General features: G+C 35.1%; 3 protein-coding genes across 3 annotated transcripts; all 3 read right to left on the reverse strand.

The window, feature by feature from the left end:
* Window positions 1-15825: 15825 nt before the first annotated feature.
* On the reverse strand, window positions 15826-16044 carry LOC132010305 (keratin-associated protein 19-6-like). Its single transcript, XM_059388203.1, has 2 exons — window positions 15927-16044; window positions 15826-15890 (listed from the first exon to the last, which is right to left on the reverse strand). The coding sequence occupies exons 1-2, from the start codon at window positions 16042-16044 to the stop codon at window positions 15826-15828; spliced, it is 183 nt and encodes a 60-aa protein (XP_059244186.1).
* Window positions 16045-31856: 15812 nt separating this feature from the next.
* On the reverse strand, window positions 31857-32042 carry LOC132010306 (keratin-associated protein 19-3-like). Its single transcript, XM_059388204.1, has one exon. It carries the CDS (start codon window positions 32040-32042, stop codon window positions 31857-31859), a length of 186 nt encoding a protein of 61 aa, XP_059244187.1.
* A 6838-nt stretch (window positions 32043-38880) lies between these two features.
* LOC132010307 (keratin-associated protein 19-7-like) lies at window positions 38881-39084 on the reverse strand. The gene has a single exon (XM_059388205.1). The coding sequence runs from the start codon at window positions 39082-39084 to the stop codon at window positions 38881-38883; it is 204 nt and encodes a 67-aa protein (XP_059244188.1).
* Between the last annotated feature and the right edge of the window lie 33005 nt (window positions 39085-72089).

The raw sequence follows: 72089 nt of genomic DNA on the forward strand, positions 1-72089 counted from the left end.
AAATCTTAGAAGCAAAGAGTAGAATGGTCATTGTCAGGGATTGGGGCAAGGCAGAAATGAAGAGGTATTAGTCAAAGGGTACGAAGTTTTAGCTATGGAAGATAATACCAGAGATCTTCTGTACAGTGTGGTGTCTATAGATAATAATGCTGTATTGCTCATCTAAAAACTTATTATATGAAGTGTTTTCATTACCATCATCATCATCATCCAGAGGATGGGAGGAAACTTTTGGAAGTTACTGATACATTTATGGCATAGATGGTGGTGATGGTTTCATCTTTTTATTTCCAAACTCATCAAGTTGTATGCATTAAATATACACAGCTTTTTGAATGTCAGTCATACCTCAATAAAATAGGTTTTGGAAAAAAAAGGAAAGAAAGAAAAAGGCAGGGAAGTATTGCACAAATAAGGACTGACAGAGATGTATAGAATTTCTTTCTAGGTCTAGAAATGTATATACGTTTTCAAGTGCTAGTCATAGTAGCTTGCAGTTTCAGAAGAACATTGCTTGTATAAACAGGAGTTTTTTAAAGTTACCAGAAGCTGGTTTTTAATCAATAGATGAAATATAAACGTTGTGATTAATTCCAGTGAGCAATCAAGGTACATATAAGAAACTAGCACACTCCTTCCAACTTTGATACCATTTCCCAACCTTTGTGTAACAAGAGTAAAAGCAATTTAGGAAAACATTTCTATTTTCTCTGCATTTCTCACTTTGATTTTTGAAGACTTAATTCTCTTCCTTCAGAGTCTTTTAAAAAAACACATAGAAGGGGATCAACCTAAAATTATGTCTTCATAATTTCAGTGACCCTAGCTGATGAACACTCAAGCTGAAACAATCAACTTTAATATTTTATCAACTCATATAAAAAGTACTTTCTTTTTTAAATTTTCTCTTCCCTCTTCTAGGTTAGATTCTCAAAACACTTTCAGCCATCTAAAATTAAATCTATTCCTGATATTGATTTAGATGAAGATTAATATAGATTTCACAGTTAAGTAGTCTACAAGGGGTGGCCCTCACATATGGGAAGTTAAAATCAAAAATATACATACATATCTATTTATTCAAATGCAAACACATTCTTGAGATTTACAAAAAAATAGAGTTATCTTTGATACTTGTGGTGTCTAATGTGTCAAGAAGTGTATACATGGACGGGACTGGAAAAGATTATGCTGAGTGACATAAGTCAAGCGGAGACAGTTAATTATCATATGGTTTCACTTATTTGTGGAGCATAACAAATAACATGGAGGACATGGGGAGATGGAGAGGAGAAGGGAGTTGAGGGAAATTGGAAGGGGAGGTGAACCATGAGAGACTATGGACTCTGAAAAACAACCTGAGGGTTTTGAAGGGGTGGGGGGTTGGAGGTTGAGGAAACCAGGTGGTGGGTATTAGGGAGGGCACGTATTGCATGGAGCACTGGGAGTGGTGAATAAACAATGAATACCGTTACACTGAAAAGAAATAAAAAATTAAAATTAAAAAAAAGTGTATTAGTTGATTCTGTGTATTTTGTATCACTTTAATTTAAATATAACATACTATAGGAAGAATTTAAGGAGGGAAATATGTTGGAAAGGAATTCTTTTCTGTCTGTTTCAGTAAAGAGAATGCTTAATGTAAATATTTAGAGGAAAAAAGAAATTCGGACAAAGGTGATAAGATAAAGTGATGTAAAGAAGGTATCATGAAGAAAGGAATCAAATAAAAGAAAGTTGCTGAACCCAAGAGCATTTTGGCAACTGTTGCCTTGTCATGAAGGGGATACAAACTCTTCATGAGTTTTATAAGTAGAGGGGCCTTCTGGTTTCTGCTTCCCTATCTTACATGTATGATTAGGATGAAATGTTTAGAGTAAAATCGTATATTTAGATGGTGGGTTTTTTTCCCCAGCTTTATTGAGGTATAATGAACAAATAAACATTGTACATGCTTAAGAAAGACAACATAATGCTTAAGCTATATCTACATTGCGAAATGATTACCCTATCAACCCAACCAACATATCCATTGCTTCCCATTGTTACCTTTTTTTTTTTTTGGTAGGAGAACCCTTGCTATTTACTCTCTTAGCAAATTACAAGTATGCAATACATTATTGTTAACTATAATCACCATTCTGTGCATTAGGTCTCCATAACTTCCATCTTTTAACTGAAAGTTTATACCCTTTGACCAACGCCTCCCCATTTCCCCCTCTTCCAACCCCTGGGAAACACCGTTTTATTCTCTGTTACTATTATATTGATGTTCTTAAGTTCCACATGAAAGTGATACCATGCAGGATTTCTTTCTGCATCTGGTTTATTTCACATAACATGATGTCCTCAGGTTCATCCATATTGTTGCAAATTATTCAGCTGTAAATGGTGGATTTTTTGTTAAAATCCAAATGAATTGATCTCAGGTGATTAAAGTTGAAGCCAGCCCGACTAACTAAGTGCTGAGCACCGTAACTCAAACTCTTCTAAATGCATATATTCTCTTATTTTATTTTTAGCAGTAAATATCATTTTATGAAGTGAAAGAAACTGTCTTGAAAATAAAGATCAGTTAACCCAAGTTATTTCAAGGCATCAATTTAAATACTCACTAGATTCTTCAGTAAACACTAAGGGGTAGTTATTTTTTTTATAGCTTTGTACTTTAGGAGAAACTGGAAACATATATTTGGCTTGAAAAATGTAACACTTTCCTTAAGATACTACAGGCTATCTAACAGATAATCAGACAGCCAAACGAGGCATGCAATCAACATTTCAGGAAATTCTGTTATGCTAAAATTAAAAAACACAAAAACATGTATTAGGTAATAATTTGTAGTAGTAGTCATAAAAATTCTTAACCAGATGTCTTAAACCCAAAAGACATATCTAATTTTAAAGGTTTTTGGTTTTATTTTCTAAATAAAATTTTAGTATTCAAAAAGAAACTCTGGTGGGTATTAAGGGCAAGTATTGCATGGAGCACTGAGTCAGGTGCATAAACAATGAATTTTGTAACACATACACCAAAAAATTTAATTTAATTTAATTTAAAAAATACATAAAAAAAAAAAACTCCTCTCAGTAGCAACAGTAAAAAAAAGAATCACAGAATGTCAAAATACCTTGGTCATGAATCTGGTACAACACATGTATTTACAGAGGGTACCTGGGTGAACTATGGAAGCAGTATGCAAATGTGAGCATGGCACATAAATGGTGAACAATGTTTGTATTGTGCCACTCTTTGGGAAAGAAGTTGAAAAAAATTATCTCCTCAGATCAAGTCACACTTAAATTTACCATGGACTAGTTACTGTTGTTTCTAAAAGGAAAGAGATGTGTTTTTGTTGAGTTAAAAAATTATTATATCAGCTACATCCTTTAAATTGGCTTTGAAAAACACTTGTGTCTACCTAGTCATTTTAATCAGGTGCCTATGGGAACAACATATATTATCTCTAAAAATAAGAAATCATTGCTCATTTAGAAGACCTAATCAACACCAAAGAAGCATGATACTCAGAAATCAATGCTTTTTTTTATAACAATTACAAGTAGATTCCAACTGAAAATACAAGGAGAAAACTAATGGCTCACAGTTGTTGTGAAAGATATAAACGAATATTTGGGGCCAAGTCAGCAAATGTAACAAAGTGATTGTGCAAATACAACCACAAAGTCAAAAGCTGTAGGTAAAACTGACTTTCTAAATGGAAGAACTGATATAAAAATGGGCCAATTAAATTGTATGCAAAGTCATTATGTTCTTTCCTATTAAACCTTCATTGAGATTAGGATGCCATATCCTACAAGACTTTTGTCATATAGGTTTTTTTTCCCCCGACACTAAATATTTAATGAATCAAAAATATTAAAGAAAAATTAATAATCGTATTGCTCAACATGTTGCAAAAATGGCTCGTTTGATTATTTTCTTGGACTGATTTGTTTTAATTGGTATAGACTTGGTTTTTCACTAGCATCCCCCCTGAGTACTAGTTAAATGTTTGATTTTTGGGGCTTAAAATATTATGGTGTTTCTATATTTTCCACCACTTAGAATAAAAAATAAAGACTGTCCATAGCAACCAAGTGTCCACATAGGAAATAACATAACTGATACAACACTCACATGAAAGGATCTACCAGAAAAATAACACCTTTGAAAAATGCTATCACATCTCATCTCAGGCATGAACTGAGAGTTTATGAGTTTATTTCCTCCTTCCCATTAAAATTTCTTTCCACATGATATGTCTGAGGTAGAAATTAAGCAGCCTGGAATACTGCAATGTGATTTGTAAGATATCAAAGTTGAGGTAGAGTATATGACAAATACTAAAAATTAAATACAATTAAATAGTCACTCAATGAAATTATTTGGTGGACAAAAGCCATGCTTGAAAGATCCCACTCTACTTGTGATCAAAATAGGTCCCTGTGATGGGGCAATGATGATATTAACTCAATGAAGACAGAATGTTAACATCTTGTTAATAAGTGTTGAACTGATTGCTGGGAACATATACCCTCCATGACCAGAGAGAGGCCAGAATATTATTTTCACCCTGTCCTCCAAAGTCCTCCTTTTCAAATCCAAATGAGAGTGGTGACTAAAATCCTAAGGTCACAATACCCATTGCAAAATTTGTGTGGAAGCCCAGATTGTCAATGACCTCAGCTTACTCTTTATTACAGGAATGAATTCAGTTGGGTAGTAAAAGCTGAGTTACTTGAGCTTAAATGTCACTCTCTGCACAGGGACTTGACAAATCCTCAGAAGTGAAGCTGGGAAAGCCTGCAGCCTCTATAGTTCAAATGACATCTGAACCCCCCAAACTCTTTAATATCCCCTTGATTCTAGCATGTGAACATGTTTTAATTTAGTATTCCTTTAATCAGCTTTGTGCCTATTAGAGGTAATTTTTCCATCCTCAAAGCCTTAGCTTTTATCCTACCTTGGTTTAGATTCCCATAAACTCACTCCTTGACATGAGGTAATACGCCAACTGTGTTTCAAAACATTATTTGGGTTCTCTAATTATATATTCCTGCTTATGACACTCTCTGTAAGAACATATCTGATGTAAACGCCATGATCTGTTTAACCATTTTTCAAAACAAACTTCTGTTGAAGGGTTAATGACTTCAGCTGAGTCCCTGAGACAGACACATCTGTCAGCTTGGTAGTGATATTAGTGAGAATATGAACATTAAGTGTTTTTTGTACCAGGAACTTAAGATGTATTAATTCATTTAATTAATTCATTTAATAGGATCCTCCTGTGAGGTAGAAACTATTATTGCTCTCAATTCAGAGAATTTCAGTAATAATATATGCAAAGGCATCACAGCTATTCAGCACACAAGTTGGATATAAACTTAGGTGAGCCTTAGAGTCAAGAGTCTATCTGTTTTCCACTTGCCTGCCCTGCTGATTGAGAAAGCCCTCCAGAAGGAGAGTAAGATAGACAATTGATGGTATTATCTACAACACATTTTTATCAATAAAAGCTTGGGGCATAATTTTTGTAGAGATAGTTGATCTCTGACTCCTTCTCCATTTCCTTTTGGTGTCTGTCCCTCCCCCTTGTCATATCTCTTCTTCACACTCACTCCCTACAGGTTCTGTCTTGGGTTCCAGGTCTCTCACTGTAGCTTTCCCAGTGAGCCTGTTCTTTTGACACCACATCTCTCACTGAAGTTTGTCTCTTTATTTTCTCCTACTGCTCTTTATTTTTCCTCCCCCAGTTTTGTCTAGTGTGTACGGACAGTCAGTCTTCGTCTCAACTCCAGGAAATGAATTTCCAGTTCCAACCATGATCCCGTGTCGTAACCTTAAGCGCTAATTTTTATTTAGGGGCGTTTTCATGAACTATAGAAAACTGGAGGAGTGGTTTGGAAGGTTTATCAGAGTCTCCAGATAAATTGAATCAATATTGGGCATGTATGTGTGTGTATGTGCTATTTTAATATATACATTTATTTTTGTATATAGTACACACTACTCTATATTGTACATAGTACAGTATATAGTGTGTGTGTGTATGTGTGTATATATATATATATATACACACATATATATATGTGGTGGGTGATCTCATATAATTAGATGGAGAGATCTGTTTTAAGGAACCAGTTTACATGATTGTGGTGGCTGGCAAATCAGAAACAAGAAGGAAAGGCTGGCCCATTGGAAATTCAGGCAGGAGTGGACACTGCTATCTTGAGGTAAAATGCCCTCTTTAGGAAACTTCAATTTACTTTTAAGGCCTCTAATTGATTGGATTAGATCTACCTGCATTACACAGTAATCTCCTTTACTTAAAGTCAACTGATTATAGATGTTAAATACATCTTCAAAATATCATCACAGTGTAGTGTAAACCCTGACAGTTGTTTGTTGTTGTTTTTCTCTTTTAATTCAAGTACCTGAGTTAAGCTTTGCTTGCCCCCACTTCAGAGAGGCATCCACTTCAAAGATAGTGATCCTGAATAAACACATTTCCAGCCACATACTGAATAAAGGGCCAGGCCACCTTCCCACACTAAGGCTTCTTGGTTTTAGGGATATTACGTGATTGCAGTAACTGCACATTTGGCCATTTGTTTTTTCCTCTCATGTTTTAAGTTTACCAACAGCAAATAAAAGCAGAAGCCCAGGTCCATTCTGTGTGTGTGTGTGTGTGTGTGTGTGTGTCTGTCTCTCTCTCTTGTGCAGGCCTTCTCTCTTTCTCTCCCCTTCCAATGACCTCACTGTGTGGTCCCAGATGTGCTATGTAATTTTTAGATCTTATAAGTAATATCCCTTCTTTTTTTTTTTAAGTTTTACCATGGTTATCACTGAAGGGCATTTTTCAATCTTAATAAGAACTACAGAGGCTAGCCCAACCACAACATTGGTTATTGGTAGGCTAAGACCAGCCCCCCAAAACAGTAACACCTAGATTACTGTTTGATAAATCAACAGAGTACCATAGCCCAGTCAAACTGACACATAAAACAAACCATTACAGGAGGTATGATTGAGAGATCAAATCAACTAGCTTACCATATCACTTAGCTAAGAGGACCATGTACATATTTTCTGGGCTGAATCTGGTATGGAAGAAAACATCTAATGTAGATTAATTTCAGCTCTGTGTCACTGATGTTACTTTTTTGGGAGGGGGATGGGGCTCTTCAGTAGCTAAGCTTTGTTCCAGAATGAGGAAATGTTGTAATTCCCAATACAGACAGGGCCTGAGGAGGACTAAACAATTCCTTTTATTATTCCTAGTAGTGATATCATTGGATCCATGAATTAAGAATTAGGATGTCACTTGGTCTTGGATCTGAGACAAAGTGATGAAAAGACAAAGAATAATTCAAAATTCATTCATTCAGAGTGATGTCCAGTAGTGGCTAAAAGCAGCTGTGACAGTAAAGGAAAAAGTGGTATCATAACAAAACTGTTACTGTAGTGTTAGCTTGGTCCAGCAGTCTTCACATCCCTGGGTCCTGGATCCCCTGTCAACTTCATCCCCCCACTTACCAATAGGTTCTTTGAGTGACCCACATTCTCAAAGTTTCTCTTTTTAAAAATGATTTCCATCTCTTTCAATGAAGAACCATGTCCGGTAAATTGTCTTTTTCTTCACAGTCTTACCTCTGGATGAAAAGTACACAGTGAAGACAATGATACTGGCCTGGTATCTTTCCTTTAATTACTTCCTTGCAATTACTGCCCTGGGACCCCTGAACAGAGCCTTGGAGTAGTCTGGTGGGGAGAATTTGGGTTTGGGTCTCTTCATATGGTACAAATGGAGGTTGAAATTAAGTTTCTAATAATTTATTGCACTTGCTTTGTACATTTACTGTCAGCCCAGAAGCAATCCAGTGTTCTATATGGGCTATTTAAAATTTTTTAGCAAATTATTTCAGTTATCATTTCAACATAAAAATATAGCATGAAAGAAACTCAACTTACAACAGGATCATATCAAGTTTAATAACCATCTAGTATTATAGCCAGAAGTGAAATAAGAAAGTAAGACATTTCACCACATGAGTCCATAATGAATTTCAGTACAGATGCATTAAAGCTGAGTGAATTCAAATTTCAATAGAAAAGCTTGCTGTTGTGAAGGAGAGAAAGATAAGCAAACATCACTTGGTATAATAAAGTTTGTTGTAGAAAAAGGAAGTAGGTGAAAAGAATAACATTGAGAATAGGCTTTTTCCCCCCTCTGTACCATGACAGAAGGGTAGTTTTTTTGTTGCTGTTTTGTTTTTGTTTTTGTTTTTTTAAGATTTTATTTCTTTAACTGACAGAGAGAGAGATCACAAGTAGGCAGAGAGAGAGAGAGGAGGATAAACAGGCTCCCACTGAGCAGAGCGCCCTACCCCATGCAGGGCTTGATCCCAGGATGCTGGTATCATGACCTGAGCAGAAGGCAGAGGCTTAACCCACTGAGACATAAGGGTAGTTTTTAAGGAAGTATTTTATGGAGTGAAATGGGGGGGGGGAGATATTTTAAGGAGATAAAATCATTAAGGTAATAATAATGGCTAATATTTAGTCTGTGTCTGGCCATTCTTTTGTGCTTTATGAACCTTAGCTCACTAATCCTCTTCACATTATAAGGAAAACAATGAAATCATCTTTAATATGAAAATAACAAAAGTGAGACTTAATGAAGTAAAATAAATTGCCCAAGGTCTTGGAGTTAGTCAACACTGATATTGGTACTCAAGCAGTCTGACTTCAAAATTTGCTTTTCCAACCAATAAGATGGCCATAAAGAAGAACCTTAAGATGTGAACAGGATAAAAGAGGATTTAGGATGACCTTTAAGAGAGACAACGGGGTTGAAGATATGGAAAGACTTGAAAGAGGGAAGGAGAACTGGTGATAAAAGATAGGATCTCTTCAAGTGAGATCTATTTTATTTTATTTTTTAAATTAATTTATTTATTTGAGAAAGAAATAGAGAGAGAGCAAGCATGCATACACAGCAGGAAGGGGGCACAAGGCCAGGGAATGGAGAATTATAAGCAGACTCCAAGTGAGCCCCCACGTGGGGCTTGATCCCACCAGCTGAGATCACCACCTGAGTCAAAACCAAGAGTTGACACTTAACCGACTGTGCCACTCAGGCACCCCCTCTTTCTGTAAGATTTCAATGGCAGAATTAATAATTAATGATCAATGAATGAAGAGAGGAGAGAAATTGAGAATTACTTTCATTACTGATTTTTCAGTCTTGGAGTACCAGGTCATAGAAATGCTGAAATGGAAGGTCTGGGGGCAGAAATGGAAACATGTGAGAGAATAATTTATTGTCAGAACATGTTGAGTTTCAGTTGCCTATTTTGACACACATTCAGAAACATTCTTCAAGCAGGAAAACACCAGGAGAGAGACAAGATTGAAAGGGATACCGTATTGTTCAAATGAAAATACAGAGTGCCAGTTACATTTCAATTTCAGACAAATAACTTCTTTTTACTATCAATATGCTCCAAGTGTTATATTGTATTCTTATTTTTAAAACCCATTTTTTTGTTTATCTCAAATGCAAGTTTCACGGGTTGTCCTACTATTTTATCTGGCATCTCCACAGCCTGGAGTTATAGATTTGAGAGTTATCAGCTTACAGAGAGGAGACCATGGTTTGCTCTGAGTATATGACATTAACTTAACAAAAAGAATTTCTCAAAAGAGAGGGTAGAGTGTGGGGTCTGTGATAGAAGGCAAAGCATTGTCCCTGTCTCATTTACTCTGCCTTGTGGCTTTGTGGTGTTCTCCCAGTCTGCCTCCTGGCTCAGCCATATAATGTGCTTTGACCAATAATACAAGACAGAATTAATGGTGTCTATTCTAGGTATAGTTGTCCAATATCCTTGTAGGTGTCTACTTTGCTGTCATACTCATGCTGCCTTCTTGAGAACACATCTGGTCATCTACTGCAGAATAAGAGATTTGTGGGGCAGAGTCAAGTAACACATGTAGCCACACCAACTGTCAGCCAACCCCCAGTCCTATTAGTGAACCCAGCTCTCGGATGAGTATCAAACTTATGGTTATATAACATTGAGGTAGGTGTGGTTGTCATAGTAACAGGCAAGAAGCCTTCTTATAACCATGCGTAGTATGTGTACTGAGGTACACAAACTTGTGCTGAGGTTGAAAACCCTCTATTAAAAAAAAAAAAAAAAGAAAACCCTCTATTTTTTTTAAATTTGTCGTTGGTTATTCTTAACTCATAGCTCACTATTGTATGATTTAGAAAAAGTAATTTCAACTCTCCAAATTACAATTTTCTCACCTATTCCAATGGAATAACAATAACTATCTCTTAAATTTTAAAGTTTAGGGGTAATAATGTCAGATTAAGTAAGTACACAATGAATATAAGTTATCATTATTAGCTGTATTGACACTGGCTTGTGGCTATGACTTTTTACACCAAGCAGAGTGCCTAGTGTATTGTAAATGGTTTATCTGTATCTATGGAAATGATGAATGAAGTATAAAGTTTAAAATAAAAATAAAAGCTTTTTTTATCAATAGGCTCATATAGTAATAAGAGGACTCCTAATATAATGGGTAATTTGGTATATATAGATAAGTAATTAATAGGCTGGTACTATCACAGATTTATTAAGTACATATTTTATGAAATACTGTCAATGGATCAGGCATTGCTCTAGGCACTTAGGATTCAGTGATGAATAAGACAGAATAAGTCCTTGTCCATAAAGATTTTGCATTCCCTGAGAAAGACACAAAATATATGAGCGAACAAGCAAATATATAATACTTATTGGTGATAAGTGTTATGATAAAAGAGCTATATAAGGGACTAGAGGCCAGTGGCGTGGTCAGGAAGTCACATGATACTGTCATAAATGATGCTACCAGGTATCTTGGGTTGATTTTTGAAGTTGAGTAGGAACTCATGATGTAAAGAGAGAGCATACCACCTGAGGTGATGCAGGAGCTAGGATAAAGGCAAATAGTTGAGAAGAATTCTGGATTATTTAGGGAATGTCACACACTAATACAGCCGATGTCTACTGAACTCCACATCTCATGGACCAGTTCTGATCCAAGCTCTTTTGCAAGTTGACTTTTAACTTAATTGTCTTAGATTTCCTTCCATTCTAGCACATTGAGAGCTGCATTGTTTTCTTCATAATAAAATTATGTGCCATCCCAAGACACATAAGGAGCCATATCAAACAAAGAGCTTTTAACAAAGAGACTAAAGAGTGAAGGGAAGCTTGGCATCCTGAGTATAGCCAGGGTCCAAGAGACACATGGTTACCACAGACTTAAGAAAAATGGAGATAAATAAGTCAAGCAGAGAGAGTCAATTATCATTTGGTCTCACTTATTTGTGGAGCATAACAAATAGCATGGAGGACAAGGGGTGTTAGAGAGGAGAATGGAGTTGGGAGAAATTGGAAGGGGAGATGAACCATGAGAGACTATGGACTCTGAAAAACAATCGGAGGGGTGTGAATTGGCGGGGGTGGGGGTGGGAGGTCGGGGTACAAGGTGGTGGGTGTTATAGAGGGCACGGATTGCATGGAGCACTGGGTGTGGTGCAAAAATAATGAATACTGTTTTCCTGAAAATAAATTCATTAATGTATTTAAAAAAAAAAAGAAAATGGGTAAAATGCTGTAAGTATATTAAGGACGTCACACAAAAGTTACCAGTTGCTTGCAGAGATGAGAGAAGAGATACAGGAAGCCTCTACAAGTTCTGACCTAAGTGGCTGTATGGGTCACAATAACACTGTCAACCAATTGGACTATAAAACCTATAGATGTTTCCTATAGCCCATAGCAAGGTGCTTGGTGGATACATAACCAAATGTATAACAATATTAAGCCTCAAAGTCTTCAAGTTCATAGTTAGAGCCATAGAGAGATCCATAGATTCACCCTTGTCCTCCACATTCTGGAGACCAGCAATTATATTTCTTGAATTATAAATATTTAAAAAAAAAAAAACACTTTTATTCAGACTTAGAAAATTGACCAGTTATACTGTTTTTATTCTATTCAGATATATGATCAAGTATTTACTAAACTGTCCTTTAATATTAATAGAGCAGCTTTTATTGGTTAAAGAGTTTTTATATTGATTTTTTCTAAGATTTTATTTATTTATTTGACAGAGATCACAAGTAGGCTGAGAGGCAGGCAGAGAGTGAGGGGGATGCAGGTTCCCTGCTGAGCAGAGAGCCCGGTGCGGGGCTGGATCCCAGGAACTGAGATCATGACCTGAGCCAAAGGCAGAGGCTTAACCCACTGAGCCACCCAGGCACCCCATTTATATTGATTTTTATCATTAGATTGCCTATAACCAATTTGAAGTCAGTAATGAGATGTGATTATGATTATTATGTCTAAAACTATTTTCAGTGGAGGTAATACATTTTACTTTTTGCATCTAAGTTTCAAGAAATTATTCTCTCTCTCATTCTATCCTTTAACATTAATCCTGGATCCTAAATTATGTGATTTCTATTCACTAGCACCCAAGGGGCACACCTAACACTGTCATGGCTTCTTTGAAATGAGGACATTTATCTTTAATCAGGATATTTTCCCCCTGCTCACACTCAGAAGAATGTAACATCTTACTGATGTAAGAGATGTAAACAAAATTTCTCCCAGTAGAACTATTTAGCAACTGCAATTTAGAAATGTGTTTCGTGTTCCCAGCTTCCAAGTGTCTAACAATGTAACCCAGAACATCAACATAGCTTTTGCAATATGCTTCTAAAAGCCATGACATTCAGGAGAATCACTAATTATGTTTGGCCACAAATCAAATTTAATAGCATCTGGACAGTTCAGATCAAAAATCAAAAAGACCTTCAAATAAGGGCAGCATTTAAATCTAGTATGCATGATATATAAGGTCAAACTCAGTACAGTGTACTGTCCGTCTGGAGGTAATTATGTTGAGCAATCACATACTCTGTGTTCCAAGTAATGGTTCTTTAAAAGGCCTATAATTTCTTATGTATGTTTGCCAAGGCAAACTTTATATGTACCTACACCTCTTATAGAGCACACATAAGTGTGCAAACTAGTTCACATATTGTTACATTTTAGACAATGGAAAATAAACAACCAAATTTATAAATCATATAGAATAATAGCTATAGTTATCATTATTATTAATCTATAGGGATCATGCATTGTACTTTTTGGTTAGAGCATAAACTAATCACCTGAAAATTTTTTCTATTTTATCACATAGATTTAGAACACACTGTTTTATGTATGAACATACTAAGGTTTATGCATTAATAGTGAGATTAAATGAATGCAGAAGGGATCTTTTGGAGATGCTTTGAATTGACAACTTCTAGTTTCGCAGCTCTTGGGCAGGTAATCATCTGGTTCTCAGGTCATCCTCACATAAATATGGAAAGCATATTCTGTAAGTCACCAGGCCCTGATCTATGAATTCTTCTCTCTTTTTTTTTTTCTCTTACTTTCCTTGTTAGGTTTTTCTGATTTAAAATGTAAACTTTTCACCCAGGTAAAAAGGTATCAGTTCTTGCTGTGGCAAATTGTTCTTACAGTAATATTTTCCCTTTCAGTTTACAGAAGGATAAAAAGAATTTCTCAAGACATAAGTCATAGGGGTCCAAGTATGAATCTGAGTGGATTCAGACATGTCTGGTCATGTCAGACAAACTGGTGAAACAGGCTGTTCTGGGCACTTTAAAAGTTGGCTAAGAAACTTTCTAAAAGAGAATTCAATCTGTGCTCACTGTTGATGTACCAAGAGGCTTGTTCCAAAGGGTGAACTGATATAAAAAGCCAAAAAGAAAGTTCCTCATGAGAGATTGAGGAATGAAGAAAGAAAGAGCCAGGTTGTTTGGCCCTGATGGAGCAATGGGGCCAGAGTTTCCATCCATGGGAGACTCTTGTCAGTAAAGCATCTTGTATGTGCCTGAGGTTTGACTCTGTTCATTCATGAGAAGATCTACAAAATATTAAGAGCCTTCTGACAGAGTGTAAAGAGAAATCAGAAAAGAACCCTCCCATACACCTTTATTTCCATAGGACACGGTACCACTGAGTTCCAGTGCACCATGACAATGCTAGATAGAGCAGCCTTATAAGGGACAATAGCCCTCAGTAGATACCAACTACAGAAATATAGTTCCTACCCAGGAAATGAGTGATACTTTCCAATCTCCTCCCTTGCTCATATACAAAGTTTATAAAAAAGCAAAGACATGTCTGGCCAGACTGGTGGTACTAAGAAGGTATTCAGCAAGGGAAGGCATGGATAGGAAGACCACAGGAGGTAGGTATTAAGGATTACACTTAATGTGATCAATCACTACTTTGTACATTTGAAACTAACAATACAATGTATGGTAACTTACTGAAATTTAAATAAAAACTTTAAAAAAGGAGATATCTAGGACAGTAAAAATATTCTGCATGGTATTATAATGATAGATTCATGTCATTGTGTATTTGCCCAAACCATAGAATGTATTACACCAAGAATCAACCCTCATGTATGGGCTGGGTGATGGTAATGTGTCAATGCAGGTTTATAAGTTATAACCAATGTACCACTCTAGTAAGACATATTGATACTGGGGGATGTTTTGCAGGTGTGGAAGCAGAGGGTATGTAGGAAATCTCAGTACCTTCCTCTTGGTTACATTGTGAAACTAACACAATGCCTTAAAAAGAAAGAAAATATTTAGCTAGTAGCAATGTCACACAGAAACATGTACTCGAGAGGAAATATGAGAATGACACAATCCTTAGTAGTTCCAGGAATACTTTTTCTCTTTTTTGAAGATTTTATCTATTTATTTGACAGAGAGAGAACAAGCTCAAGCAGGGGGAGAAAGAAAGGGAGAGCTCCATGTGGAACTCCAGCCCAGGATCTCGAGACCATGACATGAACTGAAGGCAGATGCTTAACTGACTGAGCCCCCCAGGTGCCCTGTTCCAGAAACACTTACAGGACATTTTAGAGGAGTGATACACACACACACACACACACACACACACACACACACACATGTTAAAGGAGAGATAGGGCAAGTCATTTTCATTAACTTACTATTATTCCCTATGTGTTCTCAAGCTTGTATAATGTGGTGGACTATAAACTGTTGCATCATACTCTGTATACCAATAGCCACAGATCTTAATGCTTCATAAGCAATTTTTTATATTAGTTGCAAAAGAAGCTGATACATAATAAAAATTAAAACATCAAACAAAACCAATTTAGATTTTGAGAAACCATTTTATTGGACAAAGCAAAATACAAAGTTTCTTTAAGACCTTCTAGAAAGATACCATTATGGTAATGGTGGCAAGAGAAGTAAACCAAATGAGGAGGGCAAACTCAGGTGGCTTTCTATATTGAATATTAATTTAAGGTGATGGGTTCTGGGGACACCTGGGTGACTCAGTCGGTTAAGCATCTGTCTTCAGCTCAGGTTGTGATCCTGGGGTCCTGGGATTGAGCCTCGCGTTAGGCTCCCTGCTCCATGGGGAGCCTGCTTCTCTCTCTCCTTCTGCTTGCCATTCCCTCAGCTTGTTCTCTCTTTCTCTGTGTCAAATAAATAAATAAAATCTTCAGAAAAAAATATGTTGGGCTCTGGATGTAAAAGCACCAAATATTTGTAAAGCAGTTTAACCATTAAATAGCTATCAATTTGTTCTGGAGAATATAGGTTAGATGTTTTGGGAATTGAAGTACAAAAATAGGACCAAATAAATGTGGAGGCTTTCCCTTTGCATCCAGTTTCAACAATAGTTTTAGTAAAAGGTAGAGAATCCATATCCTCCATAGCACAGTGGGCGGCCGCAGCCATATCTTCGGGCTCCCCAGCCCCAGCCCAGTGTGGGGAAGCTGCCACATCCCCAGCCACTGCCACAGCCCAGGCCACCAAAACCTCCACAGCCATAGCCCAGGCCACCGAAGCCTCCACAGCCATAGCCCAGGCCTCCGTAGTAGTTGCCGTAGTAGAAGCTCATGGTGTCAAGTGTGATGAGTTGGTTTGTGGTTCAATGCAAGAGTCAGAGTGTGAATGTCGACCTCTTTACAAGGAGACTTATATACTCTGATCAGAGAATGTGACAAAACATGTGCCCCTCCTTTGGTGTCATTCCATGAGTTATATTTGCCTGACAAAATTAATTAATCTGTGGTCCCCCGACCACAGGCATAAGAATGTCTGAACCTGCTTGGCTACATAGTTAGGTTGTGGAGCAGAGCTTGCTGCTATAATCTTAGAATGATTTGTTATTTCTTCAAAGTATTGACATACCAAAGCCTAAATAAAATACTTGATTGACAGTCACTTGACATCAATCACATTAAATATTGTTGAATTTCTAATTAAATATCTTCTCCTCACTGACATTTGAGGGTTGTTGTAATTGGTTCTACAAAACATACACACAGAATAATAAAGTCAAGTCTCTTAAGTTTATCAATTTCTTTAAAAGGCATATGTATTTTGTATCATGAGAAACAAAGATGCACCGCTCTTTGGAATATAAAAGACACTTTCTGTCAAGACAGATTTCATTCACTTGCCATGTGTAGCAGAAAACAACCACCACAAAAGGGCACCTGACTTCTACAGTTTTAAATTTTTGGCCATGTACAATTAATAGATTTATTTTCGGCTTTAAATGCCAGCATACTTGTTTGGGTTTAAATATGGAATTGGAATCACTCATGGAAAGCTTATCACAACAATCAAAAATCCATCTTGTGGGAAGCCTTCCCACAGTACCTTTTCTTTCTTTCTTTTTTTTTTTTTTTTTAAATCCTGGGCCCTTTCTCCAGAATATGTTCTAGTCTCCCGCTACCACAAGTGCAGATTATTTTTGCCTCCCTACATCATTTTCCTGTCTTTCTCTGCCCTTCATCACTTTTCTATGTACCTTAGATTTTTTTTTCAAATCTTACGCCAAACATCACCCAAATTTCTTCCTCCATGATTCACTGCTGCATTCAGGTATAAGTGTGAAGTGGGGAAAATGGTTTTGGCTCTAACTCTATGTTCAAAAGAATACAGCATCCTTCTTCCTAGATCTCCGTAGTCAATATCATGGATTTGCCTCTGTCTTCACTTTGGTTAGTCTGGGCCCGTTTTTTCCTCTATAAGTAATTTCTAACTTGTCTTTCCTGAGATATCAACTAGAACCTTCTAGGATATTGACAATGTTGTTAAAACTCCTAAAATCATCTTAAATTTTAGAAGAATTTGTACAACCTGGAATACATAAGAAATTTCCTACATGTGTGGAACGATTTTAAAGAAAGACAAGAGGGGTGCCTGGGTGGCTAAATTGGTTGGGCATCTGCTTTCAGCTCAGGTCATGATATCAGGGTCCTGGGATTGAGCCCCATTTTGGTGGAGGGGTCCCCACTCAGAAGGGAGTCTGCTTCTCCCTCTCCCTCTGCCCTTCTACCCTGCATGTGCTCTCTCTGTCTCTCTCAAATAAATAAATAAACACTTTAGAAAAAATAAAAAGAAGAAAATAAGGAATTACTCTTTGGAAACAGATGGCCTGATATTCACAGAGTTCCTCACCTGAGCCCAGAGAGTTAGTCAGTGATACCTAAAGCCCTATGCAAACGTGCCCATACCTTGACACTTGGGACTCCCGAAACTTGTTTTCTATAACAATAACCATTTGCTAAGCTTTTGCTGAGATTTATAAGTAATATGACACAGTCTTTGGATGGATCTCTCCACTGACCTGACCTAGTATCTAAATAAAACCTGGTATTTAGTTGGCACTCAGTATTTTTTGAAAGAGTTGCATGACTTTCACTGGTATTAAAGCAAGGATCATGCATATCATAACCAAAGCAACTGATCTGCTGTTGTAGGAAATGTTTTACAGCTGACATGAGTTCCAACAGGCTTTCTGGTTTCAGAGTGGCACTAACCCCAATATTAGCCTTTAATCTCCATGCTATTCTAACCCAACTGCATTCCATTTTTATTCCTCATTTTAGAAATCAGCTAATTGATAGAATGAATATTTTCATTTTTAATGAATCATTTAGAACTATGAATAAATTGTATAGCATTAAGGATTCCACAGTCTCCTTGTGTAGCTCTGTCAGAGCATGTAACTATGATTGAAAGCTTTTAATTTTTTTTTTTAACATTTAAGACTATCTCTACTTTATAAATGGAAACAATATGGGACACAAATGAAAAATCTCATTAACAATAAACGTTAAATGTATTTTCAAAAAAAAAAAAAAACAAGACTTTGTTATTCATCACTTATAAATGTCCATCCATTATAAAAAAAAAAAAAAGAAGAAAAGAAAAAAGAATTCGAAAAATATGAAACAAATTTGTTTTTCCCCATATGCATAAGTGAAAAATGTACTTTGGAAATTTCTTTGGGGGGTATTATTTTTCATCCATTCAGTGGAACAAAAGCAGATGTGGATCATCACTATTATTATTATTATCATTATTATTGTTGTTTTATGTTTTCGTTCATTGGCCAAGTTGCTATTCGCCTTGTTGGATGGAGGATTGAAAAATGTTCTCACATTTCCCTAGCAGTGAAGAAGTCTTTTATAAATTCCAAACATTTTATCTCACCTCAGGTGCAGATTCATATAATCTAAGCAGAACAAAATTATGATAATATTGATTATACTAAAAATGTCAATAGCAGTAATAATTGTATTGATTACTGCTCGTCAGGCCCAAAGTGCCAGTCCTTAGAGGTAACTAACCAAATGGAAATGTCAAACTCCACAGAGTGATCCTTCAGTAGAGTAAGTGACTTGGCTCTGTTTCCCCTGCTCAACAACACCTAGGCATCACAGACTGAAAGAAGAGGTCATCATGGGTTTTTATGTTAGTTGGTTTTGTTACCTAAAGTTGAATTTTAGCACTGTTCATTGCTTAATTATATCCAAAGGCAGATAACCTACAAATTGACGGGTGACGTTCTCTATGTCAGAACAACAAAAGTGTTAAAGAAAGAAAATCTTAATCTAAGTAAAGAGATCAATTTCCATAAAATCAGTTGTGACAATTTAGCTTTTCTTATAAGCATGACCAGAACTTTCAAAATGGTTTATTTGACAACATTCAAGAAAAAATAGATAAAAAGAGTAGAACCATAGTACAATCGAATTCTCTAGTCTTAAAATGGCTTATTCTGAGGTTCCCTGCCAGCAATAGCAGATATGGGATAGCATTACAGAGTTTAATGTCCCTTTCAAATCTGTAACTCTGTAGTTTCATTTTATCCCTTTTTTATTACATTGGCCCAGCTTATACTAAGTATCAACAGGTTCAGTTTTAGGAAAAATTTAGAAATTCTGAAGATGCTATTCAGTTTTAGGAAAAATTTAGAAATTCTGATATTTTACCTATTTTATTTCTTATTTCTCATACAGTAATCCCCTCTTATTCACAGGGCATATGTCCCAAGATTCTCAGTGGATGCCTGAAACCACAGATAGTACCAAATCTTACATAGACTATGTTTGTTTCTATACATACATCCCTGTGATAAAGTTTAATTTATAAATTAGGCACAGAAAAGATTACCAGTAGTAACTAATAATTAAATAGAACAGTTGAAACAATATACTGTAATCAAAGTGATGTGAATGTGGTCTCTGTCTAAATACCTTTATTGTACTCATCCTACTTCTTGAGATAATAAAATGTCTACGTGATGAGATGACATGAGTTCAGTGCCATAGGCGTTGGAGGTAGCGTGAGGCTGCTTTTGATCTTCTGACCATGTGCCTAAAGGGGAATCCTTTGCTCCCACCTGTGGATGACCTCAGGTAACTGAAACCACAAAAAATAAAACCACTGATAATTAAGGGGGGGGGGGGGCGCGCTACTGTCCAATATCCATAAGATGGTCATTTTTGAAGGGATGAATGGGATATAATTTTTAAAACAATTATTGAATGGTATTTGGGGTCAGTTGGAGCCACACAACATTTTGCCTCATAATGATATTTCTGTTTGTATATTATTCTTACTGCACTACAGATACTTCAGTGTGAAGATGATGATGATTATGATGATGATGATGAGCAGTGTCCCCATGAGACAAGTGAGATGAGGGAGATGAATGACCCAAGTTCATGTTTGATTATCCAGTTTATCATTAACTTTTATGTCTGTCTTATTTTGCATGCATAACAAATAGATGAAAGCAGACCATGAATAATGGAAGATCATATATATTTCAAAGATTCATAGGAAAACAGAGCTTATTTTCTATGAAAATTTGGCAATGTAGATTATGAGATTTGTGGAAAGTTTGCTCTGATTGGGGTTGTAATGGTGTGGTTGTCGAGCAACTACAAATATCTAGATGGAACACCATTGTTTTTATAAAACAAAATAAAGGAAGACAATAGGCATGGAAGATTAGTTGCAAATTTTGAACTCCATTAAAAAATAGAAGTAAATAAATATGAAATATGTAAAACAACTCATTTTTTTTAAATACAGGAAGATTTAACACTCCACAGTTGATTTTTTGCTGCCAAATTCAATTTTGAAAGATATACTAAAGTAAAGAAAAAGAATAACATTCTATTGTTTTGAATTAGTAATTCTCAAATTAGAGTTCTTTTTTATACATTAATATGTACACACACATTTGTAATTGTGTGTACTGTATTTCTAGTTATTTTCTATTTCAAGTTAGGTCATTTATTGGTGTTCAACATAAATCATCTGTTAGTGCCCAAACTCGGGATGCCAGAGGACATTATGCAGATACCTTAAAATAATAAGTTCTCTGAAATTCTCAGATTTCTCTTGGCAAATAACCCAGGGTAATCTCAGTGTGTTGACTGAAGAATGTGTGGTCAATCTGCTCATGGCAACAGATTTCAGATTATTAGGGTAGTAGTTTAGTAGAAGCTAGAGAATCCATATCCTCTATAGCATGATGGGCAGTGGCAACCATGTCTGTGGTCTCCCCAGCTCCAGCCCCATCTGTGAAAGCTGCCATGTCTCCAGCGACAGCCACAGCCTGGACTACAAACCCCCAAGCCACAGCTCAGGCTTCCGTAGTAGCTGTCATAGAAAATCGTGGTGTCAGGAGTGGTGAGCTTGTTTGCTGTTTAAAGCAAAATACTGAGTGTGAATGTCATATAGCTGTGCTTATATCCCCTGAGCAGAAAGTGTGATAAAACATGGGGCCATTCCTTTGTATCATTACAAATTATTCATTCACTTGAGGCAACTCATTAATCTGTTTGCTGACACAAGGAGAGGTGCACACTCATTAAAATTTCTGAGCTTGCTTAGCTGCCTCGTTAGAACACCCTTGAACTCATTACATTCTTTCTGTTTTAATGAGAAAAGAAATCAGTCTTCAAAATCACAAAATAAAAATTCCCTGCATAGAATTCTTCATCACTAAACATATTGCATCATTCATATTTGATGGTGTTTTCTCATTATTTTCTCATCTCCCATTTTCATAACACTCTCTAGGTACTTGTATTTTACTTCCATCTAGATTAAAATATACTGATCACATTTAAGATTCTTAAATATATCAAATTCTCCAAATGTCAAGTTTTATTTCTCAAGTTGAATACACACACACACATACACACACACACACACACACACACGAAAACTATTTTGACTTTATACATCAGTTTGTAAAACATACTTTTGGTTAATCAACATAGGAAAATTTATTTCAGAAACTGAGAGACCACCCAAGAGACTAAATTTACTTTTATAGTCAATCAATCAATCAATCAATCAATCAATCAATCTGTAAGCAGTTCAAAAATATTTTCTTTATACACTACTCATTTTTCCAGATCAGGCCATCCCCAAAGTATTAGTTAAAAATGCAGATGACCTTGCCTCATGGTTTATATTAATCCTTTTTATCTTTACCTTTCTTCATAATCCATATGTCATATCTTTTATCAAACCTCTCCTTAAATCTCATAATCTCATTCTACATTCCTCCCCAATACATACTTGCAGCAGTTAGGACTTTTGTTCTTACCCATGTGTTCCATTCAGTATTTCATCCCTCTATTCATATCCCTAATTTCATCATGGTATCTTTATTCTTATATTTTCTTTAGTTATGTGTGTGTCCACCTTTTTATTTTTCTCTCAGGCAATATGCAAACTTTTTTATGCTATTACTTATTTACTAAGGCTTTAGTTAGTTGTTGTTTTTTTAACATATATACTCTTAAAATCGTATAACATTTTTAACAGAGTCTCTTAACTTGAAAATCCCCAAGAATGAATGTGCAATCAGGAAATAACTGAATCAGGAAACACGGAAAGTAGAGGGCTTCTCCTCACTGGTTGCTCAGCTCACTCTGTGAAGACAATAAACCAAATCCAAAGTTTAAGCCCCACTGGAGCATGATCAGATCTTGGACTTGGGTTTTTAACAGTGTGTTTACTTTATATGACCTTAGACATGTTACAGAACATTTTGTTTTGTTATTGTTGTATTGCATTGTTTTGGTTTTGAAATTTATAAGTAACATTTATAAGTAACAATTTATAAGTGACATTAAATAAATGTAACATTATAAGTTACATTTATAAGTAACATTTTATTTATTGAAATGTAATTGATATATAATATTACACAAGTTTCAGGTATACAACATGATGTTTTGATATTTGTATATATTGTGAAATGATCACAATAAGTCTAAATAACATCTACCACCATACACAGTTATAATTCTTCTTGTGATGAGAACTTTTAAGATTTACTCTCCTAGAGATTTTCAAATATGCAGTACAGTAGTATTAGCTATAGTTACCATGCTGTATAATACATCATTATGAATTACTTATTTTATAACTGATTTATACCTTTTAACCCCTTTCACCCATTTTTACTATTCCACCCCCATCCTCTGCTTTTAGCAACCACCAATCTATGAGCTCAGTGTTTAGTTTTTTTAGATTCTGCAAATATATGAGATCATACAATATATGTCTTTCTCTTGACTTACTTCACTTAGCATATGCCCTCAAGGTCCATCCATGTTCTTTTTTTTTTTTTTTAAAGATTTTATTTATTTTGACAGAGAGAGAAATCACAAGTAGGCAGAGAGAGAGAGAGAAGCAGGCTCCCGCTGAGCAAAGAGCCCGATGCGGGGCTCGATCCCAGGACACTGAGATCATGACCTGAGCCGAAGGCAGCGGCTTAATCCACTGAGCCACCCAGGCGCCCCCATCCATGTTCTTATAAATGGCAAGATTACCTTCTTTTTTTATGGATGAGTAATACTCCATTCTATGTGTGGTGTGTGTGTGTATTATTCTTTCTTTAATCATTTATCCATTGATGGACCCAGGTTGCTTACACACATGACTACTGTAAATAATACTGCAAAGAACGTGGGAGTACAGAACTTCCTGACTTAGTGTTTTTGTAACATTTTAAAATATTTTATTTATTTATTTGAAAGAGAGAGAAAGTGAGAAAAAGAAAGCATAAGCAGGCAGAGGGGCAGAGGGAGAGGGAGAAGCTGACATTCTGCTGAGCAAGGACACCAATGCTGGGGCTCATCCAAGACCCTGGGATTACGACGTGAGCAGAAAGCAGACACATAAAACCCTTGAGCAACTGAGCCACTCAGGCGCTCCAATACCATTTTTGATCATTCATTCTCCCAGCTGGATTTGTTAATTGTTCTTACAAACAAAAGAATTTGATGAATTAATGAAAAACTGTATTCTACAAGCTATAACTTGTAGCAATTCTCTAAGATAGAATATGGATTAAAATGGTTTTCAAGTTTTAAAGGAATATTTAACCCAGTATTTGCCCTGACTGTTAAATCCTTTTGCCTTCTTATCAAAATTTATTCTATTTCTACTTTCCATTTTGAAAAAAAGTTGGAAAAATTTTTAATTCTCAAAAACTCATTTTGAAGCCAAACAATCACAAATCTAATGCATTTAAGAATCCCATGAATGGTGGGGCGCCTGGGTGGCTCAGTGGGTTAAGCTGCTGCCTTCAGCTCAGGTCATGAGATCAAGTCCCTCATCGGGCTCTCTGCTCAGCAGGGAGCCTGCTTTCTTCTCTCTCTCTCTCTCTCTGCCTGCCTCTCCATCTACTCGTGATTTCTCTCAGTCAAATCAATAAATAAAATCTTTAAAAAAAAAAAAAGAATCCCATGAATGGTTAACTAAATCTGCTAGATTGTTTGACTGTGATGACTAATTTATATGCTTATTTCTAATGCAAATAACTATGTCCATATAAGATAAAAAGCAATATATTTCACAATTTTTTTAAAAAGCTCAATAATGAAATCTATCCTTATTCAGGTATTTTCCAAAGAAGAAAAGGAGTATGTGATTAAGAACAAAAAGTTGTGAAATAATACCATCAAATATATAAAATAAATATTTTTATTGCTTTGTTTTTTCCTGAGTTAAAAAATAGAAAAATGATAATGTCCTTTGGATATGAATTATCTTTGAAAACTGAGAATGTATTTTTTTTAAAGTTTTTGTTTTTCTCTTAATTTGGTGGATTCAATGACTTAGATCATTCTTTATCATTCTCTTTTCATGGACTTTCTGCAAGGAAGCAATGACTTGATGTGAAACTCAGATCCTGTACTGATGTATGAAATGATGAAAATATATTCTCCACTGGCCAAATTATAGTTTTTATTTGAAAGTTAAGAGCACTTTTTCTTCTTTAATTTGATTTTTTCAGTGTTCCAAGATTTATTGTTTATTCACTACACCAAGTGCTCCATGTAATACATGCCCTCCTTAATAGCCACTGCCAGACTCACCCAACCCCCCACCCCTGCCCCTCCAAAACCCTCGGTATATTGTATTTTCTCAGAGTGCACAGTCTCTCATGGTTTATCTCTCCCTTTGGTTCCCCACAACTCACTTCTCCTCTCCTTCACGCAATGTCCTCTGTGTTATTCCTTATGCTACACATGTAAGTGAAACCATGTGATAATTTACTTTCTCTGCTTGACTTATTTCACTCAACATAATCTCTTCTAGTCCTGTCCATGTTGATACTAAAGTTGGGTATTCATCCTTTCTGATGGAGGCATAATACCCCATTGTATATATGGACCATATCTACTTTATCCATTCATCTGTTGAAGGGCATATTGGTTCTTTCCACAGTTTGGCGACTGTGACCATTCCTGCTATTAATGTTGGGGTACAGATAGTCCTTCTGTTCACTAGTCCGTATCTTTGGGTCAGTTGTGCAATTGCAGGGTCATAGGGAAGCTCTATTTTTAATTTCTTAAGGAATCTCCACACTGTTTTCCAAAGTGGCACTTCTGTTATAAATTCAAAATATTTTTCCTTCACTCAGACAAAAATTATAAAATAGGGTGTAATAGTATATGAAAATGTACCTTACTAAGAGTGTCATAGACAGTGTTTCTCAATCTAATTACATAGATGGCTGTTTTTGTGTTTTTTGTGTTTTTTTTTTTTTTAGCCCTAGAGGAAATGTTTATAGACTGCAGAACTATTACCTGTTCAAATGTGAAACAATGGAGCTCTACTCCTGAGATACAACTGTATCTCATTTACTGTGTACACTGATAGTCCACAACATCCAGACTGGATTAGCTAAAAGGCTAGCTGATAACTGATGGCCAAGAAAAGTTATTTTTATGTAGACTGAATAAGTCTGTGCCTTTGAAGGAAGACTTCTGATAGAGATAGAGAGATGCGTAGAGATAGAGATGAAATCCAGATAAAACTAACATTGAAAGTAAGTTTTAATTCTCTATATTATAACAAAAAAATGTTACAGAAATGGTTTTTCTATTTAAAAAATGTAATCCTTCACATCCTCATAAGGCATGTATGTTCATGGAAGCTCAGCAGAACTTTCAAAATACAGGGAGAAAATACAGGGCAGAGAAAGCTACATTGTTGCACCTAGATTCAGAAGACGTTGGCCTTGGTCCTGATTCTGTTACTAGAGCTTACCTAACTCTGTAGAAGCCCATTACTTTTCTGAGGGTGTGTGTGTGTGTGTGTGTGTGTGTGTGTGTGTGTTTACCTGCAAGATATGATGCATAGCCTTGCTGTCATTTAATGTCTGGTTTTGGCAAGTTTATGACACTACTATCTAATTGAATCAAATATATTTTACCAATTTTGGCACATTAAAAAAATCTTAATTTTTGCTGTTACCTGAGTATATCATTTGATTTTAGGAAAAAAAATTGGTATTTTCTTATATCTTTTTTCTTATTTCATCAGTAAGATCTCCACTCCTGTTTATTTGTATCAAAGAAAATTCAGATCTATTAGAAGACTCTGTGGATTTAGCTGTGTTTAGCATCAGTTTAAGCTAAAAAATAAATTAGTTCAAAATTATGTCTGGTTGTTTCTTTCCCTTATTGAGCTAAAAAAATTCTTCAGTATGAGAATGGTGGTAGAGAAGAATGCCATGTCTAGTTGTGAAAATACAGTAAGAATGTAAGAGAACTAAATAAAAAGTCTTAATTAAAATGCTTTGAGTTAAATGATCTCACAGGAAAAAATTTACCCCAATTCATTACTGACTTATAGGTCATCTGCTTGATGCAAATGTCAAATGAAATAATGTGCTGAAGAGTATGATACACAGGATGAGATTATTCAAATTAAAAAATTCTTGGAAAGGCCATTTATTTTATAATTAGACTAGTGAAAAATATTTGATCTATTATCATTTGATTGTCCTTAAAATAAAAAAGCCAAATGAATTTTGAATAAGTGGAAAGATTTATTATGCATTATTGTGAATTAAAAATGTGATTTGACTTATATAAAACACATATATTTGATAAATAAATACATAGATATATTAAATTTCCTTAGCTTTTTGTTGTTCACTTAAATATAAACATTATCTAAATAAAAGCAAGAGTCTGAAAAACAATCTGAGGGGTTTGAGTTTGAAAAATATTAAATTACAACCATTTAAACTTTTTTTTTCATTTCAGTCTAGAATTATTAGTTTTTACATCTAGTTGTATGCATATTTGTGAGGTATATGAAAAAAAAAAGTTTCTAAACCAGGAAGATTGCTTCCCTCATTGACAAATGAGTAACATTTTCCTTTCAGTCTTGTAGAGCCTTAATGTACAGAGCAGGCAAAATAACTATTGTGCCTCCATCACTCCACACTTAATCAGGTAATAGTTCCAAAGTCTGCGGATGTGTCTTATAGGGCTAAAAATAAGAACAGTATATCATTTTCATGTACTTGAGTCCATGAACAAAATAAAAACCATATTTCATTTTCAAAGTTGATATTTTATTAGAAGGGGAACAGATAATTTAATCAGTTATAAACGGAAAAGAAGAGGATGCTTAAATTATGAGGTAGATCTAGGAATATATTGAAAAGTCCCAAATTCTGAAAAGATAAATACATTTGTGGAAATAATCCCAGCATGATATTAAATGTTCAGATACTGCACTCAGTTTTGTAAGTTTAGATGTTGGGTTACTGACACAGGACTTTGTTAGAAGCCAGAGAATCCATATCCTCCATAGCACAGTGGGAAGCAGCCGCCATATCTGTGGCCCCTCCAGCAACAGCCATGACCCAGTCTGGGGAAGTTGGCCCATCCCCAGACATATCCACAGTCCAGGCCACAAAAGCTTCCACAGCCACAACCTAGGCCTCCATAGTAGTTGGTGCAATGGCTCCTGGCATCAGGGGTGGTGAGTTGTTTTTCTGGTCAAAGATTTTGAGTATCAGTGGCAACATGTCTAAAGTGACACTTATATGCCCTGAGCAGATCATGTGGTAAAATACATACCACCTATTTTTGAGTCATTCTATGTGTTACTCCTGTTTGACACAATTTTGACATATGAAGAGCCCCTTAAACTCATGAAAGTGTTTGAATTTGCATTGTTGTCTAGGCATGGTGTCCTTTAAACATACTGCATCCTTTTTATGAGAAAGAATTGTTGTATTTTCAAAGTCTGGACATCCCAGACAAAATAAAATTCCTTATAGCCAGGGATATTAAATAACACATTTGGTAGTGTTATGTTTTAAAATTAAATATTGCATCATCTCTGGCTTATCTTGAATTGTTATGCTTCACTTAAGATTAAATGAAAGAAACCGGTTAAATTCAAGGTGCTAAAATTTACTATATCCCTTCAAAGGCATCTAATACTTCATGGTAAAGTCTTTTTTCAAAGCTAAAGAAACATTTGGAAGTCTGGAGGCATTAGCTCACCTGCTGTGAACACCAGTATAGAACTTCAGGGGGAAAAAAAGAAGTTGAAATAAAACTATCATTTTTCTCTTATTTTATAACATTGGCCACCATAAAAATATTCTCTTTTCTGATTTTGCATACTAGTTTGGAAAATGAACATTTGGATTAACAACATGAAGTAATATTGCTCAAATATTAAAGACAAATCAGAGTAATAAAAAATCATAAGCAACATTAAAGATTATTCAAAATTCCTTTTTTTCACATCTAGACTCCCTTTCTGGTTTATCTTCTATCCAAAAATAGATTACATTTGCCTCCTGCCGTATAGACACCTTTTCCTCCTTTTCCCCTAATCCATTATTTACCTTCTTATCCCATCAGTTTTCAAATATCACTTTGCCTCAGTTCCTCTCAGTTCCCACTAGGGTGTGGGAAATAGAGGAAATAGTGAAATATATACAATTTCTCTTTGGCTTCCCTCCATTTTTTATACAATTCATACTTAAGTTCTTCCATATATATCTTCATTCTTACCATAATATTTTTGCCTTTGTATTCTCTTTGCCTAAGTTTTTTGTCCTATTTTATTTAAATTCAATTAATTAACATACAGTATATCATTAGTTTCAGATGTAGAGTTCAGTTATTCATCAATTCCATGAAACACCCAGTGCTCATTACATCTTTATGCCTATTGTATGTTTTGTTTTCTGTTTCAGAAAATAGCTAAGTGTCTGCTAAGATATGAAATACTTAAGATCTTAGATGCTGAGAAAAAAATGCCTAATTCCCTATGAAAAAGAGGTTTTAACATTGGAAACCTCCAAAAATATAAGTATAATGTAAAAATACAGGGTAGAGTAAAAGACCCACTGAAGGCAAAATGTCCTTCAGCTTACTCCAAGCAGTTAATCACTTAAACCCAAGACTGACCTGAATCCTGCTTGAACCTCAGCAGATACATCTTTAATTTGAATGGAACATCTAAATTCTTTTCAAACTCTCATGGCTTCAAATATACCATCCAGATTTTTTGAGCTTATAAAAATGATGTATTTTCCCAGCTGGACTTGTTGACTGATGAACACCTACTAGCATGCTGCAGAAAACCAATGAGGACGAGTTAAACGGGCGAATGCACTCTAAGATTCTTACAGGTAAAGATCAGCCTTCCCTAGACATGGATATCTCTATGAATGCATCTGAGGATTCAAAGGGGGAATTGTCTCAAACAGTTTTCCTGCTTTCGAGGAACATAAAGCCATCATTTCATTTGCTGTTGTTGTTGTTGTTTAAAGCATAGTATAAAATATCCACGTCCTAAGTGTACAAGTTAGTGATATTTTGCGTTTATTGACAGACCACCTACATCAATCACACTCAAGATCCCCAAATTTTCTCTTGACCCTACCAAGTTAGTATTACTCTCTAGAAGTTTGTCTCCTCTGGACATCACATGAATGGCATCAGAGGGTATACCAGCAGCTTTTCTCTCCTGAATGATTTTGTTCATCCCTGTCTCTGTGAAATACATCGTTGTTGCCTATAACTTTAGTTTTGTTGTTTTAATTACTGCAAAGTAGCCCATTGTATGACTAAAGCACAATTTATTTACTATTTTGCTCTGGTAAATCTGTATTTCCTTCCTTCCTTCCTTCCTTCCTTCTTTCCTTCCTAATATGAATAAAGCTGCTATATACCTTTTACTAGTGGTTCTTTTTGTAGACCGAGGTGTTCCTTTACTTTGGGTATGCATGAGACACACATTGCTAATTTATGCTATATATATTTAGCTTCACTAGATTCTACTAAATAATTTTCCAATATAGTTGCTAGATTTATAATACCATCAGCAGCTTATGAAAGTTCTAGTTGTTCTACAACCTTACCCACATTGGTCATTTCAGCATCTTAATCTGATCATCTTTAGGGTACATAGTGATATCTGAATATTATTTTAATTTGGTTTTCCTGATCAATGATGACATTGAGAATTTTACATAAGCTTATAAGCGGCCTAAATATCCTCTTTTGAAATGCCTGTTCAAGTATTTTGTCCATTTTTAAGTGGCCTTGTTTGCTATTAATCAATTAATCAATATTTTATAATTGATTAAGAGGAACTCTTTACAGTTTTGGGTGTTGGCATTTTGTCAGATTTATATATTAAAATTATTTTCACTTAGTATGTGACTTAAAATTTTTCCACTTTAAAATCTCTCTCTATATAAACATAATGTTGTAACATAATAACATCTAATTTATTCATCTTTTTCTTTTATGTTTAATGTTTTTGGTTCTAATCAAATTTTTGACGACCTCACACAGTGTTCGTTATTTTTACACTTGATCTTAGCCAAAAGGCCGAGAAGCGATGTGTTCGTTATTTTTATCTCCTTTTTTCAGAATTGTTGCATTTTCATTGATCATTCTAAAAATAAAAATAGTTGATAATTGGAATATTTCATGCTCATTCAGCCAAGCTGAAGCAATAAAATCACAAATAAGTCAAACAGGTTTCATTCTGTAGGTCACACTCTGCCTATTTGACTCTGACAGATATGCCTCGGTTTTGGGGGTTGGTGAACTGGCTGTGATGTGTTCTCCTTAACATAAGCAATAGCTTTTCCCTGGAAATAAAGATGTGCTGGAGCATTTCTCCAAATCTAGCAGAGGAACATAAAAACAGTCATTTCAAATTCTAATAATATAATATTATACTAGGAATGTCAAATATCTGCTCCAAGTGATGGTGTTGATTATTCTTCTTTATAGCTACGGAAGGCATTTCTCACAAATCTGGAGAAATGTTATTAATCATTAAGAAATTAGAATAGCTATTGTTTTACTCTGTCCAGCTAAATAGTATAGTCATGCGGTGAAGTCATCAAGTTATTACTTTCCCTGATCTAGCCAGTGCAAAGCTAATAAACTATGAGTAGTTTGACTGAAAGGGTAGACCTTACTATCTGGCTAAACAAAACTATTTTCATGTTTAGTAAACAAATCTGAGTCTTTCAAATCTACCTTAAATATTTTACATAGCATTTGATCTTAGCATTGCTTGCTAATTATTTTTTTTCAGATCCAGCTAAACTAGAAATTAATAGCTTCAAGATTCTAAATCAAAACTAATAGCACTAACCAAAAATAGGTGGTTATGTGGAAAGCAGATGAGTCCTCATAAACTCTGTTTTATATTGCTATGATAATTGCAGGAACGTGTAATCAGAATTTCAAGACTATTTCTTTGAAATGATGCAAGATGGGAAATGCACTGTGAAAGATAAAGTCAGAATTCAGTTAAATAAATAAATAAATAAAGTAAGCCATTTGTTCCATTTTAAATTGGGATAATTTATTGCAAAGGAAACTGAGAAAATCTACAGTTATGAAAGTGCATGTAGGGGATACCAGAAGCAGGCAAATAAAAGATGATAAATATTCCTAGAATCTAAGGTGCAAAATACTTTTCATCTTGGCTTGGTCCCAGCTGATGTCGCTTCGTTCACATTTTGATTAATTTGAGTTAAACACATTATGGCCTCAGACATTGGACTTCCAGGGCAGGATTTCAGTAGAAGCTAGAGAATCCATATCCTCCATAGCACCGAGGGCGGATGCAGCCACATCCGTAACTTCCCCAGCCCCAGCCCAGCCTGCGGAAACTGCCACATCCCCAGCCACGGCCACAGCCCAGGCCACCAAAACCTCCACAGCCATAGTCCAGGCCTCCATAGTAGTTGCCGTAGTAGCTCATGGTGTTAGGCGTGTTGAGTTTGGTTTGCTGTATTCAAGGCTAGATCTTGAATGTGAATGTCAGCATGTGTAAAGGGATGCTTATATACTTTGGTTAAAGCATGTAAATAATCACGTGTATACACTCCTTTTGTGTCATTTCTCAATTATCTACTTGACACAATTCATTCATTCATTGTCCCCTGACATAGGGAGAGGCCCCAACACTCATTAAAATGTTTAAGATTGCTTTGTTGCCTAGTTAGGGTGGCCTCTAAAAGTTATTGCATCACTTTATAAGAAGTAATGCAGTATCTTCAAAGGCTGAACATATCAGACCCTAAACAGAATTCTTCATAGCTAGGCATGCCAATCATATCTGCTGGTGGTGTGTTTCTCAATGAAATGTTCTTCATCTCTGTTTTGATTTTGTTTTTGTTTTTGTTTTTTCTAGATTGCTGTACTTCATTTACAAGTTGAATCAAAGAAATGGGTCAAAGTCAAAGCTATATCATCTATCCTATCCTTTTAAAGCATCTTACTCCTCAGGCTAAAAAATGAGTTATCTGCCTCTTTCAGAGATAAGGAAATGGAAATATTTGAGAGCCAAGAAGAATCAGCTTGACTGTTGTGATATCGGTAAGGAATTTTAGGAAATAAATACATAAATAATCTATGTTTTCTTTGATTTTAGAACATTGGTTACATAACTGATACACTTTTTACTTTTTATATTACTTTGAAAAATAATAACTATTTTTGCTTGTTATAATTGATGAACTAATATTGATATGTAATTATTAACTAAAATCCATAGTTTATATTGCATTCTTCGTGTTGTACTGTTCCATGGGCTTTGACAAGGATGGGACAAAATTGTTCACAAACTGAAGGCAAGTCACTGCAATCAAATCTTTATTTCAGAGTAGCTTTCAAAGCTGACTAAAAGTTATCCTTCCAAATCCTAATCATCTTCTCTGGTATGAGATCTACCCAGGTTGCCTCCCAAAATGCAGATCATGGGGCACCTGAGTGGCTAAGTCAGTTAAGCATTTGCCTTCAGCTGAGGTCATGAACTCAGGGTCCTGGGATCAAGTCCCACATTGAGCCCCCTGCTCTGGTGGGGAGTCTGCTTCTCTCTCTCCCTCTGCTACTCCCTCTGCATGTGCTTGATCAAGCTCTCTCTCTCTCCCTTTCTAACTCTGTGTCAAATAAATGATTCTATTTAAAAATGCAGATTGTGGGACACCCAGGTGGCTCAGTGGGTTAAGCCTCTGCCTTCGGCTCAGGTCATGATCTCAGGGTCCTGGGATGGAGCCCCACATCGTGCTCTCTGCTCAGCAGGGAGCCTGCATCCCCTTCTCTCTCTGCCTGTTCCTCTGTCTACTTGTGATCTCCCCCTATCTCTGTCAAATAAATAAATAAAATCTAAAAAAAAAAAAATCTCTTCTCTATTTTTACATTCATTATTTCCTCTCATTTCTTCATCCATATATCTAATATTGCATTTTATCTCTTATTTTTTAATTAACAGAACATTTTTAGTAACTTTTAAGTTTCAGAAAAATTGAGCAAAAAGTACAGTTTCTATACCCTACACACACGCACACATACACACATTTCCCCCATTATTAAACATCTTGAATTAGTATGGTATATAAATTACAATTAATGAACCAAGTTGATATGTTATTATTAGTTGAAGTTTATAGTTTATATGAGGGTTCACTCCTTGTGTCACACTATTCCATGGGTTCTAACAAATGCATAATATCATGTAATCATCATTAAACCACTAAAAATCCTCTGTACTCCACCCATTCTTCCCTCCCTTCTCCCAAACTCTTGCAACCACGAAACTTGCTCTCTGCATTGTTTCACCTTTGCCAGAATGTCATAGTTGGAATTTTACAGTGTGTAGCTTTTTCACATTGACTTCTTTCACTCAGCAGTAAGCTTTCATCATACCTCCACATCTTCTGCAGCTTGATAGCTCACTTCTTTTTATCATTGGACAATATTCCATTGTCTAGAGGTGCCACAGTTTGTTTACCTGTTCTCCTATGGAAGGAAACTTGATTCTTCCAAGTTTGGACAATAAAGAATAAAACTATAAATGTCTGTGTTCAGGTCTTTGTGTGGACCTAAGTTTTCAGCTCATTTGGGTAAAACCAGGGAGAGTTATTACTGGATCTTATGTGCAAGATTATGTTTAGTTTTGTATGAAACTGGCAGACTGTCTTCCAAAGTGGCTGCACCATTGTGCTTTTGATCAGCAATAAATGAGGGCTGCTGTTGCTCCACAACCATGTCAGCATTTGTTGCTGTCAGCGTTTGGAATTGTAGTCATTCTAATAGGTATGTTAAACTTCTTTTAGAGTATCATTGAGTCTCTGTGCTCCATTAACCATTAATAGGCTATGACAGCCAGATCATAATGTAAAGTATGTGAAATTTCTCTTTGCCACCCATCAATTTTCATTCAGTCTATATAGTCAATCCATTTTCTTCCTTCCTCTTGTACCTTCACTTCTAAAACAACAGTTTCCCACTTGTATTCCCTTTGCCTAGTCTGTGCTCTTTTTCTTTTCTCCTTTTCTTCTCGGGAAATACCGTACTAATCTCTACTAAGATAACAAATATGTGTTGTTAAGGTCTCAGTGTCAAAAAGATAATCCAAATTCAAAGGCTCTGTCAAATTCAGCGAGATTCCCTTATACGTTGGAAATGCCTTCAGAATTTCAAAAATGTTAAAAGATAAAGGGTGGGGAAAAGATGAGGGCAAAAGTTACTCAGCTAACTCTAAGAAGTTAGTCATTTGTCAAAGCTGACCCAAACTGGTTGGTTCTTCCAGTAGTACCCTTAAATTTAGGCTTGAATCTAAGTTCTTCAGAATCTTATATGACCTCAAATATAGTATTCAGGTTTTCTTCCTTTTTTAAATTTAGTTTTATTTATTTGTGTGTCAGAGAGAGAGAGAGCACAAGCATGGGGAACAGCAGGCTGAGGGAGAAGCAGAATCCTTGCTGAGCAAGGAGCCAGATACAGGACTCAATCACAAAACACTGGGATCTTGACCTGAGTGGAGCACAGACATTTAACCCACTGAGTCACCCAAACATCCCAAGTTTTCTTTGTTTTACAAGTAATTTTCAAGTGATGCAATTTCTTAATTGGGTTTGATTATTTTTCTTTAATATCTACCATGTAATAGAAACACAAAAAATTAGTCCTGAAAGGATGAATGAATTTTAAGGTCTGTAAACATAAGCACCATGTTTCTCCCAGGTACAGGTAGCATCTGGCTGCGTCTAAACAAGAAGGATTTAAAAGAGGAATGAGCTCAAATGACTTTCTGTCTTTAGAGGAATGTATAACCATCGTACATTTGCATTGGTTCTTTGTTTTCAAGCATAATAATGAGTTCTATATTATGTATAAATTTAGGCATAAAATTTGATGCATCCTTGCAAATAAGCATGTACTATCTATTCCAATCATACCTTAATGCCTAAAATGTCTCTATTGTTCCTTTTTGGTCAATATCACTTTCTGGAAATAACCATCTGTCTAGATTTTGACAACAGTTTCTGTAGACCCTATCAATAATTTTCCCAAAAGGGGGGCGAGCAGGGTACCTTGATGGCTCCATTGGTTGAGTAACCGGCTTTTCATTTTGGCTCAAGTTGTGATCTCCTGGGTTATGATCTTAGGGGTCATGAGATGTAGCCTGGCTTGATCATAGGGCTCCATGCTCAGCAGGAGATCTACTTGAATATTCTCTCTCTCTGCTCTTCTCTCTGTGCATGCTCACTTTCTCTCTCTCAAATAAGTAAATACTTAAAAAAAAAAAAAAAACGATTTTCCAAAACAGTTGTTAGATTTGCAATCCCACCAGCAATAAAGAGTTTCTGTTGCTCTATATCTTTGACAATACTTGTCATTTTCAGACAATTTAATTTGATCATTCTCGTGGACATGTGACAATATTGGAATACTTTTTTATTTTTTTACCTGACAAGTAATGATATAGGGCTCCATTAGACATGCTTATTGATCACTTAGGTATCCTCTTTTTTGAAATGTCTGTTCAAGTGTTTTGTTAGTTTTTTGTTCAGTTTTTAATATTTTAGTATTGATTTGTAACAGGAGCTCTTTATGTACTTGAATACTGGCATCTTGTCAGATCTGTGTTCTGGAAATATTTTTCTTCCTGTATATGCTTTTTTTTTCTTTTCACTTTAAAATGGTGTCTATATATGAGCAGAACTTCTTAATATAATGAATGGTCCTGATTCATTCATTTAAAAATATTTTATGCTTAATTCTTTTTCTTATCTTAATTAAGAAATTCTTGGCTCCCTCACAACTTATTCTTTAATCTCCTTGTCTGTTGTCTTCAGAATTTGTTCCACTTTTATTGTTTATGCTAAATTAAAAAAGACAGTTGTTAATTTGAATATTTCATTCTCATTAAGTCAACAAGAAGCCATAAAAACACAAATAAATCAAGCAGTTGTAATGATGTCACACTCTGTCTATTTAACTCTGACAGATCTCTCAGTTGTGCTGCTGATGGTCTGATGATGGATTTTCTCTGAACTAGGTAACAGCTTCCCATGGATGGAAATGTGTTCCAGCGCTCTTCTCTTAATTCCAACATGAATCAATACAATCTAACATTAAGAGGTATACTAATATGCTAAAACTGCATTATACTAAGAATGCTAGTTTCTCTAATTAGTTATATTGATTATTGTTTTTCTTTATATATATAAAGTCTTTCCTCAGACTCTGATGCTACTTTTCAATTAGAGAGTAAAATAGTTTTATGTGAAATTGTGTTTTGCTCACTAAAATGAAAGAGTTCAGTCCTCTCATGGTGACACTAAAATATCTTTACCTTGATCTACTCACAGTGAAGCTGCAATACTTCTCCTGAATTGACTGAAAGGACACAAGCTGACTGAGCACATTCATCCATGCATTCAGTAAACAAGTCTGAGATTTTCACGTGCATTGTAGTAAGTTTTTAAAGTAGAGTTTGGATTTAACCCTCTTACTAGTTATTGTTACTCAGATACAACTAAATTAAAAATTAATAGTTTAAGATTCTACATCAGAATATTTGCATATCAAAATAAATGGATGTGGTCAATCAGCTGTGATAATTAAGCTCTTCAAAGGTGCATGACCAGAGCAAGATGCTTTATTTAAGAGCACTCAAGGAGGGAAGTATGCAATCAGTGTGGCAGTACGCATGGTAAAGCAGATGCCTCTCTTCAGTAAGAACTGTTCCAGTATTAACTTGTATTTCTCATGCCATTCTTGATCCTTAGCAACTCATTTCACTTTCTGGAGTCCTTTCCCAGCCAAGATGGCATTATAGTAAGCTTTACAGGGCCCCTGCCAGCTTTATAATTCTACTGGTTTTACTGAATTCGGTTAACTCAAACAGAAAACATTCACTTGTGTTTTACTACCTAAATATATAAAATTGAGAGGGGGGAGAGAGGGAGAAATGATGATACTTCATTCTGTATTTTTCATAAGCAAATACTTATGTGAAGTACTAACATTAAATGCTCACTCTTTGAAGGTCAGCATTACAAGACACTTGTTATAATGCATAAAGCTTCAGGCCAGGAATATCCTTGATACAGATTACTTCACAAGTGATGACAGTGATGTTTAAGTTTCCATGATGAATAGCAAAATATTTCAGTGTACTGACAATACAGAAGAACAATGCCATGTCCCACCATGGAGGACCATGGGGAAAATATGATACTATATATATATGATACTATATATATATCATATATGATATATCATATCATATCATATCATATATATATATCGTATATATATATATATCATATCATATATATAGTATCATATATGATACATATATATACATACATATATATATAGTATATATACATATACATATATATAGTATCATATATGATACATATATGATATATATATGATATATATATCGTATCATATATGATACTATATATATGATACGATATATATATCATATAGATATAATATCACATATATAATATATGATGTATATAATATATATATAATATCATATATAGGATATATATATAGTACTATATACTATATATAGTTATATATAACTATATATATTTATATGATATAAAATATCATATAAAAATGTTTATTTTCACTGTGCATTTAGAGATATATTTTATTCTATCACTACTTTTTCTTCTTATTAAAATGGCTAAATAAAAATAAATTTTGAACAAAACATCAAAGTGCTTACTCTGATGTCAGCCTCACTTTAGATAGGAAAATATGTAAAGTTAATAGATCAGTACCAAATTCGTATACCAATGTTATCTAACTAAAAGCATTGAATAAGGTTTGGTCTAGTGTTCAGTGGAAAAAAATATTCATTCCAACTGAATGTTATGGATTGGAATATATCTATCTAGCCATATGGGTGTATGTTTATATTTCTCCTAGGACTTTGGTTTTTTTGTGGAGTAATTTATTTTCTTCATTGCCAGTTGGTTGCAGTTACAAATAATCACTTTGATATTTTGAGTTTCATAAAAAAATGAAAGCCACGTATGCTATTTCAAGTTCAGTTAATTTATTGCAAAAGGAATAGAGAAATCCCACAGTTACAAAAGCAGAAATAAAGGACACCAGGAAACATGAAAGAGACCACTATAAAATGATAAATATTCCTGAAGTCTTAGATACCAAATGTTTTTGATCTTGGCTTGACTCTGGATGATCTTGTTTGGTTTGGTTATTGTAGTCAAATTTGGATAATCCTTTTGTGGCCTCAGATGTTGGGCTTCTGGAGCAGGATTTTAGTAGAAGCCAGAGAATCCATAACTTCCATAGCAAGACGGGCGGCACCAGCCATATCTGTAGCCTCTGCAGCCCCAGCCGCAGCCCCAGCCACAACCCCGTCTGTGGAAGCTGCCACATCCCCAGCCACGGCCACAGCCCAGGCCACCAAAACCTCCATAGCCGTAGCCCAGGCCTCCATAGCAGTTGCTGTAGTAGCTCATGGTGTCAGGGGTGATGAGTTTGGTTTGTTGTTCAAGTCCAGAGCCTGAGTTTGAATGTCAGCATGGGTAGAGAGATGCTTATATACCCTGAGCAGAACATATGATAAATCACATGTATACTTTTCCCTTGTGTCATGCTGCATATTATCTGCAGTGTTGTAACTCATTATTCTACTGTCTCCTGACACAGGGAGAGGCCCTCATTCCCATTAAAATACCTCGGTTTACTTAGCTTCTTATTTAGAATGTCCTTGAACCTATTGTTTAGTTTTTATGGGAAGAAATGCCTACCTCTTTAAATTTTATACATTCCAAACCCTACATTGAATTGCTTATTACCAGGTATATTACATCATTTACATTTGATGACATTCCTTTTAAAAATTTTCTCCTTTCTGTCATCTTCCAAGTGGATAATTCCATCTCCAACTAAATTCATAGATATTTGTTCAACTTACAGCTGTTAAATCAATATTTTTCAAAAAGGAAATCTATTTATCAAGGTGAGGACTGAAGAAAGTACCTCTGTTCAGAAAACATTTTTTTAAAAAGAAGGTACATGTTGATTTTTATCATTTTAATTATAATAACCTTTATAAAATTTTTGGCTTTAAGAACTATCTTCAGCAAAGAGAGAGACAGAGACTCTCCAAGCAGGCTTTCCACAGAGTTTGGAGCCTGACCCAGAGCTCAATCCCAGGACCCTGAGATCATGACCTGAGCCAAAATCAAAAGTAAGCCACTCAACCAACTGAGCCATCCAGGAGCCCCTTAACTTACATGATTTTGAATATACAATTGAGTTTTTATGAGATTCTCAAGTATTTTAACAAAGGTAAATTTCCTCAGATGTTTTAATCCTAAACAGCGAGTAGGAAATTAAGCACTGCTTATGGAACTAAAGAAGAAATTATAAGTAAATGGATAGTAGCTATCATGGCTACAATAACCAGTGCAACTCTCTGACTCCACCTTAGCAAACTATCATTTTAAAACCAAAATGTGGTTCGATATGTCATAACCTAACATATCCCAAGTATCTTTTATCCAAATATTATTTCAATATTTCTCACCCTAAACTAGAAATAGTTGATAAGCTGAATTTTTCATTCTCAATAAGTCATTTTAAATACATGTAACCATAAATAACTCAGACAGGATTAAGGATATCACCTCTTGTTCATATAACTCAGCCACATCATGTGAGAGTGATTAATGGTTTCTTTTTGTTCATTTGGATTTGAAAGAGATGTGTCCACCTAAGATAGAGCACTAAAAACAAAAATGAGAAACTTCAACAGTCAAATAAGAAATAAAAATAGTTTCAAGGATAAAATGTGATAGTTTTACACAAGACCAATTTTACTGTTAATGAGCAGCAAAATATCTATACTAAAGTATTATAAAATACATAGAAAAAATGTTTGTCTCTTTTTTTTTTCTAAGTGAAAAATTATCAAAATGAAAGTACCCATTGAAAAAATAAAGACTGTATATTTCTTTGTAGACGTATTGTTTTATGTTCAGTTGCTGGACCCAAAGTAGATTATTTCTTTTTCCTTCTTTTCACTCTTAGGAAGTTTCCTTCGAAATACATGTTAAATAACACTATGATAAAGGGTGGTAAGAAAAAGAAAATCTGTTTTCACTTGGGATAAATAATAGTCTTTACAAATCAATAAAGGAAACTTCTGTTGTAAATTCCCAAGGTTGTCCTGTAACTCAGACATAAATCAAAAAAAACATAAAATTGTAGGTCACTAAAATACACTACATTATACTAGGAATGTCACTTTTTTTTTTCTCATTTTAAGTATACTGATAATTTTTTTCTCTGTAACTTTGTAACATCTTCCTTGGGCTGCAAAGGTACTGATCTGTGTGAGAATAGAATAATTTGAAATGTTATTTAGTTATAGGATCCAAAGTTCTTTAAAGGCATGACCAAACTTTATTCCTGATGTCCTTACCTATGAAAATACAATGTTTGATAGTACAAGTGACAGGAGTTGACTGATTTTTTTCAGGTTGTATAAACAAATCCAAATCTTTTTAATAAAATACCGTGATGAGGATTAAGTTTTAACATTATTCATTCTTCATTTGCCTTGAAGTACAACTAAATTACAAATTGAGAAGTAGATTATATACAATAAAATAAAATTTTCACAATAAAATGTAAAAGAAAACACAGTAAGAGGTAGTTAATCTAACAGAGGGAACTATTCCCCATAAACTCAGCTATAAAATTATAGGTATACATGGAAATATGACAAGAACTTTCCAGATGGTATTCAAATTTGAAAATATATAATGGAAGAGAATCAGCATGATGGGGTAGATCACCAGGTTTCAGTGAACTGGTTTTTGATCTTGGTTCTGACACTTGTGGTATTTGTGACTCCAGGCATCACTTAACCATCTGGAGTTTTTGCACTTGTATGATATAAGGGGCAGCACAGCACAATCTCTAATTCTAGGTCAGCTCTCACTTCTGCTGTTGTCCTTTTACTATTGGATTTCACTAACTTAAACAGGAACAAAAAACTTTATCTTGTTGCATTACCTAAATATTCCATTCAAATTTGAAAAGGCAAAAATTTTATTACATATTTTACATACTCTACTATGTAAAATACCACCAACAACATGCTTGCTTTTGATGAGTAATAATTGATTGGAAATCTACTTAAAAAATCCTTTGGATGAATGATGACTCTCATCAAGGAAAGCTACAGAGTGATATATTTCCTGGTTATATCTAGGTGTTTACATTTCATATACAGTTGCAAAAGGCTTGAATGCCATGAAGATGATAATGATGAAAGTAAAAAAGAAGAATATCAGGACACCTAAGTGGCTCAGTCAGTTGACCTGATTTCAGCTCAGGTCATGACCTCATGGTCATGGGATTGGGCCCCATGTTGGTCTCTATGGTCAGAATGGAGTCAGCTTGAGATGCTCTTTCTCCCTCCCTCTGCTCCTCCCCACACTTGTGCTCTATCTAAATAAATAAAATCTTAAAAAAAAGAAGGTCACTGCATACTACAGAGGAACAATGATATGGTAAAAATCTAAACCAAATATATTCCTAATACTACATATATTTTAACTAACTAATTTGAAGTAATTTTAATACATTTGTAAAATAATTATTTTCAGGAGAACATCAAGTAGAGGAAACAGATAAAAATATTATATATAATCAAGCAATTAATTTAAAAAAACATTTCTTTTCCTAGAAGTTCAGAGAAATATTTTGATCTATCACTCTTCTTTTCTTGTCATGAAAGAATTAAAGAAGGACATATTTTGAAAGCAGGATGAATTATTTATTCATTTTAGACTGCATTGATAAAAGGAAATGCATAAAAATGTTAAACATATAAATTATTTTTGATTTATTGCCACAAATACATCACAATTGTTAGACTTCATTTTTTATTCTTGTTTAATTTTTTTAAAGGTTTTATTACATATATTTGACAGAGACACAAGCAGGGGATGTGGGAGAGGGAGAAGCAGGCTCCCCACAGACTGGGAACCCAATGCGGGGCTTGATCCCAAGACCCTGGGATCATGACCTGAGCGGAAGGCAGATGTTCAAGGACAGAGCGACCCAGGCATCCCTATTCTTGTTTAATATAAATCTAAACATTGTCTGATTAAAATAAAGAAAAAATCAACAGGTATTTGAGAAGTTATCATTCATTTCAATCTAAATTTATTGTTCTTTTTTATGTCTCTATTTGTGAGATAAATATTTAATACACAAAAACATATATCAGAATCTTTATTGAAAGTTGAGTAAGATCTATGTTTAGTTACATATATAATTAATAATAAAGAATTAAACAAAAGCTGTAATTGCTCTTTCAAATTAAAAGAATTTATTAAAAAAAATAAGGGAGACATGATAGATACAAAATTGTGTAACTCTAAATATACTGGAAGCATTAGGTGCTATTTTGATAAATTGACCATTGATAAATGGAGCAAAATCTTGGTTGACCCAGAGGTTGAAATCAGATTCTGAAAGTCCACTCATGAAACTAGATATTAGACTCATAAAGAAGAATTTTAATAGAAAACAGAATCCATATCCACCATAGCAAGTTGGGAGGCAGCAGGTATATCTGTAGCCTCCCTAACCATAGCCACAGCTCCATTTGCAGGAGCTGCCACAGCCCCACCAATGCCACAACCCAGGTCTCTATAGCAGTCACTGTGGTAGCCCATGCTATCAGGGGTTGAAGGCTCGGTTTGCTATGGAAGCTGTTTCTTGAGCATGAATCTCAGCATCTGCACAGAAGTTTTTATACCCTAAGCCATGGAAGTGGTAAATCATCCCCAATACACCTCATTTTCCTCCCACAGAAGATATTTCATGAAACAAGTATTTCTGGCTTTTTTGTTTAATATGCATGGAGTGATCTCCAACTGAAGTAAAAGTTCTAAGTTAATCTTTAGTTCAGTTAGCTCAATTCCTTTTATTAAGTTGTTTTTATAATGAGAAATATCTATTTGCAACTTCAAAGACTATTCCAACATTAAGATTCATATACACTCCCCCTTATTTTGGTTTCTGAGGATCTCCACAACTCAGTCAAGGGCTGCCTGACAACATCATCTGATGATGCTACTTTACTGCTTATGCTGTCTACTTTTTCATGGAGATGACAACCTCTTATTATTTGAGGTAAGCAGGACACTAATGTTATTCTTAAATCCATGCCCCATTTGAGACCATAACCACTTAGATGTCAAATATTCAGACATGTTGAGATACAAACAAATTTTACTTTATTTTTATGCCATTCAGAGCCAGCGTCGAACCAATTACTTTTACCTTGTCTCATTAGACATATTTCTTAATCTTTGAGACACAATATTCTAAATTTTGATGCCTCCTTAAAGAAAGCACTTCCAAACTTGAAGGAAAAAACAGAGGGAAGAAAAAAGGGAGTGAGAACAAAACAAATATATATTCTTTGTTTTCTGTATTTAATTCTAGTCAAAACAAATGGTACCTCAGTTTAATAAATGTCAATAATCCTTTATAATTATGACCTGAAAGATGTCAAGAGGGCATCCTGGCAATTTAGGAACTTCTTTCTGGGATCCAGGATTATAGCATTATAGAAAAAATACATAGCTCTACTGATCTTTTTGTGCAGGAATTAGAAAGGGAAACAGAAAATGTAGACAAATAGTCATAGTGATTTCTCTCAAAGACTAATCCAAGGATATCTTTAATATTGTGTATGTGTGTATTTAATTTGGACACTCATATTAAATCCATCAACCCAAAGGATGAGAAAATCAAAAAAATATTTGTTAAGGATTTACACATAATGTTAATGGGGTACTTGATATTTTATTACCTGATATCCATGTGTTAAAAACCTGCTACTTAATGACTAGGGGCATATTTAAAGTTCTTTGGAGGAGAGATTACCACATGACTCTGAATAATTATGGTGATTTAAAAAGGCACAAAGTACTTAATGCCATTGCTTTATTCAACAATTCAATTTTGAATTCTGTTGAGCTATATCAAAGTGATAGTTTTATGTATATTGACCAGTCAATCAAAGCATTAGTACTGGTTCCACTCCAGGCAGGACTAATACAATAGAATAGAAACTAGTCCAATTTTCCAAAGACCTTCTTAATATCAAATGAAATATAAGTCCTAAATTGCATTCTGATTTCTATACTGAAATACAGTTGTACTGCATAGAAGTCAACAATTTCTCAAATAAAAAGTTTACTAAAACTGACACAAGAAGAAATAAAAACCTTAATGAGTATATCTCTTAAGGAAATAAAGTTTGTATTAAAAAGAAAAAAAAACAGACTTCTAACAAAGAAAACTCCAGGTTCACATTGCTTTAGTGGTGAATTTTAGCAACTACTTAAATAATACTAATTATTGCAAGAAATAGTATTAATTTTGCACTAATTATTTCAGAAAATAAACGAATCAACAATTCCAAAATTCAATTATATATGAAAAATTAGAAAATAAAATGCAAGAATATCACTAACAATATCAGAAAAATAAAATAAACATAATTTAAAGATATGTACAAGACTTAGATTTTGATAGTCACAAATTAATGCTGAAAGAAATTAATAAAGATATATATATATATACATATAGACCTATATAAAATGTTTATATATTAACTGTAGAAAGAATACCTCCCAAATTATATATTAAATAAAATCCCTAATTGAAATGACAGTATAATGTATATATTTACAAAAGAGTCTAAAGTGTATAAGGAAATCCAAAAAACCTAGAATGTCCAATGCAGTCTTTAAAAAGAAAAAAAAACTTTACATTAACTGATTTTAACACTTAACCTGGAATAATCAATAAAGTGTGCTATTGGTGTGAAGATACATAAGTAAGTTGATGGAAAATACTAGAGAGTCTAGAATTAGGTTTTTTTTTTTTCCCCGCAAAGATTCCAAAACAAACAAAACACTGAAACAATGGGACATTTCTATGGAACAAGAAGAAAATGACCTTTACTTCTTCATAGTCTACACAAAAATTAATTCAAATGTATAATAGAACTAAGCATAAAAGCTAAAACTTTAAGATGTCTAGAAGTTTTTTTGTTTGTTTTGTTTTAAGACACAGAAAGCACTGACCACAAAAAAACAAACAAACAAACAAACAAAAACCACTGTGAAGTGAAATTCATCAACTGCAAGCCACACACTAGGAAAAAAAAAGTGTAGCTATAGATATATAGTGCAGATGATACAGATAGGTATCGATATAGATTAGAGAGAGAGAATAGAGATGATAGAGGTAAAGATAGAGATAGAGACATCCATCACATGTAAAGATCTCCTACAACTCAAATGTGTAAAGACAAATATACCCAAAACCTGAGAACATTGACAGGAAGATATACAATAAGCAAATAAATTGGGTGACATGATTAGTTATCAGAGTTATCAGGGAAACCACAATTTATAACCACAATTATATAACACCACTCACCTACTAGAAGAGCTAAGATTAAAAAAAAAAAAAAAAAAAAGTTTTACTTACTCGGTAGACTATGATTTAGATTAATTCACATAAAATTTAAGTTGGTTTAAAAATGTTTCAATTTTTATTAGTATGACTTCTAATACAATTTCCAATATAATGTCTTCATTGGAATTATCATGATATATTCTCAAGAGAGTTTAAGCCTAAGATTTTGGCACATAGTACCATATTTCAAAAAATTCTACTAGCATGCTTAAAGATTCCATTAAATTTAATTTAATGGAAAGAACAAATGTTTTTGGGAAATCATCAGGCCCAAAAAGTTCTGGCTGATAAGCAGATTAAGTAGTCCTCCCCTACAAACAGCTCATGAGGCAGCTAGTGAAAAGAGCATGAATAACACGGCCTGTGTAATAGGATTGTTAGAGTCTTTGGTCACATGGTTCACTATGAAGCACTCACACAGGTCCTAGATTTCAATTTCTCTTTGGTGATTCAGAATACTCTTGATAGAACCAGTGGCTAAGTGGCTAAATAAATTAAAGTTATAATGAAGACTATTTATAACCAGAATCTTAGCTCAGGGATTTTAGCATTCCAAATCACTGCCATAAATTGGAGTTTGCTCCAATATAAATTTTGATTAAGAATTCAAAAAAATCTAAGACATATTTACTATTTAATAAGTACATTCAATGATCACTGACAAGACTCCTTGAGATGGAAGTCAGGATACTGACTCACAAATACAGAAGATGGAAAAAAAATACCAAGCCAGAAAAGACCAGCAACCTCTCCCTCTCAAGCTAAATCTATATTTGTTTTTCACTGATTTAATAATGGAAATAAATGATATCCTCAGGAAAAGAAGCAGTTGCCTTCATTTGAAATATCAAAAAACAAAGGAAAATTATTAAGATAAATGACCAAAGTTAAGATCATATTGTAATGCCACATTAGACACATTTATTGGAAAATGATTATAGAGATCTCTCCCAGTGTAAAATACACTAAAGAAATTTCAGATGAAAAATGAGTGTCTTGAGAGTAAAAGGAGAAATAATGGCTGTGGCAAAATATCCAATATTTATAGAATAAGTTTGAATTGCTATTGAACAGCTGTACATACACAGACAGATCTTAAATCTTATGCCAACAAGTTGGTAAGCCTCCAATTTATCTTCTCTGCCTGATATAAGCTGGAAATAGTTTGATCAAATTAAACATTTGAGAAGTTAAATCTTATTGTTGGATCATTCCCCAAGAATTTCAGGTCTGAAAACTTAGTAGAAACCAAGTGTCCAGCATCTTCCACAACAAATTGGATGGCAGCATTATATCTATCCACAATTGCCATACCTTGTTTTCAAAAGCTGTCACATCCAAGGTCATTGCAATAGTCCTGATGATGGAAGCTGACATCCAGGCTTCCTGTTTCCAGTGAGTCAGTGAGTTCATTGTGTTGAATTGATGTTCAAAGACATTTAAGTGTGACAAGTCATAGGTACTCTCTATATAACAGTTATACCAAAGGACATATGGAAGAACACCTTAGTAATGTGCTTTCTCTTACAAAAAAAGGGAGCCTCACATCGACCAAAACTAAGCTTGCTTTGGTGGATTGGATCAATTAATATTTTCCAATTAGTGCTATTAGGTTTTAATTATGTTTACTACATATTCGCTTTCAGTATAAATTTTTTATTAGATCTTCAAGCAAGATTACCAGGCTTCTGATAATCCTGAATATATACATATTTGGGAGATTTGGAGCTTGCTCCATGAATGATATTATCATTTTGTTTTTAGGAGAAAAACATCTATAGATACATTTGAACACCCATTTTAAACTTTGTCTTTATCTCTCTTCTGCCATTGACTATATCATGTTTTGTTGTATATATCTGAAGACAGGTCAGCCTCTACAGCTTATCTGTAAGCACCAGATAACGTCTATTAAGTCTATATAAGTTTATCTTTTTATCAGTTGAATGCCTAGAACATAAATTATGTGTTCAATAAGTCTTATTGAGTGAATATACCTTCATCTGATTCAATTATACACACAGATGTCCACAACCATGGCAGTGTATTTGGTACTCTTAGAAGCAATAGGTTTCTGATATTTACCAGAAGTTTATTCATGCCCACTTTGGAAAAGTCAAACTTTCTTTCTCTGGCATTGCAAGGATAACATCTTGATCCAAACTTGAGTTTTTCTCCTCTTTCCTACTATTTAAACTTCAGACTAATTTACTAGAAACAAAATTCCTGAAAGAATGCTTCCTTGAATCTGTTAAGAGCATATCAAAAATTGAATTCTTTTAGTGCCATAATTTTCCCATTTGCCCTTTTTTATACCGGAGGGAATGGGGAAAAAAGCCTCATCTGAAGCCTAAGATGTGTTTGGAAGAGAGTCAATATTACTGTGACTTTGATCTGAAACATGAAAATGTTAATACTCATAACTTGTAGATCTTTTAAAAAATTAAGTACCATCAGATAAGCAAGTCAAAAATTCCTTGGAATATGTTGGCTCAATCGCCTAAGTGGGTCATGAATAAGGAAGCAACCATAAGAGGACAAAACCCCACTCTAAAAAGGAGTTTATCTTCTTGATTGGATATGTTTGTTTTTAATCAGCTGGAGGTTGGGGAGAGAAGAGGAGAATTCTGATGTCACTAAAAGCTTCATTGAAAAATTGCTACAGAAATGGAAGCAATGATGATACATGAGTAGTTGAATGGTTTAGAGATGAGCCCATGATTGTTTCTGCAGTGCAGAAACATCAATAGATTTTTCAGTAGAAGTTAAATCCACATCTCCTAGACCAAAGTCAGGACCAAGACTTCCATAACTAGAGCCTAAGCCACAGATCAGACCACGGGGGCTTCTACAAGCACATCCAGAAACCAGAACCCAGGCCACCGTTGTCAACATTCAGGCCTCCATAACAGCTGATAGTGTGGGTTTGGTTAAAGGCTGTCCAAGTTCCTCCTAGTGTGAACTCGCACCTGCAGAGAGGCTCATATACTCCCTCAGCAGTCCATGTGGCAAACCATGCTGATTTACTTCAAGTTTATTCAAAACCAATACTGTTCGACTATAGAAATCCAATTAAACGATTCTTTTCTTAATTAGAAAAGACCCAATTAAGGAAGCTTAAATTTTTAATTTGATTTTCCTGCTGAGTTTGCTTTCTACAAAACCTATTGCCCATAATGAAAAGAGTTCATGGGCCTTGCAAAGTCAACCATGACTTAATCCTCCACGAAGTCAACTATAAGCCAGGCTTGGAGGCCTCAGGCAGCCCTCTGATGATGTCACCTGGAATAGTGTCTTCTTATTCAGTCCACTTCCTTGGCCACTTATTTTTCACCAAATTTAATTGTATACATTATTTCTATCTATTCATTGTTAAGACACCTGTTATATCTATTGCTGACTGAAGTTATAATACTATATAAAATTGGAATTAATTGAACATGACAAGAGGACAATTGTTTAGCAACAAATACATTTTTTTAAATTTATTTTTTATTTATTTTCAGCATAACAGTATTTATTATTTTTGCACCACACCCAGTGCTCCATGCAATCCGTGCCCTCTGTAATACCTACCACCTGGTACCCCGACCTCCTACGCCCTGCCCCTTCAAAACCCTCAGATTGTTTTTCAGAGTCCATAGTCTCTCATGGTTCACCTCCCCTTCCAATTTCCCCCAGCTTCCTTCTCCTCTCTATCTCCCCATGTCCTCCATGATATTTGTTATGCTCCACAAATAAGTGAAACCAGAAGATAATTGACTCTCTTTGCTTGACTTATTTCACTCAGCATAATCTCTTCCAGTCCCGTCCATGTTGCTACAAAAATTGGATAAGGAAGATGTGGTGCATATACACTATGGAGTATTATGCCTCCATCAGAAAGGACGAAATATGTATTTGTAGCAACAAATACATATTTTTAAATCTTTTTCCCATTCAAGTTCTGTAAACTCGTGTTACATTTTAGCATTTATTTTCTGAATCACGTTTTAATCTTTTGGTAACACAAGAGTATTTGAGAGGTGAAGATTTTGAGCTGGACATTTTAGTAGGCAATCAATGAGACCACTATTTAATATTTATAATTTATTTCCAGTAATAGCAAGAAATATCTTCATATTCTTCTGTCAATATTACTTTAATTCCCTATAGCAAAAAGTAATAAGAACTAATTAGCATTTCTACCAGAGTTTTTCTTTACATTTTACAAGGTCAAACAATTTTATATTTTTTACTATAAATCTTATTTGATTATTAAAATGGAAATTGTATTTCATCTATAGTCCATTTACATAGAGATATTCCTTCCTTTCTTTCTCCCTCCTTCCTCATGCTTTCCACTCTTGCTCTTAACTGCATTCTAATACCATATATATGTATATTATATATATAATGTCATATATATATATACACATATTTTCCCTCAATATTTAGAAACTATATAATATTTAGGGATAATAAAAGATAAATAATAACTTACTTTTATAGAATTTATCATGGAAAATATATAGAAAATAATACACGTGTTATAATTTGATATTATCATAGTCGTGGTAAAATCTAAAATTGTAAAATCTGGAATATTAAATGTAAATATTTAAGAGATGCAAAGGTAAAATGGCAGAGTGGCCAACTGGCCTGGTTTTCCTGCACTGTGTCAGCTTGGGCATTAAATGTGCAAGTACCGGAAAACTCTCAGTCATGAGTAACCTAGGATGGTTGGTCACCTGGAAGTAATTCCCATCTAAGAGGGTCAATCCAGCAAACTTCTTATAGACATGAATGCATATATATGCATATATATGCATACATATATAAAATCAAATCTTTCAGAAATGTAAATAAAAACCTAATAGGTTGGGGAAAAAGAGAAAAAAAAACTCTTTCTGAAGGAATTTTAAGTGGCATAGTACATAGCATATACATAGAGTAGAGTTAAATAACCCTTAAAAAGGTGGGGGGCAGGAGGGTATTGGTGTAAAATGAGGCAAAAAGAAGTCTACACTTCTAAAAAGGTTCTAAAAAACCTTATATGTCCATTAAAGTGTTTTTATTTTATCTTCCAGTTCTGAGGTCAACAAACTGCAGCCCCTGGGGTCAAATCCTGCCAGTTCTTGTGATTGTAAATAAAGTTTTATTGAACAAGCACACTCTTCATTTATGTATTGTCTGTGACTGCTTCCCTATTACTACAACAGAATTGAGTAGTTGTGCTAGAGAATGATTGGTCAGAAAACCTAGAATGTTTACAATTTGCCACTGACCCCTACTGTAGGTTTGGGAAAGCTCACAGGGCAATTCAGAAAGTGGAGGGATGTGATTGATCTTATTCAGTCCTTTTATTTTAGCAAAGATGCTGCTCATACTCCAGGAGGTTATTGACCTAAGGAGATACTTAAGCAGCACATGGATTAGTTAGCTGACTTTTATCCTTTGACTGTCTTTTATCCTACCTAAACCACCATTCAATTTTTAAACTTCTTCCATACTCCTTTGAAATGCACAAAAGTGGGATGAGAGTTGGTGGAGAATGGGAGAAATAAGTCTGTTTGAGATATTAGAAGTTCAACAATGTTTCCTTGTTTGAACCTATGGGAAAAAGAAGTACTTTAATATAATGTAACACAAGTCTGTCATTTAGAATCAATAAGAAAGAAGGAAGTTAATTTGAAGAAAGGCAATTTGGAGAGGAAAGTATATAAAAAGTTTTTTCTAAGTTAATTGTTGTGAATAAAAGGCATGTGTATATACAAACCCAGTGTGGGGAAACATTTTATCCCCTAAAGGGAGAACAGCTGAGTTAACCCGTATAAAGTAATCCAATCATAGGGTAAAGAATCTAGGTTCTCATGATTAACAATAGATTTTTGTTACCTATTTGGTGCCTGGTTTGTTTGTTGGTTTAGTTTGCTCGTTTTTTTACCAAGTTGAGGAAGTTCTCCTCTTTCAGTTGGAGGAGAGTTTTTAACGTAATAGGGAGTTGGGTGTTTATGGTTTTCCCTGCATCTAGTGATATAATCATATGATTTTTTAGGTATATTACATTACTTGATTTATAAATGTTAAACCAGCTTTCTATACTTAGAATGAATCCTACCTCATCATATAACTCTTTTTATAGATTGCTAGATGAGATTTGCTAATATTTGGTTGGAGACTTTTGCAAAAAAATTCATGAGAGACATTGTTCTTTAATTTTCCTTTTCTACCAATGCTCTTACCTGATTTTGGTATTAGTATAATGTCATAATAGAATGAGTTAGTAAGTGTTCCCTCAGCCTCAGTTTCTAAAAGTGATTATGGAGAAGTCATATGTTTTCCTTAAATGTTTGGTAAAAGTCCCCAGTGAAACTGGAAATGTTCTGGTCCAGGTGCTTTCTCTTTGGGAAAGTTTTTATTTATGGTTTTAAAAATTAATTTAATAGATATATGCCTTTTTAGATGATCTATTTATCCGCACATGAGTTTAGACCATATCTTAAAAGTATTTGTTTCATTTTACCTAAGTTATCAAATTTATGGGTGTGAAATTACATTTCTTACTATCTTTTCAGGCCCGTGAAATCAGTGGTCATGACCTCTATTTAATTTCTAATCTGAGTACTGTGTCTCTCATCTTTTTTTCCAGGGCTCGGTATGATAGAAATCTATCAGTTATTGCATCTTTTCAAAGAATTGGCTTTTGGATTTGTTGATTTCCCCTATTTTTCTGTTTTTAAGCTGATTGGTTTTTTCTCTAGTGTTTTTTTCTTCTCTGTATTTTTCTTTTGCTTCCTTTCTTCCTTTGGGCTTAACTTTTTTTTTTCCTCTAGTTTCCTAAGGTAGAAGCAAGGTTATAAATTTTAAAGCACTTTGTTTCTTTTCTGATATAGATATTTAATGCTATAAATTTCCCTCTAAGTACTGTTTTTGCTGAATCCTACACATTTCACTAAGTTGCATTTTTTTTCATTTAGTTTAAATACCTAATTTAATTCATATGTCATTTAGGAGTGTGCTATTTATTTTTTAAACATTTGGGGATTTTCCAACTATGTTTTCATTATTGATTTCTTTTTTATTTTTTAAGATTTTATTTATTTATTTGACAGATAGATCACAAGTAGGCAGAGAGGCAGGTGGAGAGAGGGGGGGGGAAGCAGGTTCCCACCCAGCAGAGAGCCCGATGTGGGGCCCTATCCCAGGAGTCTGGGATCATGACCTGAGTTGAAGGCAGAGGCTTTAACGCACTGAGCCATCCAGGTGCCCCCATTATTGATTTCTAAATTAACTTTATTGTGGTCTCTGAACATACTTTGTGTGTTTTCTATTTCCTTTTAAATTTCTTAAAATGTGTTTGATGGTCCCGAATGTGGTCTATCTCGATGAATATTTCCAGCAAGCTTTTGAAGAATGTGTATTCTACTCTTATTGGATGAAATATTTTATAGATATGAATTCTGTCAAACTGATCATGTCATCTATATGATATTCCTCATGTCATCTATATCTCTCTTAATTTTTTTGCTTGATTAATCTATCAGTTACTGACAAAACATGTTAAGTCTTCAGCTACTGGACAGGATTTCTTTCTTTCTTTCTTTCTTTCTTTCTTTCTTTCTTTCTTTCTTTCGGATTTTATTTATTTACAAAACGGAAAGAGAGAACACAAGCTAGGGGAGAGGGAAACAGACACACTGCTGAGCAGGGAGCCCCATGCAGGCAGCTACCTGGGGACCCTGAGATCATGATCTGAGGCAGATGCTGAACCAACTAAGCCACCCAGGCACCCCTGAATTTGTCTATTTCTTCCATAAGTTTCATCAGGTTTTGTCTTATCTTTACATTATTCTGCCAAGTGCATACAGTTTAGCATCATTTTGTCTCCTTTGTTTTTGTTCATTTTCCCCTTTCTGGAGTATTTTTATCTGCAACAAGAACCCTAGTTTTCTTTCTGTTAGTGATTGCATGGTGTATTTTCTCAATCCCTTTACGATAGTGTGTCTGAGTCTTGATACTTAAAGTGTGTTTTTCTTTGTAGGTAACATGGTAGTTGAGTCTTAGGTGGTATTTTTTTTTTATTTGTTTGTTTTTAATCCATGAGGACAATCTTTATCTTTTCCATGATGTATTTATATCATTCACATTGAAAGTGTTTATTTGTATAGTTTATATAGTTGAATTTAATGTCCGTGTTTGTTTCTTCTCTTGTTTTTCTTCTTTCTCTGCTATTAATGAGCATTTTATATGACTATACTTTATCTCCTCTCTTAGAAAGCATTTCAATTATACTTTGTGTGTGTGTGTTCACCCTAGAGTTTACAGCACACATTTAAACTAATCTAAGTTCATTTTCAAATAGCAGTACCACTTCCCAAGTACTATGGATACCTGGTAACAGAGTGTTCCAAATTCTGTTCTCCTGCCTCTTAAAACACTTCACTTATCCCTATGCTATTTTACTAAATACATTGTTACTGTTATTACCTTAAGTAAACAGTTACATTTTAGATCAGTTAAGGATAAAAAAAAGATTCTACCTCACCCTGTTTGATTCTTTCTCCATTCCATTCTGTCTTCAAGAAGACAATGAGGCTATAAAGCAACTGAAAGTGTTTATTTGGGCCTATAGGAATTGCACACCAGGAGACAGTCATCTGAAATCAAAAGTGTGCTCCAAGTTACAAGCAGAAGGTGCAGTATTATAAAGGCAAAAGAATCCCACAAGGTTACATAAGTTTGTGTTGTAAGAATTATTATGATTGCTGCTGGCAGATTTTAAGCTGACTATCTGTGATTGGTTATTTAGCTAATGGGTGTTTCATTATCTATTTCAGTCCAAAATAGGAAGGTGTGTTTTAACAGGTGGTGAAGCTGAAATTGACAAAAATTGGAAGTTCTTGGTGTTTTGTTAATTGAATTAGGAGGCCCACATAAACCCTACTTCCTCAATAACTTTGTGACTGTTTTGAATGACTCTCAGCAATGCTTACTTAATTTTTTGAAATGTCTCACATTTTCTTTATGTAGATCCAAATTTCTCTATCATCTTCATGCTTAAAAAATCTCTTGTAGTATTTCTTTACAGAGCAGGTTGCTGGCGATGGATTCCCTTAGTTACTGACTCAGTTGGTTAAGCAACTGCCTTTGGCTCATGTCATGATCCCAGGGTCCTAGGATCGAGCCCCATGTCAGACTCCTTGCTCAATAGGGAGCTTGCTTCTCCCTCTCCTTCTACCTGATACTCTGCCAGCTTGTGATCTCTCTCTCTCTCCCTGTCAAGTAACTAAATAAAATTTTAAAAAGAAGAAGAAGAAGAAGAAAGAAAGAAAGTAAGTATTTATTTTCCTTCTTCGAAGGTTGATTTCTGGTGTAGAAATCTAGATTCGTGGAGTTTTCTGACAATATACTAGTATTTCATCTTACCCTCCTCTTGCATGCATAATTTTTTATGAGAAATCCACGTAATACTTACCATTGTTCCTCGAGAATTTAGGTTCTTTTTTTCCTAAGAAATTTCTGCCTTAGATTTTCTCTAGTTTGAATGTAATATGTCTAGGTATGGGTGTTTGACAGATTGCTTTATTTTGCTTTGTTTTATTTGGGTGGATATTCTTAGAACAATCTAGAGCTATGATTTGGCATATTAATAATGTTGTAAGTTTCAGCCATTGTTGCTTCAAATATTTCTCTTTTTTTTATTTTGTTCTCTCTTCTCATTTGACATTACAGTTACATGTATAATACACATGTTAATATTGCCCCAGTTTCTTGGATGTGTTATTGGTTTTTTTTTTTTTCCATGTTTACACTTCATTTTTGTCAGTTTATTTTGATCTGTCTTGAAGCTCATTGATTCCTTCCTGAGTTGTGCTGAGCCCACTGATGAACCCCTCATTTCTGAGGCTACCTTTCCTATTTCTAGCATTTCTTTTAGATCATGTCTTAAAGTATCCATCTCTCTGCTTCCCTCAATGTAACCATTTTTGTAAAGCACTTACTTTCGCCATTAGAGCTCTTCATATATTAACCATGTTATTTTAAATTTCATGTCTATTAATTCCATCTATGCCATCTATGAGTCTGGTTCAGATCATTGCTTCTTTCAGAATCTGCTTTTTCTTGCCTTAGGCATGTCTTGCAATTTTTTTGTTGAAAGTTAGACATGATGTATTGGTTAATAAAAACGGAACTGAAGGAAAGAGAATTTCAGTGTAAGGATTTATGTTAAACTGGTTAGGGTTTTGGCTTTTTAAAATATTTACTGTACAAGAAATGCCAAAGTCCTCAAATTCCTTTAGTATCCTCCTTGTTTTTGTTGTTTTCTCTGGACTTTGGTTTCTCTATGTATCACCCCCTCAGAGTCAGTCTGTGTCTTACAGTCCCTCTTGTTTGAATTCACTTGAATTTATTATATTGAAGCTGTATTTGGTTTGATGAGAAGATCTGAGGAAAGGGACCATTTTATAATCTTCTTATTAAATATCAGGTTTTTAAAAATATATATCAGGTTTTATTTTTTTTTGGGGGGGGGGGAGATCTTAGCGCTGTGAACTTCCTAAGTTTTTCTCCAGTTATACAGTTCATTAACCTTAAAATAAAACTGCCAGTTATTTTACCAGCAAAAATGGGTTTATTTGGGCATAACAGAGAATTACTATCTGGGACAAATAAGCTATGACAAAACCATAGGCAAGTACAGCACACAAAAGAAAAAAACATTATTTTATGGAGAAGAAAGGGGCAGTTGGGAGGGGTTGTTTTGAACAAATTTCCATTGAGAAAAGCAAGAGTTCCCCTAGGGTGATGAGGGGTTTTCATTCACTGAGTTGGAGGGAGTGGCTGATGTCCTGTAGAAGGTGCAATGTATATCTTTCCCTTTGGGGCATGTAACTGATGATTCTTTCCTGTTGAGATTCTTTGGTTAGGGGTCTGTAACTAAATCTCGTTATATTTTACATAGAATGGTAAGTGTCCCCTATCAGACTCTCCTCCTAGCTTCCTAAGTCCATGTTAGTGATAGTCCCTTATGTTAATTCTTCACAAGCTTTTTCCACCTTTTCTCTAGCTCTTGGCTGCAGCATTCTTCATGGATTTCCTCAGAGCCCTGTCTTCTGTGGACAGTACACCTCTCGCATGTGAGGTGAAACAAGAAGACTGGAAGGGACTGGACAGTGAGAATTTCTCTTTCCTCAGCTCAGGTATGGTTTCAGAATTACTCTCTGAGAATGTGGCTTTTTAGTTTGTTGTTGTTGTTTTGTTTTTGCTTGTTTGGTTCTTGTTTCCTGGGGTTTTTTTCTTTTGTTTTGTTTTGTTTCTTTGTTTTGTTTTGTTTGGTGGGGGGGGGGGGTTCTCCTAGAGATTGGGCCTTTTATCCAAAAGACTGTGGGCATATCTCACACTAGTTACTCTTCCCTTCTTACTTCCAGAATCAAGAGGACATATTTCTTGGTTGTTCACAGGGAAAATCTGCCCACTGGAGTATGGGAATGGCCTCACATTGTTTCCCTGGTAGTTTCTCATTCCTATGCTTGCCTGTATGTAGCCTTTAAAAACTTAGGGGGGTGGGGGGGAAGAACATCGAATATTCCTACCAGTTTACAATTCAAGCAGCTTCTTCTCCTTATAAGCACATTTTTGAAGCTCTGTATTTTTCAGTGTATGGGTCTTTCTAGTTTGGGGATGGGAGTCTGCCTAGTGACCTTAGTTCTCTGACATATCCAAAATAATGTCTTGATTTTTATTTCGGCCAGACTTCTTGCTGTAAGGACCATAGTGAAGATTTCCAAGCTTTTTACATGCCAGGGCTGAAACAAGAAGTCCTATATATCACCTTTAATTTGTGCTGAAGCCATTTTCTAATAAGCTCACCTGAGGGTCATCTGACTCCTTAGAAGAATAAAACTTTATACTGTAATTTGCATTGCTCATGCCTGGACATCATTTCTCATACCTATAAGCATATCTCATTTTTTTCAACCTTCTTATTTGCCAAGGATAAAATACATCATTCAAAACTTAACCGAGGCCTCACATCTCCTGCGAAAAGTTTTTACCCAAAGTTGAGTTTAAAAATTATTATGCTGAAACTGATAGTTCTGCTATGTATTTTCTTGCCTCAAAAATGACAGAATATTTAATCCTCCTTGAAGAAATGGATTCTAGTGTGTAAGCCTGATAATTCACAGATCTGTACCCCTGGGGCAAATAATACATTATATGTTAATTAAAAAAAAGAAAGAAAAAAGAAAGAAATGGATTTTAGGTTGTTCGTCTTCATAGTTCCAGTGGTTACAATTGTCTCTAGAATGTTGTAGAAAAAAGTAATATGTTTACTAAATTGAACAGAGTACAGAAATGACTGACAGATGATCCAGTCTCAACACATTTCATTCTGAATGGGGAGATAAATAGAGAAATTTATTTTAATAGATGGAAGTATGTGTATGTTTAATGACAGAAGTACAAATAAAAATATACCCAAGTCTAGAGGAAGGTGTCACTTATAACAAAGAAAATAGAGGCCATTGAGGAATCAGAAATTGACCTGTGTTTTGAGATGTATAAAAGATCAGTAGACACTGGAAAAAATAAAATTTATTTAAGGGGAAAAAATGAAGTTAGGAAAAAGTACTGAGGCATTCAAGGAATAAGCATGTGCGATAAGAATATATTTTTCCCAGCGCATTTTAACCTTAATTCTTTAGACTTAACATGTTCATAGAACAGTGATAAAAAATGATATAATGCAGGAAAATAAAACTGATAAAAATGTTTTAAAATAGTATTGTATCCAAAACCCAGTATCTGTAAGAACTTCACCTAGAAGAATGAATAAAAATAAACTTTTTTTTCTTGATAAACTAAGGACTTTTATTTATTACTGAGCAGAAGCTACACATTGGAAACCTGTGTTTAATAAGAGCCTTTTGACAATGTGGGCATAGCAGAGCATTTTCCTGACAGTGCAATCGGTGAAGATGGCTGAGGCTGAAGTTCCTACTAAGACAGTCTCTGCACTGGTACTCATTCGAGAGCACACATTCTTCATCATTAGACTTGCTTGTGACAGATTCTTTCCTTGACCAAACTTTATTGAGGCTCCTCTGAGCTCTCTTGCAAATGGGCTTCAGCCTTGGCTGCAAAAACTGCAGCTCTCAGCCCTGCCCCTTAAATGACTGCCGGAGGAGACTCAAAATGCCAGGAAAATTTACCGTTTATTCCAGCCCAAACCTGACTCTGGGGCTCTAACCTCACTTTTCTTAGAAGCATTTACTTCAAGAAATTGCAACTGTAAATCCCTCCTCCGCCCTTTTGAGGTGTACCTTCTACAACCCAGGACTGTCTTAAAGATCTGGGAGCCATTTCTTCTAAATGCAGACTCCCAAAGTTCTGCATTGCCTCCAGTCCCTGTGGGAGGGTATGGGCCCAGCTTCAATGGGTGTCTTGCTCCAGTTTGCAAAATTACCTTCTGTCCTGAAATATGAAAAGTTTGTTTCTCCTCCGGAGAAGCACTAATGAGCAAACCCAGATGGCCTAATCCCATTACCTAAGCACCCCTTCCTGCTTTTTGGTAATTTTCCACAACTCTGACTCTATTCCAGCCCCGGCTCGTTCAGCATCCCTACTCCCTCTCTCATTCTCCCTCTGCACCACCCAGTCACCTCTCTGCACAGAACGAAACTGAGCTTAGTTTTGTGAAGTCCATTTTCCCTACTGCAGCAGTACTGAGTAAAGTCTTTATCCACTGTCCAGCCCTATCTCTCTTTGACCCTGCATCCCAAATAACTAGCTCCAAGCCAAAGAAGATAAATACAGTACGATACTTATCATGCAGAAGAACAGACACGTTGAGACAACCCATGGCCATGTGCAATTTCTGAGGTCCTAGGAGTTCAGCAAGTCTTACCAAAAAAAGTAGAGTCTAGAGGCACAGAATCTTCCATTGAGAGAGAGAAGGTAGAAGCCACAGCCTCCAAAGCCGTAGCTGAACCAGAGACATGCACAGGACACTAAGATTGAATCTAAGGACACCATGGTAGTTGCCATAATAATTCATCTGCCACGTATTAAAGATTCAATTTGATAGTAAAATGAATGTTCCAGGAAAGAAAATTGCAAAGAAACTAGTACATTTTTACATTTGCAGTGAAAGATGAGGCAAGCCATAACCCATGAACTACATTCTCTTTGAAAATAAATCTGTGGTTTAAAAAAAAAAAAAAAGTACCATTAGGCCATATCTTTATTATTTAAGGATAGTTCCAAACATCTCTGAAGCCAAGTTTTCATCTGAATTTGCTTTGTTGAAGAATTAGAGAATCAGTCTTTATATGGAAAATTAAGCTTTAAGTTTAAAGGTAATGACTATACAGATTTCTATATTTAAATGTTACAATCATAATCCCTTGCATCAGGCAGCTGCTTCCTAGCATTGGTTGAAAATTTGGGTTTGTCAAATGATAGTTCCTCACCTTGGCTGCTAGAAGGTTCAATTTGTGCCAGATATCATGTTTTCTTTCTTTTTAAAATTCAGTGAACTAGCATACAAATTATAAAATTGCCATGTGTAATTATATAATTCTGAAGCACAAGACAGAATTTATTTAGAGAATACAACAAAAATTTGACCATTCATTCATTCACCTATTCCATGAAACATTTTAACTTCCCACAAATTGTATTGGCCAAATTCTGTTACCTTATATTCAAAACCTGTTCCAACACAACCCAACTTACTTCCCTTCACTAGCTTCCATGAAATGTCTATTCTAATCAGAAAGATCAACCAGTTGTCTCTAAACGTAAATTTTTATCTACATTCTAAGCTTATTCTCACATCTTTCTACTGAATGGTCTTCTATTTCCTACACCCGTGAAATATATTCTCCTTACAACTTCTTTCAAGCATTTCAGGCCATAGTAATCTACTGAACTACTCTAACTCTTTCCACACTACTAACTGAATCCTTATTATATGAAAGGTTATTTGTCAAACTTTCAGACAAGATGATGAGAAAGAAGGAAATGATCATTTCACAGTCCGATAAAGTGATGCTTTCATTACAGTCACAAGAGGGATGTGTGTGTGTGTGTGCGTGTGTTTCTACATGTATATGTGTTGCATGTGCAGGTGCAAAGTCAGAAGTTTTGGGGGGTTTTTTATTTGTTGTGTTGAAAAAACAAAGCTAAAGTAGGCGGAGTTGTCCTGCAAAATCAGTTCTAGGTAAGGTTTAGATTAGGCTGCATCACAATTTGTGAAACTTTAACAGAGAAGAGAGAAGGAGACCCTATTAAATGCAGTGGTTTTAACAAATACTTAGGAGAAATACTAAGCAAAATATGAATGTAAACAGAACAGAAAACTTCTGCAAAAAAGATTGAAGATTGAGAAGTATGGTATTACCAGACCAATGAAGACTTTTACATATTTCCTGTCATTTATGTAAATTCTGTGGCTTCACCTAGAGTACTGCCACAAAAGATCTGACTCTTTAGAAATAATTTTCTGTATCAGGATGATTTGCATATGAACATTAAGATACTGAAAAATTTGGAAATAAATTGTGTTTGAGTGAATGAAAATAAATGAACCCATTTTTATGTTTGTGGAAAATGTTTATTAGAGACTATGCCCCCAAATTTTCACAAAATGGGTTACAGAAAGAGGTCACATGTCAGTAATGTCATAGCATTGAGATTGTACAGCTTGACTGATGAAGATCCCATTCAGGAACATATGTCTCCACCCACTCAAGATATCAGTCTTCATTGTTCTCTCAGAAATTTCACTGCTGATTTTGAAGGGAAAAAAATGACTAATTCCTTAAAAATTATTAAAAAGTGATAAGTGGGTAATAAAAAGTATTAGAAAAATCCAGAAGACCAGTATGTCTTATAGAAAGTGGGACAAAAGTAACCACAGCCATAACCACCATAGCCTCCAAGGCCACAGATGGAACCATAACCACAGCTCAGACCACCAAAGCCACCAAGGCCATATCCAAGGCCACCATAGTAGTTGCCGTAGTAGTAGCTTATGGTGTCAGGGCTTGAGGACTTGGTTTGAAGTTGAAGTGAGTTTCTTGAGAATGAATATCACCACCTGTGCCTGGACTTTTATGCTTCTTCATTCTGTGTGTGGTAAACCATAACACATGAGCTTCATTCTTTTCAAAAATCCATTTTGGTTGAAAACAGTACTATTATGCCATACTTTTCCTATTAAGGTAGTCCCAAAGATGCATGCATAAATTTCTCTTTAATTTTCATTCCTCCAGACCAGCCTTTGTATTGAATAGTTATTTTCATGTCTTCAAAGCCTATGTTTTCATATATTTCTATATCTACATCATAATAATCAGGCTTCTTGGGTACCTGGATAGCTCAGTCATTAGGCGTCTGCCTTCAGCTTGTGTCATGATCCCAGGGCCCTGGGATCAAGCCCTGCATTGGTGGGAAACCTGCTTCTCTCTCTCCCATTCCCCCTGCCTGTGTTCTCTCTCACTGCATCTTTCTCTGTCAAATAAATAAAATCTTTTTTTTTTTTTAAGTAATAATCAGGTTTCCTTACTTTAGAGAACTTGAGATTTTTTTTTTAAAGATTTTATTTATTTATTTGAGAGAGAGAAATCACAAGTAGATGGAGAGGCAGGCAGAGAGAGAGGGGGGAAGCAGGCTCCCTGCTGAGCAGAGAGCCCGATGCGGGACTCGATCCCAGGACCCTGAGATCATGACCTGAGCCGAAGGCAGCAGCTTAACCCACTGAGCCACCCAGGCGCCCCAGAGAACTTGAGATTTTGATATTTGTCAATGTTATGTCCATTTTGCCTCAGATAGGATTCTCTTCAATGATGATTTCTCCTTCATATTTACGATTAAATAAACTAGGGTAAATTTATTGAATAGTCATAATGATTGTAAAGTCTTATTTTTCAGAAAGGAAATAGGAACGAGTATGTGCTTTTACTTTCTTGTTTGCATGTTTATATAATAAATTCAGCACTTTCATACTTGTAAAGATAATATTCATAATTCAATACTCTTGTCATAAAATAAATCAAGCCTTCTCTCTCAAGTTTTTTCCTGCTGCAACTTGTATTAAACCTCCGTTCTACCTAAGTGAGCCTCTTGAATCATTTCTTAAAACTTCAAATGCCTTTCTCACTCAGGGCTTTAACTCAAACATTCCCTCATTCCAAAGTAACCTCCTTCCCTCTCCTTCTACAAACACCTACTAACACACGACTAGTCTTCCATATTGACACTGCCTCTTGCAAAATGTTTTTCATTTTTTAACTGGTTACTAAGACTAGTTTTAAAGCACTTTGTGGTCACGGAGCTGATGCCTAATGTGATGATTTGTAAATATGTATTTGTTGATTTTTAAAATTTGTTTTTTCTTGAAATGCCAATTTAAATTTGTATATGCTTTTTTGAAGAGTTATTTATACAAAGGGATGCTTCATATTTCAAATTACACAACAGAATCACAATTAAAAGTTTCTATTTATATCTTATTATGAGGGAAAAAAAAACTATGCTAAGCTTTTGGGCAGAGAAATGATAGATGATAAATATATAAATAATCACTCCATGTACTTATTTAAATCCCACAATTTCATTGTACTCACAGAGGAGTTCTTGCGCAAATCTCTTCATGTTGTATGCAACATGCAAATGTGTGTGTATTTGGTGTGTGTTCATGAATATATACATGTGACTATTTTCTTATGAACAACATAAAGGAGTGTATGGAAGAGTTAAAATGACAGTTACACTGATTTCAAGACTGGGTCAGAGAAATTAGCTATGAAAGTACTGCCGTGTCTTATAAATAATTCCAAGAAGTATAAAATGAGTTGCATCAAGAAGAATATATAAGAATTCTTTAAAATAAGAAGAAAGGAGGAGATTTCAGCAAAGAAAAGCAGTTTTAGCTCATGACCCAAGGCGGAGGTAAGCACGGTGTGTCCTCAGTGAGCAAAACACTATGTGACTCATGTACAGAGTTTAAAAAATAATTGATGGTTGGAGAGCATATTAATGTAAGACCAAGGTGGATCTTGCATACATTATATACTATAGTTTTGTTTAGGGCAATGGCAGCAAAGTACTGATATTTTAGGAAGACATATTTTCTCTGCAATGTGGATTGTATGATGAATCCTTGAAAGCAGGAGGACCACTTGAGAAGCTCTTGCAATAACCTCTTATGGAATAAAATAAGAAAAATGGACTGGGAAGGATGAACCTAACGTATCTTGTTAAAAATCAATAACATGTGAACAGATATTTAGAGACAAGTATAAACCTTATAAGCCCTAGTTATATTATTTTTCCTCATGTTTAAATGTATTGTTTTATACCTCTTCAGATTAGCTTTATTAAATATATATATGTATATATATATATTTATATATCAGGCTCTAAGATTGCTCAGTACGTTTGTTTAAAATGCAGAAATTTAAATAATTGTGATGGAATTCATTTCTTTGGATTTCTAGTCAGTCATCAATCAGTTGGAAGGGAAATATGTTTGTAAACATTCAGGAATAAGAGCACACCCAGGCAAATTAACTATATTTATTTATTTATTTATTTTTTATTTTTGAGAGAGGGAGAGAGAGCACAATTTACAAACACACACCTGTGTGTGTGTGGTGGTGGGAGAGGAGGAACAGAAGGAGAGAGAATCTCAAGCAGATGCTCATGCTGGGCTCGATCCCAGGATCCCAAGATCATGACCTGAGCCTAAACCAAGAGCCCAAATCTTGACCTGCTGAGTCACCCAGGTGCCCCTGGGCAACTTAGTTATAATAATAAAAAGAAAACCTTATAAAAATAAATTATTTGGTGCCAAAACCTACTCTGGAAGGTCATTTTGATTCTTTCACTCAGCATTTAAGATATAGTTATCTGCTGGCCAGGGAGTAATTTTGAGGTGTTTCTTGGCAATTATAATTAATATATGAGTAGAAATTACATAGAAGTATAATTATAATATTCTTTCAATAAGGTATTTTCACTTAGAAATCAAGTGACAGTGTAGAGGCAAATAGTGTTAGATGAAACTTTCTTTTCTTGTAGTCACATATTTATCTATTTCTCTGTTTCTTTAATTGAGGGCAGCAGTTTCATTCAAGCCTCTGACCCTGAAAATGTGGACTCCACTCACATTTCTGTTCCTTATCATCACTCAGATAATCAGTCTGCATGGCATTTTTTGAAATTTATCTCCTTAAATATTTAAAAATTTTATTTTTATCTCCTTAAAAATTTATCTCCTGTGCTTTCTATGCTAATCCCCACTTGTGGACACCATATTTGAGTTGGGACTTTCTTGCCAAGTGCCAAGATTCTGGCATTTTATCTGGCTTTCATTGATTTTTCTTTTAAACTCATTTTTTTCTATGCCACTACTGTTTTTAAATTTGTGACAATATGAAATAAACATCATTTTACTTAATATTTAAGGATGTCTGCCCTGTGTTCACTCTAAATAACCCAACACTGACCCTAAATCTCCAGTTCCTTCTTTATTCTCTGGGTAAAATTTTCTTCTTCCTCATGACAGTGCATATGCATCTCTCTTTGTTGGCTATACCCTTTCTCTAACTTATTATTTTTAAGATTTTATTTATTCATTTGAGATAGAGAGATCTAGAGAAAGAGGATAAGCAGGGCGAGAGGCAGAGGAGGGAGGAGACTCCACACTGAGCAGGGAGCCTGATGTGGGTCTCCATCCCAGGAACTAGAGACCACGACTTGAGCTGAAGGTAGACGCTTAATCACCTGAGACACCCAGGACCCCAGCTGCAACTTATTTAAAATAACATTTTAGCAAGGTGCACATGAAGTACAATTCCATTCAGTATCTTTACGTCCTATAGACCATCTTACAAAATAAAACTCAATTCTTTGAAATCATGGTATGAAGAAATCTTTAAATACAGAAAAGTGGATAGTACAATAGAAACATATTCCATAAATCATTTGTAAAATGTAAAAAAAAAAATCAAAACGGGGAGCCTGCGTGGCTCAGTTGGTTAAGCGTCTGCCTTCTGCTCAGATCATCATGTCAAGGCCCTGGATGGAGTCCCACATCGGGCTCCCTGTTCAGCAGGGAGCCTGCTTCTCCCTCCCATCCCTGTTCATGCTCTCTCTCACTATCTCTGTCACTATCTCTGTCTCTCTCTGTCTGTCTCTCTCTCTCGAATAAATAAATAAAATCTTTAAAAAATCAATTCATAAGTGACTCTTAATCTCACAAAACAAACTGAGGGTTGCTGGGGGGAGGGGGTTTGGGAGAAGGGGGTGGGATTATGGACATTGGGGAGGGTATGTGCTTTGGTGAGTGCTGTGAAGTGTGTAAACCTGGTGATTCACAGACCTGTACCCCTGGGGATAAAAATATATGTTTATAAAAAATAAAAAATTTTAAAAAAATCAATTCAAGGTTAATTGTTTCAAGTGTGGCCTCACATGCTTGGCTTGCTGCTGCATCATGTTGAGATGTGCTGCTTTTTTGGATCCATAAATATTCCAGTAGATCTGGTAGGTGAAAACATTCTTTCTTTAAAGAAGTATTAAGTGTATGATTTTTAATTATTTTATATTCCCTGGGATTTAAGACTCATTATTTAAAGTTTTCTGTCAGGCTGGATTTACCAACTGTGTAAAAAAACTGCTAATGATCAATTTGAAGAGTCCTGTTTCTTTCTTTCTTTCTTTCTTTTTTTTTTTTTTTTTTTGGTCAAGTTTTTATTTGAAGTCTAGTTAACACACAGTGTAATATTAGTTTCAGGTGCACAATTTAGTGATCCCACACTTACACACCACACCCAGTGCTCATCACAAGTGCCTTCCTTGATACCCATCAGCCATCTAGCCCATCGCCCACTCACCTCCCTCCAGCAGCCCTCAGTTTATTCTTCATTAACACTCTGCTTTATGGTTTGCCTTGAAGAGTCCTGTTTCAAGCTTGAACCAGTGAAACACATCATCCAAATCATTCTTCAGTTTCACTAAGTCATCAAACATGTCAACACAAACAGCGTGTGAACACGTTACAGAAGTTCTAGTGAGAATCACTGGAGATCCATGAAGACTTGTGTAACTTACCTACTTAAATGAGAGTTATATTGGTAATTGCATCATGTTTAATTAAAAGATGAAGGGGCGCCTGAGCAGCTCATTGTTCAAGCGTCCGACTCTTGATTTCAGCTCAGGTCATGATCTCATGGTTGTGAGATCAAGCTGGGCTCTCTGCTGGGTGCGGAACCTGCTTAGGAATTTCCCTCCCCCACCTTCCCAACCCCTCCTCATTCTCTATTTCTCTGTTTCTCTCTCTGCCTCTCTATTAAAAAATAAATAAATAAAAGATGAAGATTATAGAACTGAAGTCACTAAAATATGATATAAAAATGAATAGCAGTCTCAGATTTGAGGAAAGACTATAAAGAAAACACCTGCAATAAAATCCCTCTCATGACTAAAATGAGGGGGAAAATGCCAGTTTTCAACATGAGTTAGAAAAATGACAGAAACATTGATTCAAGCTTCATTTTTTTTTTTTTACAAGTTACGAATAGAAGTAGGGTAAAACCCCAAAAGTTAAATAGTTACATATCACAATGTTAAAATAATAAAATAAATTTGAACACAGGAAAGTTTCTCAGGTTCTCAAATAAAATAAATTTGAACACAGGAAAGTTTTTCAGGTTAAAAACAAAGGCTAATGGTGTAGGCAGCGTGAATGTTTGGGGACATGGGGTTTGGATGGGGAAGAGTCAAACAATGTGTACCCCGTCATTGTTTTCCAGGGAAGCACCTGGTAGAGGGACCCCCTGAACAGTGTTTGAGCAAAAAAGGCATGCACAGCTCTTTCTTACGAAGCTGTTGAAAATAAATTTTTAAAGAGCAAATGTACTCAAAAATATTTTCCCTGATATGCTGAGGTCAAAGTACTTATTACATTAAGCTAATAACTTTGTAAAAGAAGTATTCTTATATTCATAAGAATAAGATTATAGTCAAATACATGATCCTACAGGATATTGAATCAAAAAGGGAGCAATATCTGAGCAAGTTATCACATGAGACGCACATAGGAGTTATAGGCTAACAGTTAATAAGAGAGGAAATAACTGAATAGGGAAGACAGGTTTCAAAGAAATAGGTTGCTCGAATATGCTGAAATTATGAATAACAAGTGCATTTTGATGGACAAACACGAATGAAACAAGATGTAGAAAGTTTACAAAGTTTATTGGAAAATATGCTCATCATTATCACAGAAGAGATAAAGAAGGAAGCTTCATGTCAATAACACAACAGGAGCGAAGATAGCCTGGGTGATGAATTCTGGATCAGGGAAATCGATCATTGCAGATGAACAGTGTTTTCAGTAAAATCCAGAGGACCAGTATCTTCCATAGAAATAGGGACGAAAGTAGCCACAGCCATAACCATAGCCACCAAGGCCATAATTGGAACCATAACCATAGCCCAGGCCACCAAAGCCACCAAGACCATAGCCAAGGCCACCATAGTAGTTGCCGTAGTAGAAGCTCATTGTGTCAGGGCTTGAGGATTTGGTTTAAGGTTGAAGGTGACTTTCCAGAGAATGAATATCACCACCTATGCCTGGACTTTTATACTCTCTCAGTGTGGGTGTGGTAAACCACAACACACGAGCTTCATTCTCTTTAAAAACCCATCTTTGGTGAAAAACAGTACAATTAAGCCAAACCTTTCTTATAAAGGGTAGCTTCAAAAATGCATGGAATGTTTTATTTTTTCCCTTGAAAATATTTCAGTGTTCACTTTCCTTTTATCAGAATTTAAAATTACACATATTTCTACAGTTAAAATATAATTATTAAGCTCCCTTGCAATCCATAGACCATTTCTGGCATTTTTCTAAGATTTTTGTCATTGCCAGATATCTTCTTCATGTTTCCTTAAACTCAATTTCTGTCTATTTTAACTATTATATTTTCTGTCTCTTTTTCTCGTTGACTTTTAAAAAACCAGGGTACTGAGTATTAAAGAATCACCAATGATTGAATTAATCCAAATTAATCCAAAAATTAAAGACAGCTTATTCAGAAAAAAAGAGTAGAAAATATTTACCAGTCTTTTTTGTTTGTATTTTCTCTGTGATCACATTTCAATCTCTTTAATTTATAAAGACAAACTCTATAGGAGGATTATCGAAGACACAGTATAAGTAATACTTCTTGTATTAGTTTCTTAGGACTGCTATAGAAAGTTACCACAAGTTGGGTGTCTAAAGACAAGAGAAGTGTATGTTTTCACAGTTCTAGAGGTTAGAGGTCCAAAACCAAGATACTGGCAATGCCATGCTCCCTAAGAAGTCGCTAAGAGAGGACCATCCCTTGCTTCTGCCCAGCATTTCATGCTGCTGTCAGTTCTTAGCATTTCTCATCTTGCTGCTATATCACTTGATCTCTGCCTAGATCATCACATGTGTGTGTGTGTGTGTGTGAGTACACATCTCTGTTCTTTTATAAGAACACCACACACTGAATTCCAACCCGAATTCCTGATTCTAATCCTAATCCAGTATGACCTCATGTTAACTGCATTATGTCTATAAAGACCCTATTTCCAAATTAATTCCCATATACAGGCACCCAAGATAAGTTAAGACTTCAAGGTTTCCTTTTAGGGGATGTAATTCAATCCTTCAACACTGCCTTTCCTATGAAACATGCCTCTTCTGTCAGATGGTATTATAATAATTTAGATAAGTTGAGTTTTCAAGAAGTGCCCTTCCGGTATAGTTCTAGGTTAGTCCTAGGTTTGAAAGAAATATTTTGCATGAGATTTGGAAGACAGAAATTTAACAAAAGCTTAATTTCTCAGACCTACCTCTTGTGGGGCAGGAAAGCTAAAGGTTGTTGGGTAAGAGAAATCCTCTTCCCCAGGGCTCTTGTAGTCCCTTGCCCTTGGTCTAGACGTCTACACTTAAGGAGAAGGCTCTGGACGTGTTTCACAAGGATTACTCTTCTTCTTCTCCCCCAGTTAGAGAAAAGAGTGTATCTTCCTCAAATGTTCATGGGAATCACTATAGATAAAGTCCATAAAAGTGTGGGTCCCTCTGAGACTGAAGCCCCTAGGAATTTCTCACTTTTACACTAACCCACACTTAACCTCCAGCCATTTATCACAATCACAGTTTAAGAATTTATACCAGTTTATTACTTCTGTTGGTAAGAAGATCTCAGCTGTAACTCTGGATTCTCTCATCCCTCTGGATTTTTAGGGATGGTTTGTCCTGCAAACTCAGTTCGCTATTAGATTCTATAAAAGTCATTGCTTTTTGGTATGGCCAGCCATTTCTTGTTGTAAGGATTAGAGTGGCAAGTTCTAGGCTCTTGCTAGTCAGAGCTAAAATGGGAAGTTCTAAATGTTTATTTATAGAAAATAGAGGAGTTATTTATAGTTATTTATAGAATGGAAGACTCTACATTATGGGTTACACAAGGAAAGGATTACAAATGAAATGAAGATTCAGTCAAATGATAAATTGTATTGAATATATGGAATATGAAAGTTATTTCACTCTGCTTTGGAAAAAGTAGATGATAAAAGGGAAAGATATAAATGACCATTTGTGGTTATAGAAAGCCTGCCTTTTTAGCTGTGATCTCAAAATATGTGTGTCTGGGGTATCCCCATGGTTTTCTGAGTATTTTAGGCTGGATGCAGGGAGGAGGTGAGGTGGGGTAGAGATCGAGTCACAGGAGTGAGTCTGGAGAAATGGAGATAGAGACCCCTATCTCAAAAGCAGTTAAAAAGAGCTTAAGATTTCCATGGGCTAGCTTCACTCATCCTCATCGAAGAAGTTTATAGAAGGTGGGACACACCAGATAAGAAGGATGTGAAAGACTCAATAAAACATCAAAGGGAGGAGGAGAAACCAGAAGGAGGCAATGACTTTAGCTAATGGTCTGAGGCAAGACTAGGCTCTGTGTAGCCTCCATGAGCAAGGAGCAAAGCTGATATAAACACTATTAAATGTGTTTAATGCTAAATGTGTAAACAGGCTCCCATACAAGAAGGGAGTGAGCAGCAAAAGACAAATAATGATCTCATCTGTATGTAGAATCACAGATCAGAGAGTAGAACAGTGGTTATCGGGAGCTTCTGGCTAGGAAAAATGGGGAGATGTTGGTTAAAGGCCATAAAGTTTCACTTATAAGACGAATAAGTTCTGGGGATCTAATATACACCATGGATGCAGTTACAGTACTGTATACTTAGACGTTTCTAAGAGAGTAGGTCTTAAATGTTCTCACCCCACACCCCCAGCACACATACACCCTCAAGGTAATTATATGTGGTGATGTAAGTGTTAACGAACCCTATTGTGGTTTTGTTCCACCATACGTAGTGTATTAAATCAGCATGTTGTTCACCTCAAACTTACACATTATTATATGCCAATTATATTTCAATAAAGCTGGGAAAATGTTTAAAAATGGTAGAAAAAAGTTGAGTTAGGATTTGGGGTTGGGAAATTTGCTGTTTGTGGAAAATCATCCTCTAATTTTTGTTCAGGGAAGTACTTTGAAAAAATGTGAAATTTTAGAAATACATGTCTTGGTGCAAGTTGGATGATGTGGGAAAATCTGAAGAGTAAGAAGAGTTAGATGATGTGGCAATAATCATGGTTGATTATGTAAGAGCTGAAATTAGAGTCTGTAGCAAGGGGAATGGCCAGGATAGGACAGATATAAGATGGATCTTGGTAAAGGAATAGTGCTTATGTGCTTCAATGAAGAAAAATAGAGACATTGCCAAGCTAAAGTTTTTGTTCTTTGTAATTTTTTTGTTTCCATCAAATAAGGATAACTTTTGAGTGAATACTCAGAGCATTTTGACCAAAGTTTGCTTTTTAAAACAATAAGTAAAATCCTCATATGTGTAG

The sequence above is a fragment of the Mustela nigripes genome, chromosome 2, assembly GCF_022355385.1.
Source record: "Mustela nigripes isolate SB6536 chromosome 2, MUSNIG.SB6536, whole genome shotgun sequence".
Lineage (NCBI taxonomy): Eukaryota > Metazoa > Chordata > Mammalia > Carnivora > Mustelidae > Mustela > Mustela nigripes.

Bases quoted from the DNA above. Each gene is read 5' to 3' on its own strand.
- LOC132010305 (XM_059388203.1), bottom strand. From the start codon at position 16,044: ATGAGCTTCTACTACGGCAACTACTACGGAGGCCTGGGCTATGGCTGT. The intron at 15,891-15,926 runs GTGGCAGCTTCC...GGGGCTGGGGAG, and splicing joins CTGTGGCAGTGGCTGGGGAT to CCCGAAGATATGGCTGCGGC.
- LOC132010306 (XM_059388204.1), bottom strand. From the start codon at position 32,042: ATGAGCTACTACGGCAACTACTATGGAGGCCTGGACTATGGCTGTGGA.
- LOC132010307 (XM_059388205.1), bottom strand. From the start codon at position 39,084: ATGAGCTACTACAGCAACTGCTATGGAGGCCTGGGCTACGGCTATGGA.